Source organism: Hyaena hyaena, unplaced genomic scaffold, assembly GCF_003009895.1.
Source record: "Hyaena hyaena isolate Hyena2069 unplaced genomic scaffold, ASM300989v1 scaffold_23, whole genome shotgun sequence".
Taxonomy (NCBI): Eukaryota; Metazoa; Chordata; class Mammalia; order Carnivora; family Hyaenidae; genus Hyaena; species Hyaena hyaena.
Window position 1 is genome coordinate 354,008 of NW_024080655.1, and position 72,089 is coordinate 426,096.

At 40.4% G+C, this 72,089-nt stretch overlaps 5 protein-coding genes across 5 annotated transcripts; 1 reads left to right on the forward strand and 4 right to left on the reverse strand.

Moving 5' to 3' along the window:
• Positions 1–4,231: 4,231 nt before the first annotated feature.
• LOC120228470 (olfactory receptor 4X1) lies at positions 4,232–5,164 on the reverse strand. The gene has a single exon (XM_039226836.1). The coding sequence runs from the start codon at positions 5,159–5,161 to the stop codon at positions 4,232–4,234; it is 930 nt and encodes a 309-aa protein (XP_039082767.1). The 5' UTR covers positions 5,162–5,164.
• Positions 5,165–15,201: 10,037 nt separating this feature from the next.
• On the reverse strand, positions 15,202–16,146 carry LOC120228437 (olfactory receptor 4X2-like). Its single transcript, XM_039226791.1, has one exon. It carries the CDS (start codon positions 16,129–16,131, stop codon positions 15,202–15,204), a length of 930 nt encoding a protein of 309 aa, XP_039082722.1. The 5' UTR covers positions 16,132–16,146.
• Positions 16,147–24,812: 8,666 nt separating this feature from the next.
• Positions 24,813–26,073, reverse strand: LOC120228458 (olfactory receptor 4B1-like). Its single transcript, XM_039226819.1, has 2 exons — positions 25,486–26,073; positions 24,813–25,163 (listed from the first exon to the last, which is right to left on the reverse strand). The coding sequence occupies exons 1-2, from the start codon at positions 26,071–26,073 to the stop codon at positions 24,813–24,815; spliced, it is 939 nt and encodes a 312-aa protein (XP_039082750.1).
• Positions 26,074–45,770: 19,697 nt separating this feature from the next.
• Positions 45,771–46,706, reverse strand: LOC120228439 (olfactory receptor 4B1). Its single transcript, XM_039226794.1, has one exon. The coding sequence runs from the start codon at positions 46,704–46,706 to the stop codon at positions 45,771–45,773; it is 936 nt and encodes a 311-aa protein (XP_039082725.1).
• Positions 46,707–62,128: 15,422 nt separating this feature from the next.
• On the forward strand, positions 62,129–63,148 carry LOC120228441 (olfactory receptor 4S2-like). Its single transcript, XM_039226796.1, has one exon. It carries the CDS (start codon positions 62,132–62,134, stop codon positions 63,146–63,148), a length of 1,017 nt encoding a protein of 338 aa, XP_039082727.1. The 5' UTR covers positions 62,129–62,131.
• The last annotated feature ends 8,941 nt before the right edge of the window (positions 63,149–72,089 follow it).

Consider the following 72,089-nt stretch of genomic DNA (forward strand, 5'->3'; position numbering starts at 1 on the left):
ACCTAAGTGATTTTGGTAGAGCATGACACCCCAAAACTGAATACACACTCTTTCAAGCATACGTGGTACATTCACCAAGATAGACCTTATGACAGGCCATGAAAGAAGTTTCAATAAATGCGAAAAGAATGTCATTCAAAATGGAATTAAATTAGAAATCAGTAACAAGAAAATATCAAGGAAAGAAAATAACTATTTGGAAAGTGAACTATGTACTTTAATCCATTAGTCAAAGACAAACTCACTTTTAAAAATTAGAATACATTTTAACTAAATAATAATAAAAATATGTGAGAAATTTTATAGGACACAGCAAAAGCATTGCTTAATGAACCTTAACAGTTTTAAATTCTTATATTAAAAGTGAAAAAAGCTGGGGGGCACCTGGGTGGCTCAATCAGTTAAGTGTCCAACTTCAGCTTAGGTCATGATCTCACGGAGTGTGAGGTCAAGCCCCACGTCAGGCTCTGTGCTACAGAGTCTGGAGCCTGCTTCAGATTTTGTGTCTTCCTCTCTCTCTGTCTCTCCCCACTCATACTCTGTCTCTCTAACTCTCTCTCAAAAATAAATAAACATTAAGAAAATGTTTTCACTGGAAAGGTATAAAATCTATGAACTAAGTCTATACCTTGAGAGAGAAAAGAAAAAATTAGCAAATTTAAATACAGTCAAAGTAGAAGGAAAGAAGAAATATAATAGATATTAATCCCATAGGAAACAAAAACATAAAAAAATTTGATAAAAGCTATACAATGATTCTGTGAACATATCAAGAAAACTAATAAATTCCTAAATAGGCTGCTGAATTAAAAAGAAAAAAAAGACAAAAACAGAGGAAGTACTTTTTTTTTTCTGAGAGAGCGAGATAGCGTGAGCAGGGGAGGGTCAGAGAGAGAGGGAGGCATAGAAACCGAAACAGGCTCCAGGCTCTGAGCTAGCTGTCAGCACAGAGCCAGATGCAGGGCTCGAACCCATGAACCATGAGATTATGACCTGAGCCGAAGTCGGCTGCCCAACAGACTGAGCCACCAAGGCACCCCACAAATTTTTAATTTGGGGAAGGAAATGATTAGCACACATATTCTGTAGAAAATAAAGGATAATAAGAGAATATTATGAATAACCTTAAGTTTTAATATTGTTGATCTAAGGTCATCAAATTCTACAACTTAGGTTAAAAGTGTAAATCCCTAAAAAAATATATACCATTTATATAACTGACCCAAAATGAAACAGAAAATTTGAATAGCCCTGTATCTGTTTTAAAAATTGAATTCACATTTTACAAAACATTACACATACCAAAACAGTTCCAAGCCAAGATAAATTCACTGGTTTCATCAAACAATTAAAGGAGAAATAACACTGAATTTACACAGATGTTTTAAAAACTAGAAGAGAAAACGTACCAAGTTATTTATGAGAGCAGCATAACTCTACCACCAAAACCAGATAAAAAAAATTTTTTAAAAAGAACATCACAGATAAACATCATGCATGAACATAGAGGCAAAAAATCCTCAGTAAAGCATATTTCAATCAAATGCAGGAATGTATGCAAGGGACTAATAGATCATGACCAAGTGGGGAGTTGTTTATCTTAGGAAAACATGGTTGTTTCAATATTCAAAAATCACAGAGGCGGTTCAAGACCGCAACACGGGAAGATCCTGAACTCACCTCTAAAGCATTCTGGACTCTGAAACATACAACTTATGTAGATAAAACATCAAGGACTTTGGTCTTCCAAAGCCCTCTTTGACCTCCAGTTTCCTCCACTTCAGGATGAACATTGTATCACATAAGGGGCAGCATTCTCCTGAGATTTAATTTTAGGAAATTTATTTGTGAGTTCTCAATTCCTATAGTTTTTGGACTCCTATTTCTCATTTTCCAATCTGTACGGTATTCTCAAGAATGGTGCCATTTTCAGCATTGTCACTAGAAAAAAAATATTTCTTTGGCCAACATATTGAGTTTGGATCCCATGCATTAGGTAATTCTCTCAGCTCAATGCCTATGTTTTGCCTGGTGAGAAAAGGAGTCTTGGCTGACCGAAGCATCATATCTTCCTGCTTCCAGATCTGGCATCTCAGGCAGTGGTGTTCTGTGGACTCAGAAATACCTGTGAATACTCATAAGGCAATTCTACACAGTTTTAAAAAACACTTTTTATTTACTCTGAAGTGATTCCAAAAGGAAATACTTGACAATAAGGAGATTTTCAGCCCTCAGATTTGGAATTCAGAGACTTGGAATGGAGTTTTGTTCTGATGATCTTTAAAGAGAGGCAGAGGAATGCACCTAGAGAGCAAAGGCTTAGGTCAGGTAGACCAGGGTTTGAACTCAGGCTGCGTGACCTTGATCACAATATTGATCTTCCCAAAATTCAGTCTCTCCACCTCACCAGAGTGTTTTAGGATTAAATGAGAAAGAATATGTGAAATCTCTTGGTTAATAGTAAAATATATACATACACATATGCTCCTTGTTTATTTGTAAATATTCTCAGAAACAATATCAAGAGTCATTATTTGTCTTCAGTGATATAACATTGCTATCTCACCTAAATAATTGAAAAGAGAGATATAACAACTATTTTTATATCTGAAGCACTAATGACTTCCAGAAATTTAATTGACCAAATGTTTATTGAGTTTTACTATATGTCACTTACAAAAGATTCAAAGGTAATTACAATTCAAGCCATATTCTCAAGATAGTGACAGTCAGGGGTGAGGGGGGTAAAGCCCTGAAATACAGTAAAGTAGTAAAGGCTTTAAAGGACTCTAGCTGAGTGCTATGGGTACAAAAAAAAAAAAAAAAAAAAAAAAAGGCAAAGGACATATCTGAATAGGATCATTATGGAAGCTTCCTAAAGGTAGAAGCATTTTAGATGGGTATTGGAAGGTAGGTAGGATGTTAACAGGTAGAGAAAGGAAAACTATTTTAGGTGGAAGGCACAAGGCAATGAGTATTCAGGAAACAGTGAGCTCTACCGAAGTGTCACTGAAAATAAGTAAAGAACATTAAGAGAAGGTCATGCCTTAAAGGTGTTGCATGTCAAGAAGGAGTTCATGGTTGACTCTGAAGGCAATGAGGAGTCACTGAAAATTTTTGAGGGAAAATAAGATAAAATAAGAGAATTAATTCCAAGTGATTAATCTGAAAGCATATGGGGAAATTATCTGCTGTGAATGAGGGTCACAGTTGGGGTTATAGTTTGCAGGCATATGGTCTGACTCAAAAAAAGAGGATTAAAATAACATGGGACAAACAGTGTGGACACAAGGGCAGTTAAACTATTAATCAACAGGAAGCCCCAGAATGAAGACTGGGATGGAGTGGGGGGCTCACAGATGGAGGAAGGACAAGGTAATATGGTGGTATAGGAGAGCAGGTTATCAGGGTGCTTAGTGGGAATGGCCGAGAAGCACAAGAAGTCAAGAGACTGAAGACAGAGAAAATAAAGAGGCCAAACAGCCAAAGGTGTGAGGGGAAATCAAGAGAAAAAGAAGGACAGACAGGTATGAACAGAAAAGAATATTAGACACTAAAATGTTACTGATAGATGAAAAATAAAGCTTGTGCCTACATGTAGGTTTCATTGTCTAGTACTTTCAAGTCACCTAAAATCTCCTGTGGTTCCGTTTGATTCTTTGAAAACATGAGCTTAATGCTAATATGAGCTCATGTGAATCTGCTGGCAAGAGTCGGATGCTTTCTGCTCTGTGGACTAGACCCTTCTAGGTCAGACCTGACTACAACCCACTGGGAAAATCTTTAGTTTATCAAGTTAACAGAATTTCTAAGTATCTAAGTGACTTCTACTTTTCTCCCTACCTTCCTCCTTCCCAAATCCAAAGGTTCAGACTCTTCCAACACAAAAGACACATGGCCACTGATCCCCAAGACATCCCTCCTCCTCTTCCACCAACTTCTTTGTTATTCCCAGAAAGACCCCAGTTTTCTGGAAGAGTTCATTCTCTTAAAACCAGCCACGCTGCCTCAAGGTCACTGTCACATGTGGAAGTGCAGCATTAGAAAACCCCTGCCAGACTTCATCCTAGAGCCTTCTTCAATCCTGTCCAATCCCATAAAGACGAAGAACTAAAATTTAAAGAAAACGGTGATAGGCTGAAGGCCAGCCCATAAATTAAACGTAGAGGCAGAGTGAAATCTGCCCCAAATTCCCATCCCTTGCTCCTCTTATTTTCCCTAACTAAATCATCTATTTCTCTTGCCAAATCACTTTCCTCCCCATCAGTCTCCTCATGGCGTTTTTCACTTCAGCATTCCTGAAGGAGTAAATGATGGGGTTTAAGAGAGGTGTGACCACTGTGTAAAACACAGCGACTATCTTGTCTGCAGGGAAGGTGACACAGGGCCTCATGTAGACAAAGGAACAGGGTATGAAGAACAGGCCCACAACTGCAACATGAGAGGCGCAGGTGGACAGAGCCTTGCGCCGACCCTCTGAGGTCTGGGTCCTCAGGGAGTGCAGGATGATGACGTAGGAAGCAAGCAGTACCGTGAAGCTGATCACTGAAATGGAGCCACCGTTGGCGATGATTAACACGCCAATGAGGAAGGTGTCTGAGCAGGCCAGCTTCAGCACAGGGTGGACATCACAGAAGTAGTGGTCAAGGACCTTGGGGCCACAGAAGGGCAGCTGGAAAATAAGGAATGTTTGCCCAACAGAATGCAGCAAGCCCCCACCCCATGCTGTCCCCACCAGGAGGCCACGTGCATGCCGGTTCATGATGACAGTGTAGTGCAGGGGCTTGCAGATGGCCACATAACGGTCATAGGCCATCACTGTCAGGAGAAAGATCTCAGTGCCACCAAAGAAATGGAGAAAAAAGATCTGTGTGATGCAGCCTTTGACGGAAATGGTTTTCCTTTCGATAAAAGAGTCAAGGATGAGCTTGGGGGCTGTGACAGAGCAGTAACAGATCTCCACTAAGGACAAGTAGCTGAGGAAGAAATACATGGGGGAGGTGAGCCCTTTGTCGGCCATGATCGTCACCACAATGAGGCTGTTACCCAGCACAATGGCCATGTACATGAGGAGAAACATCACAGAAACGGTCTTCTGCACATCTGGATTGAGGGAAAACCCCAAGAGAATGAGTTCAGTCACATTGTTTGTAGTTGCCATGTTTTAAAGCCTAGCAGACTGGAATCAAGAAATCAAAGAACTCTCCTTCAATAATTAAAAAATCCTCCTCAGGCCTTGAGGACAACTGTCATTCTCCTCCTTGGGCTTCTCCAAAACATGTTCTCCTTGAGACAAGTGGACAAAACAACATCATCAAATGCTTGACATTGGCCCCCAAATAGGATTTTGTAATAACGCTGCCTGGAAGTGTTTTTCGCTAACCCAGGCACATACATTAGCTAGTGAATCCTCACAACAAAAATGAGAGGATATTTTATACAGAAAAAAAATTGAGCCTCAGAGATTCAGTCACTACTTGAAGGCTTCACAGCTCATGTCTGACCTGAGATCTGAATCTTTCAAGACTTAGCAGCTTCCACTACATCTTATGCTCCTGAAGTGGGCCTTACACTGATTGTATCATTTAGATTTCAGATTAGTCTTGAGTCTTAACACCCTCGTATGGAACCAACTTTTCACAGTGAGCACTAGACCTTCTCAAACTCAATGATCCCACAAACTGTGGAACTAACCAGCCTCCCCAACAGGTATTTTTAAAAGTTGGAAGGGGAAAGGACAGTCCCCAACTTCAACCACTGCCCATAAAGGGAGAGATGGAGAAGGGAGGTGTGAGTCACTTGTAGACTGCCTCAATAGCCCTGGGGCCAAATGGCTAAGAAACAGTTCCAAGGTCACTTAAGTCCTGCTTCCTAACAGCCTGGTGTACCAGCTTGCTAAGTCAGGGCCTCAGAGCACAGCGAGTCCACACAGGGAAAGATGCTGAGGTGAGTACCAGGACTGTCACTCCAAGCAAAGCATGTTAGGGAGACCCCGATATGCACTGCAGAGAGCTCTGGAGACGGACAGAGGGGGAGCAGACATAGACGACCCATGATCATGGCCTCTGCAGCGGCATTCCTGCAGGGAGAAACAAGCCCTCCACGACAGCCCTCCACATGTGGGACAGTGGCTGTGGCACAGGTGACATGAACACAGAGCATGGAGTCAGAGGACCTGTGTACAATCCTAGCACGGCTGCTTTCCAGCTGTGTGACATTAAACATGCACGAAAACCCCTCTGAGCCTGTAATTTTCATCTGAGAAACAGAAATAATACTATCTTTCCACAGTGCTGTTTTGAGCACTGCACTCAAAACTATGAGCTCTCAAGTTCAAAAGCAAATAATGATAGTGTAAGAGTGTCAGAATAGAATTGAGGGTGCTTGTCAGTGCGGCATGATGGGGACACAGTAAGGGCCGTCCTTCACAAGGCAGGCCCTGACACCCACCTTTGCGTGTGTAGACTTGCAGCAGGTCAGGTTCTGATTTATGCATCTCACAGCTATACTATGTAACAGTGGCCTTTGTAAGGAAACAAGACTGAATATGCTAAGTGACATGCTAAGCCTGTCACAAAAAAGGCATAAGGCTTCTTTTTTGCACAAAAAAATAGAAATGCTGTGTGAGTTTACTTTTACGAGGTCCCTAGGGTACTAAGTTCATAGACACAGATGGTAGAATGGCAGTCGCCAGGGGTTGGGGACGGGATGTGGAGTTAATGGGTACAGAGCTTCAGGTTGGACCAATGGAGGCACAACAATGTGAATGTGCTTTAATACCATGGAACTGTGTTCTTAAATAATGGCTTAGCTGGTAAATTTTTATTTTGGTTTTACCACTATTAATTAATTAGTTGATTAATTAAACAAACTCACATGACTCTCACATTTCCCCTTCTCCATACCCACCTCCAAGGACAATGGCTGAACCTTGGCAACTTTGTCCCTCACCCACCTTAGCTTCTGACTAATGCGTATTTAGGGAGCTGGTTAGTTTCACAGGATAAGGAATAACTGAGAAACTCTGACACTTACTATGGAGAATCCATTCCACATTATGGGGTAAGGCAAGACAGATGTGATACCCTTGTTAGGCAATCAATAGAAGTCACTCTTCAGAAGAGACTGGAAGCATCTACATTTGGAAAGTATGGACCTCAGTTCAAATATGAGTTGTGCAGCCTTGGGCAAGTGACTCAACCTCCCTGAGCCTGCTTCCTTATCAATAAAATAGGCATAGACTATCCACTCACTGTCGTGTCCTTTGCTTTCTTCCCCACAGGGTCCTCTGTATACCCACCTGATCCAGCTGCCACGTGCCAATATTCACACTCGGCTGTTTACACAGAAAGCAAGAATCATACATGGGCAGCTTCACCCCGATGGCAAAAATGGCTCTATTTAGTATCTGAATAATCTCTGTGAAATCAGATTTGAAGGTAATTGCTCTCTGATTCTACAACTGCTTCCGAGCTCGGGTATCAGAGAGTTCCTCTCAGAAGATTGGTAAAGACCATATTAGATTTCAGATTTAAAAAAAATAATAATAATAACAGTTGTGTTTTTCTCTCCAAAGTTGTTGAAGGAACAAAGCAAGATGTATGTAGTATAACCATCAAATTATTCTCTAAGAAGTTAAAAATTTTAAGTCTTTACAATGGAAGAAAGAAAAGGAAATTAACATTTTCAAAATTCTGAGTAGAAATGGAAAACATCTGAGAGACAATTTCACAAAGAGGTCATCAGACCGATGAACCATTGACAGAGAAGTGACATGTCACCTGTGGGGTGACTTCAATTCTGACTCTTTAATCAGCAGGGCAAAGAAAGAGACTCCAAAAGGTACATATGTGTTCTTCTCAAAGAGCAAGGAACTGCACATTCCTAGGTTGTTTGGTTCAGAAATCCTAAACAGGGAGGCAATTAGAAGACTAAACACAGTGGCCCCAATAAACAACTTCGGTGAACATTTATCAAATCTTCACAATGAATCTGCCTTACCTCATGATTTCTCATTATACCTTTCTCACCATACAACTCCTCGTTCTGTGCATTCTGACAAATAATATTGCTCTGACCACCCTTTTCCAGCATCCTTTTCTCCCTCTTTTCATCCAATAATATTCCTCCCCAGAGGAGTCAAGAGGGGCCTCTCCTGTAGCTCCCTCGCTGAGCCTCCATCAGCTGTTTGATTTGGAAGGAAGCTCGTGGAATCCTCCCCCCACAGAAGGGGAATCTGGACCCAGAACCACACGACCCTTCAGACGGAGCTTGGACTAGACCAGGCTCCAGGGCTTCCACCCACCACCTGCATCACTCTCCTCTCACTCACTGGCTCCTCCCCGCTGCCCACCACAGCCAGCTTCCAGAATGGGAGTGGGTCACACAGAGAGGGGAGACTCCTGCTCACAACACAGGCAGAGCAAACCTGAGAAGCAAGATATAAAAAAATACACCAGCGAGAAAATGAACAATGATGTGGTCCGACTCAGTTCTCCATCTTCCGTGGGTGTCATTTCTGTGCAGTCTGAGCAGAGTTCCAAAGCCCAGGCGGGGAGAGGATGTTTCCAGAGTTGGCCAAACTGGGCTGCCTGGGAAAGAAGCCCGTGCCAGACTCGCCTCGGTGACTTGAGGTCTTGGCTCCGGCTCTTTATCACCAAGGGTTATATTATTCTCTAGCAATTTTGCATGCCCCTGTCACATCTCTCCAACATGACAAGAGAGTGTAAGCTTCGCAGGTTTTTGAAAGGTCTCTTATGACCTTTTTCAGAGCTGGGAACTCAGATGTTAATATGAGTTTTTAATTTGATCCCTGAATCCTCCATCTGCTACTACATCTATTTTAAAACCAAGGTATCACTGTGGGCATCCTGTATCAACACAGAGGCTACAGGCTATGTAGCAATACCTAGTATAAAAAATAAGGTCTCTTTTTGACAAGAATTCCAAAGCCTGCCTCATAGAGATTAAGTGAAGGAACCTACCTGGAATACTGTTTGTTGCCTTGATTCTTAATTTTATCTTCTTAATCTTTTGTAGTCAACTTCCCAATTGCTTCCTTCAGAGTCAGAAGACTGATTCACATCAATAAATCACCCCAGGAAAACAGATTTGCTTCACTAACAACCTCTACAGATAAACTGATCAGAGAAACAAAAGGGGTATGTTAGCGCTCATTGATCTAAAACTTGGAAATCTTGGTTCAAGATGGTCCTCAGCACAATGTAGGCTTCTATAGAGCCTAATGTCCACCCAGGCTCAAACAGAGCTAATGCCTTCGTTTCTACAAGAGAAGGCCAGGTGTGAGAATGTCTTAGCCAGGCCCCTTGAATTTTCCAAAAGAATTTCTCAAAAGGGCACAAGCCAGTAGGGAACTAAAAACTAGCTTTGCAAACCACTGCAAACCACTCCACGTTGGCCATGTTACCAGTAGCTCTGGTGAGAATCACTACAACACCTGCTCTCAGCCTATGCTAGAGAGTTATGTTCTCACCCTGTCATTTAAGCAGGCAGGAAAGACTTTAACAGGGTGATGTCTAAGGTCTGCCCATCAGCTGAAAGACTGAGCAAATCTTAAAAAAAGTCTCCCCATACATGGAAGTGCGTGGACGCCAGAGTAACACCAGAACGGTGCCAATGTGTGTGGGAAAGACTCTGGCTGAGTGTCTGCCCATCCATGGTAAGGGTTCAGTGAATGAGCTGACTGCAAACCTGTTCCATACATAAAGTTACCACTAAATTCTGATCTTCCCCTGTGGACTCACCGGGTGCCATCAATGCCATGACCTCCATGTGCCACATTCAGAACTTCATAACTTTATCACTAAAAAAGCTACAGGAGGATGAAACAGGGCCAGTCTAGATATTCCTTAAACCCACTAGAATGAGGTTTAAGGAGAATATGTGCTCCCAGTGTATAAGGTGTATGAGATGTAGACTTCGATCAGAGAATTGAATTCCCTGAACTGTTTAGCATCTCCTGTCTGGGGAGTTTCTGAGAAGAGCAAAAGTCAACTTCCCAATTGCTTCCTTCAGAGGTTAAGGAACATAGCTCTAATTAATCCAATTATAAGGTTGGTACTTCTACTTGCCCTACATGATTAACCCCCTCTTGTCCTGCCCCCTAAAGGTTTCCCTCTGCATCCTCAAGCAAGTGGCAGAGAAGAACTCAGTATCAAAAATTTCTCTCTGTCTCCACCACAGACTTCCTCAAGTGCTCTTGGGTGGCGTATTCTGACCTCACCCCTCATTGGACCAATGATGCCAATGAGTTCCAGGGACACTTTAACCCAGTGGACTTGGACCACTTCACACATATGCCAACATGTCACCTGATCAGAGAATGCTAGACATGGAAGGGCCTTCCAGATCACCTTGTCTGTATTATTCACTTTAAAGGTAGGAAGACAGCCAAAGAGGAAAAATGATTGTGTAGTCACCCTATGCACTGGTAGCATGGTTAACTCAGCTCCTTCCTGACTCGTAGTACAAGAGTCTTCCAACTGCTCATTCTCAAAGGTCTAAGTGTTTTACCACAAATTGTCAGCATATGATTTTCATGTGCAAGGGCTTCAGGAAGACCAGAGCCCCCTAACTGCTAATCCTAGCACACATCATACTTGCATTGGGCAGTACTGTGCCTTTCTACCTTTCTTTCTTTCTAACACCTCACAGATAGAGTAACACTCTACTGTAGTAGCTACTACTGCCATTCAACAGATTAGGTAACTGAGGCTCAGAAAGATTAGGAGAGTGGTTCAAAACTACACAACTAATAAACTGTCCATCTGGGTCAAATGTCTAGACGTAACATTTCCTGCCCAAACAGAATATGTCACCAGCCACTGACGCCCCATTAAGAAACAAACAGGCCAATGGGAAACCAAGTAGGAAATGTCCTCCTCCCACCGCATCTGCTTCTGCTCTATGTAGTAAGGCTGTTTCATCAAATTCTGTATCATAGGACAAACAAATTGTGAATCAATGGTACACATACGGTCTCTTCCTCCTAACCATAATCCTCCTGAAACACCACAAAAACTCAAACTCTTTTTTTTAAGCTCCAGAAATTATCACTGTTTTAAGAAACCTATGTTAAATCCTTCTGCACATACATCAGTAACTTCCTAATTTATTAGTTGCATACTACAGGGCATGGGCTCAGCCTTTCTCAATCTCTCACTAAAAAAACCCCCCAAAAAACAAACAAACAAAAAAGAAACAAAAAGCAAAAACAAAAAACAAACCCCCCCCAAAAAAACCCAAAAAATGCCCAAAAACTTCTGGAGAAGAAAATAATGTTGAAAAATCTCAATATCATTCACATCTGGCTTACAGTCAGAACCTGGGGAGGAATTCTGGGAGTCACAAAGGCTGGTGGAATGGTATGGAGAAACACAAAATGTTGCCCGTGCACGCATTTCGCTGGCCTGAAGGATGTACAGAGAGAGCACTTCTTTCCTACCTTACATCACACCTCCTTGCCTCAGAACCACACATGTGTGCACATGCACACACATACACACACATGCACACATCATTTGCTTAGAATGTAATACAGATAACCAATATTTGGTTTATTTTCATCTTTCCAGCTTTATTGAAGTAAGGTTGACAAGTAAAAATTGTATATATTCAAGGTGTACAACATGGTGTTCTGATACATAACAGACATTGTGAAATGATTACCACAGGCAAGCTAAGCAAACAGGCACTGTGTAGCTGTGCACTACAGTGAAAAGAAGAGAAAAATGCAAGAGAACAATGGTGTCAGAATTGATTGATCAGAACAAAGACTCTATGAGTAAAAGGACTTCTGAATTTATCCAAAGGAGAACACAGAAAAAATAAATAAATAAAGGGGTGTAGAAAGCCTCTACGAACAGTGGGATATCATTAAAAGAAATAGTCTAGAACTACCACAGCCCAAGAAGGAGAAGAGAGGGAAAGGGGGCAGAAAGCTTATTTAAAGAAATAATGGCTGCATATTTCCCAAATCTGGGGCAATGTTTGGACATCCAACTTCATGAAGCTAATAATAGACCACCCCAAAATTTCAATGCAAAATGATCTTCTCCATGTCTATCAGAATGCAACTGTTTAAAAGCAAAGATGGAGACAACTGATGAATGGATCAAGAAGATGTGGTATATTTATACAATGGAATACTACATGGCAATGAGAAAGAATGAAATCTGGCCATTTGTAACAACATGGATGGAACTAGAGGGTATTATGCTGAGTGAAATAAGTCAGGCAGAGAAGGACAGATAACATATGTTTGCACATATAGGTGGATTAGGAGGAACTTAATGGAGGACCATGAGGGAGAAGAAGGGGAAAAATAGTTGAGGAGAGGGAGGGAGGCAAACCATGAGAGACACTTGAATGCTGAGAACAAACTGAGGGCTGATGGGGGTGGGGGAGAGGGGAAGGGGGTGATGGGCATGGAGGAGGGCTCTTGTTGGGATGAGCACTGGGTGGTATATGGAAACCAACTTGACAATAAACTAAGAAAAAAAAAAGAAGAGAGTCATTTACGTAACAAGAACAAACTAAACCTCCATGGCATGCTGTTTAATTTGGTGAGGATGTTGACTTAAACAGTTATTCTTGATTGTGGCTTCCTATCCATTGAAAGCATAATAGCTATGGATATCCCTGGGTATTGTGCAGCTTGACTACTTTTTGTAGACAGAGACTTCCATTCTTGTACCCTAAATATCAAATTGATTAGCATAAGCATTTGTTGATCTTTTAGTAGTAAGAAACATGGTAGTAGTCAAGTTAATGATTTGACATTGGAAATGTTTAACTTAGCACATTATCACTAAAAAGACTTTTGGATGTGGGGGATAAGCACTGGGTGTTATATGGAAACCAACTTGACAATAAACTATTAAAAAAAGACTTTTGGAGGCATTGAAATCCATTCAAAACAGATGCCTAGAAGCATTTTGTCTCCTTTTTGTTTCCTTTTTTTTCCTTTTCCAAATATCAAGTAAGGTTTTTAACAAATATATGTTTGAACAAAAATGTCCTTTCTGTAATAAGCAGGGTAATACCAAAGATTGTTTGAATCAATAAATGGTCATGGATAGAATACTTAAAAAAAATAAAAATAAAAAAAAAAAGCAAAGATGGGGAGAATTTTTAAAAATTTTTTTATGTTTTATTTATTTCTGAGAGAGAGAGAGACAGTGTGATCAGGGAAGGGTCAGAGAGAGGGAGACACAGAATCTGAAACAGGATCCAGGCTCTGAGCTGGCTGTCAGCACAGAGCCCGACGCGGGGCTCAAACTCACGAACCGTGATATCATGACCTGAGCTGAAGTTGGACGCTTAACCAACTGAGCCACCCAGGCGCCCCAAAGATGGGGAGAATTTTAAAAGCAGAGAAAAAATGTTCTCTCACACAAGAAACCTCCAAGACTATCAGTGCTTCCCTCAGCAGAGGCCTGGAAAGTCCACTCCGGGAAGAGTGAAATGGTATCTTCAAAGTGCTAAGGGACGGATACCTGGGTGGCTCAGTTAGTTAAGTGGTTAAGCGTTCAACTCTTGATTTCAGCTCAGGTCACAATCTCAGGTTTCCTTGAGATCAAGCCCCACATCGAGCTCTGTGCTGACAGTGTGGAGCATGCCTGGGATTCTCTCTCCCTTTGTCCCTGCCCTTCCCCTGTAAACTCTCTTTTTCTCTCAAATAATCGACTTATGGGAAAAATCATTTTTAAAAATCCCTACACACACACACACACACACACACACACACACACACACACTGAGCTATCTAATTTGAAAACATTTTAATTTTATATTTTAAAATAACTGATTTACAAAAACATTGCAATAATACAAAGAATTCTTGTACACCCTTAATCCAAATTCCCCAAATATTAATATTTTACCACATTTTCTTTAGAATGACTAGATAGATAGTAGGCAAACAGAATTTTTTCCGAAATGTTTCAAAGTTGATGACATAATGCCCACTTACCTTTAGACACCTTAGTAAATAACTCCCCAATCCAAGGACATTGTCTGACAGAGACACACTACAATTACCAGAATCAGGAAATAACTGTGATACAATTCTATTGTACCCTCTACACAGCTTATGCTCACTAATGACCTTCCTCCAGTACAGAATCCAATCAAGGATCACAGGTTGCCTCTAATTATCTATATCTGTATCTGGAATCTGGAAAAATTCTTCAATCTCTTAATTTGAAAAATGCAGGCTATTAATTTTGCAGAACAATTTTCAGTTGGGGTTTGCCTGATTTTGTCATGGTTAGACTCAGATTGTGTATTTTTTGGTAAGAATACTACAGCAATGTTACCCTGTGCCTCTCCAGTCTCCATACTGATGATGTTTACTTGAGTCAATGGTCAATGTTTAAGGGAAGGTCTTCCAGTTTTCTTGACTGAAGAGTTATGTTTTTCTTTTTTGCAATTAATAAGTATCTTATGGGGAGATACTTTGAGACTATGTAAAATCTTGTTTCCCATCAAGAAAATGTTTCATGACAGTGCTCAATTTGTCAAGAGTACTTTCACAAGAAAGGTTATTACAACAACCCCTTTAAAGTTTATTTATTTATTTTGAGTGAGAAAGAGAGTGAATGCAAGCAGGATAGGGAGAGAGAGAGAAAGAGAGAGAGAGAGAGAGAGAGAGAGAGAGGGAATCCCAGGCAGATGCTGCACTGACCATGTAGAGTCCTATGCAGGACTGGAACTCATGAACCATGTGAACATGATCTGAGCTTACATCAAGAATTGGACACTCAGACAACTGAGCCACCCAGATGCCCCAACAATCTTTCTAAGAATCAATTTAACACTATACATCAAGGTCATTGTCCCTTTAACACAGTAAATTCATTATAACAAGTGAATCTAACAGAATTTCAGAAGTATAAAGATTTCCATTCAAGAAAACTTACCACAGAGTTATTTACAGCAATAAAAAAAAATTAGAAACAATCTAAACATCTAACAGAAAATGGGCAATCAAGTTATAGATACATCCATAAGAGGAACTTTGTTACAGGTAATTTGAATACATTTTTTGGAGATGAGACCATTAGAATTACTCCAGAAATAATACTCCAGGTCCTGTGGCCTTTCCTTCATCCCATTCTCTCCCTTCAGTTCAGACTCAGCATCATTCTAAACCTACAGATCAATACCAAGACTCAGCCTCTATTTCTCATCTAGCTTCATTGTCCTGATCCACAGCTTCTTCATGGCCTTCTTCACTTGAGCATTTCTCAGGGAGTAGATGACAGGGTTGAGGAGTGGGGTGATCATGGTGTAGAACACAGCCACCATCTTGTCTACAGACAAGGTGGTAGAAGGCCTCATGTAGATGAAGATGCAGGGCCCAAAGAATAAGGTAACCACGGTGATATGGGACCCACAGGTGGAGAGGGCTTTACTCCGCCCCTCAGAGCTTCGAGTCCTCAGATGGAGTAAAATGACCACATAGGAGGCTAAGATGATCACAAAGCTGATCACAGACAAGGTCCCCCCATTGGCAACAATCAGCAGACCAATGAGGAAGGTGTCAGAGCAGGCAAGTTTGAGCAGGGGAAGCAGGTCACAGAAATAGTGGTCGATCACATTGGGGCCACAGAAGGGCAAGTGGAAAATCAAGAGGATTTGGGCAAAGGAATGCACAAAGCCCCCCGCCCATGCTATTCCCACCAAGACAGCACACACTTGCCGGTTCATGATAGTTGTGTAGTTGAGGGGCCTACAGATGGCCACATAGCGGTCATAAGCCATCACAGTGAGCAGGAAGATCTCTGCGCCACCAAAGAAGTGCATAAAGAAAAGCTGTGTCATGCAGCCCCACAGTGATATTGCTTTCCTTTCAGCCAGCAAATCTGAGATGAGTTTGGGGGCTGTAGAAGAGGAGTAGCAGATCTCCACAAAGGACAGGTAGCTGAGGAAGAAGTACATGGGGGAACCCAGACTTCTGCTGGTCATGACAGTGAGCATGATGAGGAAATTCCCCAGCACGACTGCTGTGTACAAAAGCATAAACAGCACAAAGCAAAATTTCTGCACCTCCTGACTGGGAGAAAGTCCTAGAAAAATGAATTCAGTCACATTGTGTATGCTAGCCATGAAGTCACTACAGGAGGCGATTTGGGTGGGGCGATCTGAAATGATACAAAAGACTTCTTCATTAAGTGCATGAATTACATACTAATCCCTGGCAAATCTTTGAGCTGGACATTGAAAGATGAGTAGACATTAGTTATGTGCAGAAGAAGGGAAGAACATTCTAAAAAGGAAGAAGAGCATACAATGCCATGAAAATCCACCCACGTGTGGCTGGAGTAAAGGGCAGAATAGCAAAGATAAAACTGGAGACAGAGTCTAGCACTAGTTCCTGAAGGGCTGTTATGCACTTGGGGGTTTATCCTGCAGACAATGGGGAATCTTCGGGATTGTTCATCGGCTGGAAAGTAAAACCCGTTTGTATATGGAGGTTGGACTAATGGGAGCAGACCAGAGGAGGGGCCACCTATTAGGAGATTAATGTCCCCTCAGATGATGGTGACAGCAAGCATAGTGTTGCTGTCTCTATTTTAAAGGTCTATCACCTTTGAATGCTTTCAGTTGTCTTTTTCCTGCAGCTTTTCTTTGTGACACTTCCTTTGTCCCCTTTCCATCCTTGGTTTGCAGAACATGATTCTCACCTCTCCACTGACCGCTCAGACTCATCAGAAAATATACCTCTTGACACTCAGCATTCTCTCTTATTTCTGCTTCTCTTCCTAATTCCCTCCTTTTATACTTGGTCACTTGGTGACCTCATCCCTTTCCAAAGGTCCAGCTCAACCCATACACAATTCTTCTCTTTACTGATATCTCCTATCATATGCCCTCCCCCAGGGGGCAAGAGAAGTACAAACACCCTCTGCCCACAGTGTCTACTCATGTTCTGACACAACCTCCTCCAATTCCAGTCTTCCAACAGCACAGTGCTTCAGCAGGATTGTGCACTGACTGATCTGTACACTATCCTCATCCATGCTGGACTTCGTTTAAAGTGGCTGAGATCTGTGTGTATCAATACAGCCCCTCATACGGCGAGGTTCTGGGGTTCTGAGATTAGGAGTCACATGACATCCACTCATGCCACAAAGCTTCCTTCCTCTAGTAAGTGGGCTAGGCTCAGCTGGTGAAGGACCACCATGAGCCAAAATAGAATCACTGATAGAGTTTATGCCTTCAGAGACAAAGAGAGCAGAGACCAGCACCAAACTCTCAGTCCAGCTGGGGAATTTTTAGCAAGAAGCCATTTATGGAAGAAACCCCGACTCCTGGGTTTACATCAGGTTTCTTCAGGTGGTATCTATGTGATGTCTACAAAGTTCTTAAAAATAAATGGATGGAGGGGCGCCTGGGTGGCTTAGTCGGTTAAGCGTCCGACTTTCGCTTAGGTCATGATCTCGCGGTTCGTGGGTTCCAGCCCCGCGTCGGGCTCTGTGCTGACTGCCAGCTCAGAGCCTGGAGCCTGTTTCAGTCTGTGACTCCCTCTCTCTCTGACCGTCCCCTGCTCACGCTGTCTTTCTCTCTCCTAGAAATAAAATAAAAAACATTAAAAAAAAAAAAATTTAAAAAAAAAAAAATAAATGGATGGATGGGTGGATGGATGGACATATAGATAGATAGATGATAGAGTTCTTTAACCTCTCAGAGACAGGATAGATAGATAGATAGATAGATAGATAGATAGATAGATAGATAGATAGATAGATAGATAGATAGATATTCTTTAAACTCTCAGAGACTCAATGTCTAAACTGTAGCATGAAGATACTATCTGCCTTAGAGATAGATCTCATCCCCAGCCCATCCCAAGAGAACTTAAGTTCCCATCCTCTGTGTTGCCTTGAATTCTTCTGAGATAGGAAATCCATCTTCCAAATCCACAAGCCCTTACAGTCAGTGGCCCTCTTCTTGAAGGACATTTTCAAATCACAGCACTTCCCACACTAAACTGTAATTGTTCTATGTGACCATCTGCCCTCAGTAAATTGTGGATTTCCTGGAGGCATAGATTGTATCTCACTCACCACTCCATCTCCAATGCCAACTGAAGCATCTGCCATGAGATAGCATTCAGTGAATATACAGGGGAGGGGGGGCACCTGGCTGGCTTAGTCAGTAGAGTATGTGACTCTTGATCTTGGGGTTGTGAGTTCAAGCCCCACATTGTGGGTAGGGAGTACTTTTTTAAAAATGGAATTAACAGTGGGTAGAGCTATTCCCTAGCCCCTAGCCTTTTTAGGACAGTATTTGGTACACTGTAGGTATTCAGAAAATATTAAGAGAATAAAGATTCCCAAGGGCCAAGACCACAGCTTCTCCATCCCTGAATCCCAATACCTAGCACTGTGATTGCCTCAGGAAAAGACCAGACCTATATGAGAGCTTTTTGTAAAATGCCACACACCTCATGGCCATTCCCTTTGCTTCCAAACTGGAATTATAATCATGACATGGAAAGAAGCACATGTTCACAAAACAAAACTCACCCCAATGTTTCTGCAGCTCTGCTATTCTCACCAAAATCCTCCTTTTGTACTGAACACAGAGATTTAAATAATGTTTGAAGAGTCAGCTCCTGCAGGGTCCAGAGTTAGCCAGTCAGAAGGCATTAAGATGCAGCTACCAACCAGAGCTCCTATCTTACAGGAGACTCCAGACAGGATCTGCTCATCCTGTATGTAGCCTCAGACCTGGAAATGCTGAGACTAAGCCACAGAGTCTTGATTCTACCCAATTTAAAAGAAGAGTAAAGTATACTTGCCTCCCAGGTATTCCTGAATTTTGGCATCTGAGCCTTGAGTACACCCTGCTTGAGAGATACCAGAGGGGAAGTCATCATGATCAAGTGAGAGAAGATTGCTCCCAGAGAGCTATACCTTTCCCCTTCCCAATCAGGCAGACAACCCCATGGGAAGCAGTACCTGGATAATATAATCTCAAACTTCCTTGGAGGTAGCATAACTTTGGAATCAAAAGGAAATGTAAAATAAATAAATTTACCTAATGTTCCCTGGTACTTACTCTATATGGTACTCTAATAGGAAATAATTACATGAAGCTCCAAATATTGAAGGAAAACATATTTCTTCTCTCAAAGGTCATCATGAAGTTGACTTTCTGTCAAAGTCTGTCAGAAAGAATATATTCCATATTGAAATATTCAGTTTAAAATCTAAGGAGATAAATTTTTTAATGTGAGTCTATGAATATTTATTATAGGAAACACATTTGTTAAAAATGTTTGTGGTATAAAACTGTTTGTTCACCTAAACTGCATTTGTTATAAGAGGTCGATTTCATTTCCTAACCTGGTAAAGATCAGCCCATTGGCTATGGACAAATCCTTCACCTCTCCAGTTGTAATCAAATCCCACCATTGTAAATGATGTACAGATCCATTCACAATTATGAATATGTATACAGTGTTCCTTCCAAAAAGATATTTTGCAAGAAAAATAAATACATGGTTCTATTGGTTTATGCTTTTAAAAAAATGGGAATGTCAAAGAATGTTTATAGCAGCTTTTATTCATAACAACAAAAAAACAGAAATCAAATCAAATGTCTACCAACAGGGGAATATATTTTCTTCTGTTGTGGTAGATATATACAGTGGAATACTATGCACCAAACAAAACGAACAAACACACAATAAGTATAACCCACAACACAATAAATCTTTAAAAAACATTATGTTGAGTTAAAGAAGCCAGACACAGTAGAGAACGTGTTTTATGATTCTGCTTTTGGAGTTTAAGAAGGGGCTAAACTTCCATGATGATAGAAATTAGATTACCAGTTGCTTATGGGAAGTGGAGACTGCTTGGAAGAGGTCATGAAAGAAGCTTCTGGGGTAATGGAAATACTCTACATCTTGGTTAGGACTTAGGTTACACAGTTATATAAATTTGTCAAAACTCAGTGGGTTGTACACTTAAGGTCTGAGCATTTCATTGAATATAAGTTGTACCCCAATTAAAAAAAAAAAAACTAGCTAGGATGGGGACCACAATGGAAGGAACATCTAATCCCAGTGTCAGAATACCTGAGTTTGTGCTCAAGTTTTGTGCCTGATTTATTCAGGAGCAGAGATTGCTGGCGTTCCACAACATTTGTTTTCTCTTTCTTCCTTCTATAGTTTTACAAACTCCGAATTTTTATCTGGGCACATACCCAGCTGGAATAAAAGTTACACTGCCCAGCCTCCCTTGCAACTCTTTTTTTTAAATGTTTATTCATTTTTGAGAGAGAGAAAGAGAGACAGAGTGTGCGCTGGGAAGTGGCAGAGAGAAGAGGGAGACACAGCATCTGAAGCAGGTTCCAGGCTCTGAACTGTCAGCACAGAGCCGGCTGCAGAGCTTGAACCCATGAACTGTTAGAAACATGACCTAAGCCGACGCTTAACTGACTGAGCCACCCAAGTGCCTCTACAACTTTAATAAAGGGGACATGATGCACTTATTCTGTCCCTTTCTCCTTCCTGATGCCAGGAATGCTGTCACTATGGCTGCATCTGCAGCACCATCCTGGGCCAGGAGATGACTTCAGGATGGAGAAACAAGAGAGATCATTTCCATCCTGAATTGTCTACTCCTTGACTTCCGTCTTATTTCAGATTCTATTCCTTGCAGATAAATCCTAGTGTAAGTGATGTTTCAAACTCCAAAAATGTACACTGGGAATGGTTCAGATTTCACTGACCTCACAGGATTACTATGAGACTCTGATAAAATAATAGATGTGAAAGGGCTGTGAATTACACACAAGATATTGTGCAAATATAAAATATATCAATTGCTCTACTAATAACCCTAAATACAGCTTTGCAGCATTTTCATGCAGTTGAAAAGTTGTTATATTTTCCTTGTAAGGTAATAGATTAACATCCCTTCTATATTGCAACTAAAAGTAATTCACAAGAAAGAGCTTCTCTGGCATCAAATTATTTCACATCTATCTCAAGCCTTTCCAAAATGAAAAGATAGATAATGTTGACACCACTTTGATATCTTTTATGCACTCAGTAGTTACTGAGTGCCTATCATTCATCACGCTAGGTACTAAAGCAGAGTTAATTCTCCTAAAATCTTTTCACCATCTAGAAGTTTGCCAGAATTAAACAATTCAGAGATTTAGGTATTAGGCAAATGACCAATTCACTGAACTACTAATGCATCAAAGACCTGCTTCACTTCTAATCTATTCTACTGCTTTTACTATTAATTAAGCCTTGCAAAATCTGGGGGCGCCTGGGTGGTTCAGTCAGTTAAGCATCTGACTCCTGATTTTGGCTCAGGTCATGATCTCATGGTCCCAGGTCAGGCTCCATGCTGTCAGTAGAGCCTGCCTGAGATTCTGTCTCCCTCTCTCTCTGTCCCTCCCCAGCTCATGCTCTCTTTCTCAAAATAAATAAATAAACTTAAAAAAAAAAAGCAGCAGCAGCCTTGGAAAATCTGAATTGTAAAACACACAAAAATCAACATGCAATAAATCTAGATCAACAAATCCATAAAACATACAGGAGAAATTGAGTTATGCCTAACTGGCAAACATTTGCAGACACTATTTCCAAATAGTTCAAATCAAGAGTAAAACCTCCAAGGCGGCAGGAAAGGACGTGTCCATGCCCATGCTCAACAAAATAAAGAATGTGCGGTAAGCATGACTTTTCTGCTCTTCTTTGATATGTGTATTTGTCATTCAACTCTAGTGAGTTTCTGCTGAAACCGAATAACCACAAATCCTCAGGAGTGTGCACAGTGAGCATTTATTCCTACATTAGTGCCGCGTGTCTGCAGGCTGGCAGGGCAGCTCTATCTCAGGCTGCAATTCAGTGGGGGTTCAGGTGAAGTTCTCCACGTATGTCATTCTACAGCCCAGATGATGAGGACATCATCTCATGATGGCGACAGGGACACATGAGGGAAAAGACACAAGTTTTAGGCTCTAACCAGCATGCTGTTTTTTCAATTCATATTCTGTCAGCCAGAGCAAGTCATATGGCTGAGGCCAGAGTCAAGGGATAGAAAAGTATATTCCACATACGGTGGAAAGAACTCCAAAATTACATGGAAAAAGGCATAGACACAAAGAGTAAAACACTGGGGTGAATAATGGAACCCAAAACAGGAAGGCTTGGCTAACACAGGTGAAAACATTCCCTCATCTGCTCCCTGTACCTGCATCCCTTTCTCAAGAAAGTAAACCAAAAATGAAGAAATGTAGCAAAGTCAGTTGACTAGACTGAAAACTCAGTTAGTTAGAAGAGAGAAACAGACATACATAAAATGCTTGATATTTATTATTTTCAAAAAAAAGCTGAAATTCAAAACACAAAAATTCCCCCCAAATATATTGCTCATCACAGGCTTCAGCAAAACCTAAGTGCCATGAATTTTAGAAAGCCTTAATATAAATATGTGTCTGATTAATCAAAAGTTCAGCATTAGCAAACTGCTGCTTGGGGAATTAGCCAATTGCCAATTAGTGAATTAGCAAACTTTAAGCAAATTGTTGCTTGGTGACTTTATTTGCAGTGAATTGGCCCAGAACTCTGGGTGTGGGGCTATGTATTCAAACAAGACTCATCCATGCCATCAAGAACTGTAGGGTGGTTTGGTTTCTTTTCTTTATTTTTTTTTTTATGGTCACATATTTTGTGAAAAAATAATTATGACAAAATAATGCAAATGGAAATAAGTAATGCAAAATGGCATTGTTTGAGTTTTTGCAAACCCCCTTAATATTTGGCTTAAGAGATACAGCTGAATTCTCATATTGGCTTGTGTTTTCAATCTGCTGGATATGTTGTCTTTGTTGAAACATATGGAGAAAATTCAGCCTTGAGATATGGACTTGGAAGGAAGAGGATAATGCAAGATGTTAGATTTAAAAATGTTTTAGCACCTCACTACATATCCCAAACACTCAAATCTCCATATGCTATCCAGTATTTCTTCCATGCATAAAAATATGATTTTTTTTACTAAGAGGACTCATCTCAGCATATACAAACCTTAAATGATATAATTTATTTTGACCTATAGTAGGATGGTTTGGTTTCTATTCACAACACTCAGGCATTCACAGCCCAGGGCTTCATTCTCACATCCTCTAGAGGGAAATTAAAGCAGATGCATTCACAGGAAAACTGTTACATTATGGAAAAGGTTTCTTGTACTTGACCGACGCGTGCATGCCAAGGACACTGGATTGCAGAGAGTTTCGGTCACATGCCTGAGGCGGAGTCACCAAGGGACTGAGCTGGATTTTGGTCTGTCACTCTGGCACCAATCCAAATCCACCCACTATGCCCAGGTGCACCAACACTCCCTGTGGCAGACATCTCTTCCTAATAACAACCCTGACCTTGTTCAAGCACTGATATGCCCAGCCCAGGAGAAACACAGAGCCTAATCTAAACTGGTAACATAATCCCATTTCCCTTTACCACTATTCACTATCCCAGCCTCCCTCGCAGCTAGGTTTGGACATGCAGTAACAAATACAAAAATTTTCTGTTCTGGCCAATAAAAAATAGATGTAAGAGTTGTTCTGAGGGGTCTCTGGGAAATATTTCCCATATAAAATAAGAGCCCCTCTTCCCCCTCATGTGAGCATATAATACCTAGACGTGCTATAGCCATCCTGCGGCCATGGGGTAGGGGGGCAGGCAAGAGAATTCAAGACACACAAACCAGGTGCTCTGGCATCACAGAATTAACAATACAGCCCAAGAACTGCTGGCCTCCAAACTTTCTGTTGAGTAGGCAATAAATGCTGTATAACTTGAGCCAGGGGTTGCCAAACTTTTTCTCAAAACAGTGACATATCTTAGGCCTTGCAGACCACAGTCTCCATGACAACCACTCAACCATGCTACTATACCACAAAGGCTACCACAGAGAAAAAGTAAGATAATTGGCATGACCGTAGTCCAAAAACCTATTTATAGACACTATAATTTTACACTCATATAACATTCATGTATCATCAAATATTTTTCTACTTTGATTTTTTTTAAGTATAAAAACCGTGTTGGTTTTTAGGCCATACAAGAACAGGCAATGAGCTAGATTTGGCTTAAGCAACACCTCAGTGCCCAGACAGTAACTGTCAAGAAAGAAAAAGGTCTTCTAAAATTGTCCAAATTAACGGTTAATAATACCTTCATTGTATTTCACATCCAAGAGACTTTTCTGTTCTAACAATATCTTATTCCTGTGAAATACATCTCCAAATGTGGAATTTCAGGCATCAGAATCAGATAAATAAAGTAGGGGTACCAAATGAAGTATAAAAGCCTTCTTGGGACTCCCACAAGATCCCACAACATTAGCAGAGAAAGACAAAGCAAAACATAAACTTCTGTCTCCAAGTGCCTCAGACTTTCCACACCCTACAGCATGCTAACACCAAGAGGTAAAGTGAATGAACTCAAGGTTGCACAGGCAGAAAACAATAGGGTGGGAATTCACAGTCTAGGCAATCCCTCCCTGAAGGCTATGTACTTCCAACCAAGGCCAACACAAGAAGAGAAGAGATGCAGCTCTTCTCCAAAACACTCTCCAAACTACAGACAGCAATGAATTAGTGCAGCTATGATTAGTACAGTAGAATATAAGGGGCTCATCTAAATACAAGAAAAAAAAATGAACAGGTAACTTTTCCTCAATTCCTCAGAGTTGACTAAAATCAGGATTTGGTCACCTCCTATATAGGATCATTTTTTCGTGTTTTCACTTTTAGTCCATCCCTGAATTCACTCTCTTCCCCCACAACCTCCTCATGGCAATTTTCACCTCTGCATTTCTGAGTGTGTAGATGATGGGGTTCAGCATGGGGGTGACAACCGTGTAGAACACGGCCACCAGTTTGTCCTCAGTGAAGGTGGAGGGTGGCCGCATGTAGAGAAAGATGGCAGGTCCAAAGAACAAGAGGACCACGGTGATGTGAGAGGCACAGGTGGAGAGGGCTTTGCGCCTCCCCTCTGCAGAATGGTTCCGCAAGTTGACCAGGATGACAATATAGGAGGACACCAGGAGGAGGAAGGAGAAGATAGAAAATAATCCACTGTTGGCCAACACAATAACCCCCTCCACAGAAGTGTCAGTGCAGGCAAGTTTGAATAAGGGATGAAGGTCACAGAAGTAGTGGTCAATCACATTGGGGCCACAGAAAGACAACTGGAGAGTGATAATAATCTGGACCATGGAGTGAAAAAAGCCCCCAAGCCAGGAGCCCNAAGATGGCAGGTCCAAAGAACAAGAGGACCACGGTGATGTGAGAGGCACAGGTGGAGAGGGCTTTGCGCCTCCCCTCTGCAGAATGGTTCCGCAAGTTGACCAGGATGACAATATAGGAGAACACCAAGAAGAGGAAGGAGAAAAAAGAAAATAAACCACTGTTGGCCAACACAATAACCCCCTCCACAAAAGTGTCAGTGCAGGCAAGTTTGAATAAAGGATGAAGATCACAGAAGTAGTGGTCAATCACATTGGGACCACAGAAAGACAACTGGAAAGTGATAAAAATCTGAAAAATGGAGTGAAAAAAGCCCCCAAGCCAGGAGCCAGCCACCAGAAAAAGACAAAAAAAACGGCTCATAATGATAATATAATGAAGAGGTTTGCAGATGGCCACATAGCGGTCATAGGCCATAACCAAAAGCAAAAAGATCTCAGTAACACCAAAGAAGTGGAAGAAGAATATCTGAGCCACACAGCCCTCCAGAGAGATGGTTTTAATCTTGGCAAGTAAGTCTGTGATGAATTTAGGGACAACAGTAGAGGAGTAAGTGATCTCCACCAGGGACAGGTAGCTAAGGAAGAAGTACATGGGGGAATGCAGATTCTTACTGACATTGACTGTCAGAACAATGAGACCGTTGCCCACCACTGTGGCCAGGTACACGAGAAGAAACACCACAAAGCACGCTCTCTGCACCTCTGGATCCTGGAAAAGACCGACGATAATTAACTCAGTCACGTTATTTGTACTCGCCATAGAATCCAATCAGGTGTTCTGGACATAAGGTAATGAGAGACCTGCAACAAAACAAACACTGATGGTAACCAATTCACCTCATTTATAGCATGTTAGACAGTGTAAACCAATTTACAATACATTAATCACCAACCCATTCATTTAGTCCATATGTACTCACTCAGCATTAAATATTAGCAATCTAACAACAGTTGCATATTAGAAAATTCAGACTCAGGGAAATGGTTATTTACCCAGAATCACACAGAAGGTGGTGAATTCTGGGCCTCAGAACCAAGCTTTCAGACTTCAGCCAGGGTTCTTTCTAGTTCACCACCAGTTGATGTGAATTTGAGGGGCCACTCGGGCTCATGGCATGCACTTTTACCATCTTCACTGAAGCTCTCTTCTATCGGGGGATCTCCATGACACACTTGTGCTCCTAAATTCCTTGTTTCCTTCATCTCTGCCCCTGGAAACATCTTCCCACTGATAATTCTTCTCTTACTAAAAGGTCCTGAGTACAGTTTTCTTCATTAAGTTATGCCAACCTTCAACTTATCATAACAAGAGTTACCCCCTGGAACAGGGGACATTTTCCACATCTGCATGTATCTGTTCAAACTATGTGGCAGAAGTACAGATCGCAGAACACACTCATGCTAACGATGTCATATTATGCAAAACAACATTCTTCAGATTAAGGTTCCATATTCAGAATATTTTCACCACATATGAGCCATGAGAAGTAAGGAAGAAATAATACGAACATCTTGATTCTCTACTATAAAATTTATCCTCCCTGCATGTCCCCTTATCCCTGAAATTTTCAAGAAATACTCTTTTGAAAAAGTAAAAGTGTACCTTAACATCAAGGACCTAAATCAACAGGAAAAAAACAATAGTCAGTGACATAGGTGGGAAAAGAGCAGTGTGTTTCAGAAATCGTCAGGTAAGGACTTGCTAAAGTGTGAAATTTCCTAACAGATACAGGAATGTGCATTAAAAAAAAAAAAAGTATATGAGGAGATGAACATATTAATCAGCTTAACTGCAGTGATTATTTCACTATGTCTATTAGAACATCAAGTTGTAAATATTAAATAGATATCATTTTCATCAAAGAAAGAAAATGTTTAAGATTTAAAAAAGTCATTGAACCTGAAAACATTGAGAAACTAGTATTCAGGAGCAAGAAAAATAGAAAAGTAGACCATGGCATTTCAGAGATAAAGAGAGTATCCTTGATCCTTGACTTTCCATCTCTGATTCAGTCCCTTATAGATTTGGATCCCAGAGAATTCTACTCCTCAAATAAATTCTCCTCTTTGCTTAAAGTAGTTTGATGGGTTTTTGTTTCTTGGAAGCAAAACCTCCTAAGATATGAACCTAGGAAAAAACTAAATAGATAAAACTGAAAAACATAGTTGGGGCACCTGGGTGGCTCAATTGGTTAACCATCAAACTCTTGAGTTTGGCTCAGGGCATGACTTCATGATTCATGAGTTCAAGCCCCATGGAGGGCACAGAGCCTGTTTGGGATTCTCTCTCCCTCTCTCCCTGCCCCTCCCCTGCACTTGCACTCTCTCCTTTTCTCTCTCTCTCTCAAAGTAAATAACTAAACACCTAAAAAGAAAAAGAAAAAACAGAAAACCACAGCAATAATAAGAAAGTTCAAAATATAATTACTAACTAGAAAGGACAACTGAAAAATATTCCCGTTATAATGTAGTTATGCAGAGAAAACCATAAAAATACTAAGGTAACACCAAAAAAGTCACATATAAAAGACAAACATATCCATCCAAAGTGATTTTTTTTTTTTTGGCATTAACAAATAAGCATTTATTTTTTCATTATGCAAGTGAGTGCTTATTAAAAGCATGCCTAGAAAAAAGTATGCTTGTCTTTTTCTTTTCTTTTTTCTTTTTACAAATAGTTTATTGTCAAATTAGTTTCTACATAACACTCAGTGCTCATCCCCAAAGTGCCCTCCTTCATGCCCATCCCCCCCTCCCCCCCACATCCATCAGTCCTCAGTTTTTGTCAGCATTCAAGAGTCTCTCATGGTTTGCCTCTCTCCCTTTCCCCCACCATTTCCGCCCTTCTTCTCCCCCTTGTTCCTCCGTCAAGTTCCTCCTAATCCTCCTATACGTGCAAACATATGGTATTTGTCCTTCTCTGCCTGACTTATTTCGCTCAGCATAACACCCTCAAGGTCCATCCATGTTGCTACACATGGCCATCCAAAGTGATTTTTATAAACTCATGTTTAAATACTAAAATTCAACATAAAGATTTCAACTCTCCCTAAATTTATCTACAAATTTATGCAATCTTAATAAAATCCAATGGAATTTTTCTTGGTAATTTATACAATTACTCTAAAGTCCATCCATAGAGGATAAAAAGCCAGGGAAAGGTGATCAGCCCATCCGCCAAAGCAAAAAACAAAAGAACAAAACAAGCAAACAAAAAACCTGCCCATCCAAGAGCTAAAGTTTCCAGAAAATTAGGTACAGCAGAGAATTACGTTGATACCCCCTGCTAAGCATAAGCACGATTGCTAAATTAGTCAGTGTAGAGCCCTTGACAACAGGTGCAGTGCTGGGGAAACCAAGCACCCAGAATCATTAGGAATATCTAAAACCATTTCAGCACCAATCAAGTGTATGGATGGTTAAAATACAAGAGTGTGAGACTCCTCAAGGATCACCTTTTATCACATCCTCAGGAGCCCAAGGAAAGGATTTGGACAGAGATTAGGGTTACAGTTGAGATTAACTGTGGAAAATCAGGAGACCCACAGGCAAGTGTGACCTGGAAGATACTCTGATGACACCCTCACCCTCCATGCTGTTTAGGCTGTTGCTCTGAGTTCATATTTGATCTATGTATTCCCTTCATGTCCACACCAGTCATCATCACACCCCATTAATTTCTCATTAAACCATGCCCCTGTGTGTGCTTTCTCTTCATTCTTCCTGCCATTCTCACAGGCTGTCAGCAGATGCCCAAATTACCAACACCTCTTCGTCTCCAGATGCTCCTGCCCATCCATCCCACACACCACAGCCAGAAAATTGTGTCCTAGACCCTTCTTTCCTCAGATCCTCCCTTGGCAATGGCAATAGCTGGGGGAAAACCTGGACTCCTTTGACTTATTTGTAAAGACTTTCACAGACTGAGCCGCCTCAGCAATCACCCTCTTACTCACTAAATATTGACTCATCTCTATTCACATCCTCTCCCCATCCCACAGCCCACCCTGCTCATTCCTACCACAGAGCCCCCCTTTCACCAAAAACACCCTTTCCTTGTCCTTTCAACCCAGTTCCAGTGTGTTCAGCAAAGCTTGCCTTTAATACTCCCACCCATCTGTACCTTCCCTTCCCTGAGCGTTGGAAATACTTGGGTCATTATCCTTCAGTGTAAATCTGGTCATGGTATTTCTCTACCTAAAAATCTATCAATATGTCCCTATTATCCTCAGCCTAAATCATAATATTCTTAGCATGGAGTCCAGGTCCTACTTGAACTGGCCATTGTCTACCTTTGCACCATTACTGTCATTCCCAAATGACTATTAAACAGCTATTTCCAAACCAAAGAGGTCCTGTCTCCCTTCTCTGTGTTTAATATTTCTTCTTCCTAATTGCAATAAGAACATGACTATGATAAGAATAATGTATCAATTCCTCTGTGCTCTTACAGTAAATTATACTTCTTTTTTAACAATTAATAGAATCTTTATAATTGTAGCTCTGTAACTATATCTCAAAATTGTAAAGAACATTAAAACTGCCAAATTTTACATTTTGGATAATTTCACCACACCAAAAATAAATAAATAAATGGAATATCCCTCCCCCCCCAAAATCTTCAAAGCACACTACCTCATTTACAAATGAACACCTGTGGCTTAAAGAGAGGAACTGACTTACCCAATATTCTATGGTTGCTTAAGGACTTTGCACCTTATTTCCAGCCATATCACCCACCTTGAAGTCAGAAAATCTGGTGTGGCTTCATTCTTCCTTGGAACAAAGAATTGGGTCAGATGGATCTCAAATATACTCAAGTGCCTCCAATTCAGCATGAAGGCAGTCACTCTGTTGGAACAGATCAGTTTCAAGGCGATGCTCTGGCTCGGGACACTAGGATAGGATGAAGCATTAGATTCCTCTCTGGGAATCCTGGTCCCTGGACAAGGAAGGCGCTTTAGCTAATACTCCCCACCCAGTTGATCTTTCAATGAAGGGTCCAATGAGCACAGTTCAAGTCACACTCAACTAAGCCCAAGAGTGGTGCTAGAAATATTTAGAGACCTTTTATTCAAACCTCCTCTAATTACAAATGAGGCAACAGAGGCTGAGAGGGGTTAATTGCTTCCCAAAGCCACACGCTAGATACTTGCCAAGCTACTCACTCAGAAATCAGGGCTCTTGCAACAACACTAAGCTACCTTCTGATGGCCCTGGGTGGTTGTCAGTACTGCAATTCAAGAATCAGGTCCCCAAGAACAAAACACCATGTTCCTGGGGGCTTTTAGAAAACAAATGATGGCATCTAAGATGAATCACAGAAGAGGAAAGTTCAGAGGATCTGGATCTGGGTTGACAGTTGGATAATATCTAAGAAATAAACAAAAGCCACAGAAATCAGCAAACTCAGAGAATTTAAGATGCTGTGTTCTATGTAGAAAACATACCCACCGAGTCCAAGGGTTCTGATTAAATGCTTAGATTCTTGAACTATTTAAAATAAACGAAGCCACACACCATAATCAAGGAAAACAACTTCCCCAAGGAATCTTTTTTCTCTCGGGTGAAACTGTCAATTAAACTATGACTTCAGAAAGGTTCAAAATGTGCTTCAATTAGTGAGATTTCTATAAAGTTTTGACACCCAATAATGAGGTAGTAAGAGAAGACAGTTGAAGGGAGGACATAAAGGGAACTTTTTTCCAGGCTGAACTACTGAGAATGGAAAAGAGAATGAAGAGAGAGGAAAGTGAGGACTGGACAGGGGTCAAGATACTTGGGCACCAGCTCTGGTCATAACTGATTAGCTACATAATCTGAGTATGCCACTTACCTTTCCACTTCTTGCTCTGCCCTGGTTCTCCTTCTATATAAGATGATGGAGTTAAGGTGGATTACCCCCATCGCACCTTCCAATTCTAACATTCATGGATTCATGTATAAGTTACTTAGGGTCTCCAGTGCCTCACCCTCTCTTTCAATAATGATGGTGGAGATAGTAATGTAACCTATAGGGGACAGGTCTGACTCTAAGCCAGCAAAGCAGGCCTCTCCTCCAGAGGACCAGCACAGGGCCACACCCATGCACCAAGTCTACTGACGATAGCTCCAAAGTGTAAGCTTTACTTCTGGTGAAGATAGGACCAGGGTTCTTTATCTTTCTTTTTTTTTTTCCTCCTTTGAAATCAGAATTAGAGTTTTTGTTTGTCTGTTACCTTTTCTCATTTTTTTGGATCAGGTTTCTTTTTTCTTTCTCTCTTTCTTCATTTTTCTATGGAATCAGGCTTTTGTCTGTTTCCAAACAAACAGTTTTTTGTCTGTTTGCTTGGGGTTTTTTTTTGTTTGTTTGTTTGTTTTTGTTCCTTTTCCTTTTCTCTTTTTTGGATCAGGCTTTTTTTTAAACGTTTATTTATTTTTGAGGGAGAGAGAATGCATGACCAGGGGAGGGGCAGAGAGTGGGACAGATGATCTGAAGCAGGCTCTATGCTGACAGCAGAAAGCCCCTCCAGGGCTCAAACTCATAAACCATGAGATCATGATGAGCCAAAGTCAGATGCTTAACCGACTGAGCCACCCAGGCGTCCCCATCCTTTTTTTTTTTTTTTTAATTGGGTTGATGTTTACAAACAAACCAAAGCACACCAAGTTAAAGGTCCAAACACTGACCACCTTAAACAAGGAAGAACTCTGCAGGGGACTGACCTGCAGGAAAGAGCAGCCACAACACAACAGCAGAGGGCACACTGCACACACCAAAAACTCTTCTTGAAGCTTGAGGCCCTGGACAGTGTATGACCCCTTCTTAACACAGCATTACTCCCAGGAACAAGAAACATAACAAGACTTCAACACGCAAAAGACAGAGGCCTAGACGAAATGGTGAGACGGAGGACTTCTCCCCAAAAGAAAGATCAAGAAGAAATCACAGCCACAGCCATGGATTTACTGAATGCAGATATAAGCAATATATCTGAACAAGAATTTAGAACAACAGTCAGAAGAATACTAGCTGGGATTGAAAGAAGCACAGAGGACACCAGAGAAACCCTTCAGAGATAAAAGACCTAAAACTAGTCAGGCTGAAATAAAAAGTACTACCACCAACATGCAAAACAGACTGGATGGGATCACAATGAGGATGGAAGAAGCAGAAGATCAAATAGGTGATATACAAGATAAAATTTTGGAAAATAATGAAGGTGAAAAAAAAGGAAAAGAAAACTATTAGATCACAAAAATAGACAGGGAACTCAGTAATCCCATAAAGCTTAATAATATCTGTATCATAGAAATCCCAGAAGAAGAGTAGGAAAAGGTGGAAGAAAGCTTATTTGAACAAATTATAACTGAGAACTTCCCTAATATGGCATTAAAGTCCAAGAGGCACAGAGAACTCCCTTCAAAATTAACAAAAACAGGTCAACACCAAGACATATCAGCAAAACTTGCGAAATACAAAAATAGAGAATTCAGAAAGCAGCTAGAGACAAAAGGTCCTTAATCTACAAAGGTAGGCACATAAGGGTAGCAGGAGACCTGTCCACTGATTCTTGGCAGGCAAGAAATGAGTGGCATGATATATTTAACACGCTAAATGGGAAAAATATGCAGCCAAGAATACTTTATACAGCAAGGCTGTCATTCAGAACAGAAGGAGAGATAGAGTTTCCTAGAAAAGCAAAAACTAAAGGAGTGTGTGAACACTAAACCAGCTCTGCAAGAAATATTAAAAGGGACCCTTGGATGAGGAGAGGCCAAAAGCAAAAAGATTAGAAAGGAACAGAGACAATCGATAGGAACAGCAACATTACAGATACAATGGCACTAAATTCATAACCATCAACAATTACTCTGAATGTAAATGGACTAAATGCTCCAATTAAAAGATACAGAGTATCGGAATGTATTAAAAAAACAAGACCCATCTATATGCTGCCCATAATAGACTCATTTTAGACCCAAAGTCACCTGCAGATTGAAAGTGAGGGGATGGAGAATCATCTATCATGCTAATGGACATAAAAAAAAAAAAAAAGCCAGAGTAGTCATACTTATTTCATACAAACTAGATTTTAAATCAAAGACTGTAACAAGAGATGAAGGGCACTATATCATAATAAAAGGGTCTATCCAACTAGATGATATAACAATTGTAAATATTTATGCCCCCAAATTGGAACAGCTAAATATACAAATCAATTAATAACAAAATAAGGAAACTCATTGATAATAATACAATAATAGTAGGAGACATTAACACTCCACTGACAGTAATGGACAGATCATCTAAGCAGATCAACAAGGAAACAATGGCTTTGAATGACACACTGGATCAGATGGACTTAACAGACATATTCAAAACATTTCATCCTAAACCAGTAGAATACACATTTTTTAAAAGTTTACAAGGAACATTCTCCAGAACAGATCACCTACTGGGCCACAAATCAAGCCTCAACAAGTACAAAAAGATTGAGATGTACCATGCATATTTTCAGACCACAACACTATGAAACTTGAGATCAACTACAAGAAAAAATTTGGAAAGACTACAAATACATGGAGATTAAAGAACATCCTACTAGAGAATGAATCAGTCAACAAGGAAATCAAAGAAGAAATAAAAAATGCATGGAAGCAAATGAAAATGAAAACATGACAGTCCAAAATCTATGGGATGCAGCAAAGGAATCATAAGAGGGACGCGTATAGCAATACAGGCCTTTCTCAAGAAGTAAAAAAAGTCTCAAATTGATGACCTAACCTGACACCTAAAGGAGCTGGAAAAATAAAAACAAAGAAAGCCCCAAACCAGCAGAAGAAGTGAAATAACAAAGATTAGAGCAGAAATCAATGATATTGAAGAAAAAAAAAAAAAACAGTCGGGGCACTTTGGTTGCTCAGTCGGTTGAGCATCCAACTTTGGTTCAGGTCGTATCTTACAATTCATGAGCTCGAGCACTGTGTTGGTCTCTGTGCTGACAGCTCAGAGCCTGGAGCCTGCTTCATAGTCTGTGTCTCCCTCTCTCTCTGCCCCTCCTTTGTTCATGCTCTGTCTCTGTCTCTAAAAAAGAAATAAACATTTAAAAAAAATTAAAAAACAAAACAGCAGAACAGATCAACAAAACTAGGCACTGGTTCTTTGAAAGAATCAACAAAATTGACAAACCTCTAGCCAGACTTATCAAAAAAAAAAGAGAAATGACCCAAATAGATAAAATCACAAATGAAAGAGTAGAGATCACAACCAACATCACAGAGTTACAATTATAAGAGAATATTATGAGCATTTATATGCCAACAAATTGGGCAATCTGCAAGAAATGGATAAATATCTAGAATCATATACACTACCAAAGCTGAAGCAGGAAGAAATAGAAAATTTGAATAGACCCAGAAAAGAATAACCAGCAAAGAAATTAAATCAGTAATCAAAAATCTCCCAACAAACAAGAGTCCAAGGTTAGGTGGCTTCCCAGGGGAATTCTACCAGACATTTAAATCAGAGTTAATATCGATTCTTCAGAAAGTGTTCCAAAAAAATAGAAATGGAAGGAAAATTTCCAAACTCATTCTAGGAGGCCAGCATTATCTTGATTCTGAAACCAAAGATCACACCAAAAAGGAGAATTACAGACCCATATCCCTGAGGAACATGGATGCAAACATTCACAATAAGATATTAACAAATAGAATCCAATAGTACATTAAAAAAAATATTCACCACGATCAAGTTGGATTTATTCCTGGGCTGCAGGCATGATTTAATCTCTACAAATCAATCAACATGACACACAACAATAATAAAGGAAAGGATTAAAACCATATGATCTTCTCAAGAGATGCAGAAAAAGCATTTGACAAAATATAGAATCCTTTTTTGGTAAAGGCCCTCAAGAAAGCAGGGATAGAAGGAACATACCTCAACATCATAAAGGCCATATATGAAAGACGCACAGCTAATATCCTCAATGGGGACAAATAGAGAGCTTTCCTCTGAGATCAGGAACACAACAGGGATGTCCACTCTCACCACTATTGTTCAATATAGTACTGGAAGTCCTAGCCTCAATAATCAGACAGCAAAAAGAAATAAAAGGCATCTGGAGAAAGAGGATCTCTTCTGCACTGCTGGTGGGAATGCAAACTGGTGCAGCCACTCTGGAAAACAGTATGGAGGTTCCTCAAAAAACTAAAAACAGAACTACCTTATGACCCAGCAATTGTACTACTAGGTATTTATCCAAGGGATACAGGTATACAGTTTCAAAGGGGCACATGCACCCCAATGTTTATAGCAGCACTATCAACAATAGCCAAAGTATGGAAAGAACCCAAATGTCCATCGGTGGATGAATGGATAAAGAAGATGTGGTATATATAGACAATGGAGTATTACTTGGCAATCAAAACGAATGAAATCTTGCTATTTGCAACTATATGGATGGAACTAGAGGGTATTATGCTAAGCAAAATTAGTCAGAGAAAGACAAATATACGACTTTGCTCATATGAGGACTTTAAGATACAAAACAGATGAACTAAGGGAAGGGAAGTAAAAATAATATAAAAACAGGGAGGGAGACAAAACATAAGAAACTCTTAAATATGGAGAACAAACAGAGGGTTACTGGAGGGTTTGTGTGTGGGGGATGGGCTAAATGGGTAAGGGGCATTAAGGAATCTACTCCTGAAATCATTCTTGCACTATATGCTAACTAACTTGGATATAAATTTTAAAAATAAATTAAATAAAAAATAATTAAGAAAAGAAATTAAAGGCATCCAAATCAGCAAGGAAGAAGTCAAGTTTTCACTCTTCACAGACAACATGATACTCTATGTACAAGATCCAAAAGATTCCACAAAAATTGCTAGAACTGATACATGAATTCAGCAAAGCAACAGGGTATAAAATCAACATACAGAAATCTGTTGAATTTTTATACACCAATAATGAAGCAGCAGAGAGAGATATCAAGGAATCAATCCCATTTACAATTGCACCAAAAACCATAAGATACCTAGGAATAAACCTAACTGAAGATATAAAAAACCTGTACTCTGAAAACTATTGAACACTTACAAAAGAAACTGAAGAGGGCGACAAGAAGTAGAAAAACATTCCATGCTCATGGGCTGGAAGAACAAACATTTAAAATGTCTATATCACCCAAAGCAATCTACACATTCAATACGATTCCTCTCAAAATAGCACCAGAATTTTCATAGAACTGGAACAAACAATTCTAACATTTGTATATAACCAGAAAAGACCCCAAATAGTCAAAGTAATGTTGAAAAAGAAAAGCAAACCAGGAGGCATCACAATCCCAGACTTCAAGCTGTATTACAAAGCTGTAAGCATCAACACAGCATGGTACTGGCACAAAAACAGCTGCATAGATCAATGGAACAGAATAGAGAACCCAGAAATGGACCCACAACTATATGGTCAACTCATCTTTGACAAAGCAGGAAAGAATATTCAATGGAAGAAAGACAGTCTCTTCAACAAATGCTGTTGGAAAAACAGGACAGTGACATGCAGAAGAATGAAACTGGACCACTTTCTTTTCCTTCCTTGAAAGACCTAAATGTAAGAGAGGAAACCGTCAAACTCCTAGATGAGAACACAGGAAGCAACTCTTTGACCTTGGTCATAGCAACTTCTTACTACACATGTCCCCAGAGGCAAGGGAAACAAAAGCAAAAATGAACTATTAGGACTTCATCCAGATAAAAAGCTTCTGCACAGGGAAGGAAACAATCAATAAATCTAAAAGGCAACCTACAGGGGGCACCTAGATGGCTCAGTTGGTTATGTGTCTGACTCTTATTTTAGCCTCAGGTCATTATCTCATGGTTCATGGGGTTGAGCTCCCTGCCAACAGCACAGAGCCTGCTTGGAATTCTATCTCTCTCTCTCTCTCTCTGCTCCTCCCCCATTCACATTCACTCTCCTTCTCTCTCAAAATAAATAAATAAACATTAAAAACAACAAATAAATAAAAGGCAACCTACAGAATCGGAGAAGATATTTGCAAGTGATGTGCCAGATAAAAGGTTAATATACAAAATCTATAAAGAACTTATCAAACCCAATATCCAAAAATAAATAATCCACTTAAGAAATGGGCACAAGACATGAACAGAAATTTCTCCAAAGAAGACATACAAATGGCTAACAAACATCAAAAAATGCTCAACATCATTCATCATCAGGGTAGTACAAATCAAAACCACAATGAAATACCTGTGGCCCAACCTAAACCTCACACCTGTCAGAATAACTAAAATTAACAACTCAGGAAACAAGAGATGTTAGCAAGGATGCAGTGAAAGGGGAACCCTCTTAAACTGTTGATGGGAATGCAAACTACTGCAGCTAGTTTGGAAAACAGTATGGAGATTCCTCAAAAAGTTAAAAATAGAACTACCCGACAATCCACTAATTGCACCACTAGATATTTATCCAAAGGATACAAAAATACTGATTTGAAAGGGCACATGCACCCCAGTGTTTATAGCAGTGCTATCAACAACAGACAAATTATGGAAAGAGCCCAAATGTCCATCAACTGAAGAATGGATAAAGAAGATGTGGGGGACACACACACATACACACACACACACACGTATATGCATATGTATATGTGTGTGTGTATATATGTATATATATGTATATACATATTTTTATATATACATATATATAAAAACAGAATATTACTCAGCCATCAAAAAGAATGAAATCTTGCCACTTGCAGTGACGTGGCTGGAACTAGAGTGTACTATGCTAAGCAAAATAACTCAGTCCGAGACAAATACCATATGATTTCACATGTGTGGAATTTGAGGAACAAAACAGATGAACAAAGGGGAAGGGAAGGAAAAATAAAATAAAAACCGAGTGAGGCAAATCATAAGATATTTTGCTCAATAGGGCAAAGAGCAAATTCATAGTCCTGCCCAACTACTAAGCATAACCCCCAGTCCCACCCCTCTGGGAAGCATGAGCGCAGACATCTGGCAGCCATGGGCATGTCCTATGGCCTGCCAGGCAGGGAGGAAAGCCAGTAGCCCTGCCCAGTTGTTGAGTGCAGTTTCTAGCCCTGCAAAACTAGGGAACCTGAATAGTAACCCTGAGCAGCCTCAGAGCCCAGCGTACGGCACTGCCTCACCGTAAAGCCCAGCCTACACCACCACTCAGCAGAGGAGTCCAGCATGAAGGCCTACCTGACTGCTAGTGTCCTTGACCAGACAGGGATCCAGCCCAATCAGAGATCAGAGCCTGCAGCCCGAGCCAGTCAGCAACCTCGCAGGACCACTGAGCACAGTCTCTAGCCCTGCCCAACTTCAGGTAGCAGCCTGTGGCCCAACCTAAACACAAGCACAGTCAGCCGCACCCTCCAACTGGAAAGAACAGCCTGTAGCCACATCCGACCAAGAGCTATTAGATGGTATGTTCCAAAGGTTGAAAGAACAAACCCCAGAAAATCTGCCCTTCAGAAATAAAGGAGAGACTTTCCCGAATAAGAAGTACTAGGGGAGTTCATCACTACTATAGATGCCTCACAAGAAAAGCTAATGGGCATTCTACAAGCTGAAATGTAAAGGGTGCTAATTATCATTATAAAATCATGTGACCGCGTAAAGCTCATCGATAAAGGTAAATACGGTCCAAGGAAGAGTCTCTAATATTATAATTGTGGTACATAAATCAACTACAAATCTAGTTAAAAAGTTAAAAAAAAATGGGGGCGCCTGGGTGGCTTAGTCGGTTAAGCGTCCGACTTTCGCTTAGGTCATGATCTCGCGGTTCGTGGGTTCGAGCCCCGCTTTGGGCTCTGTGCCGACTGCCAGCTCAGAGCCTGGAGCCTGTTTCAGTCTGTGACTCCCTCTCTCTCTGACCCTCCCCTGCTCACACTGTCTCTCTCTCTCTCTCCTAGAAATAAATAAAACATTAAAAAAAAAAGTAAAAAAAAAATGTATTAAAACAACTGTAACTACAATATAGTCCAAAGAGCTGGCGCATGAGATATAAGATCTAAAAATAGTCATCCACAGACCTGTCAGGGTCCTGAGGCATGGGAGAAATCTTGCTCCTGATTGAGAGAAATAGCTACAAGTTAGCAGCAGAAGTGTGCGGACCCATGATATCCAATGTGGTAGCCACCAACCACATGTAGCTATTTAAATTTAAGCCAGTTAAAAATAAAGAAAATTAAAGGTTTGATTCTTCAGGATGTCAAGCATACTCAAATACTAATCATCCACGTGACTAGGGACTACCATCTATTAGCATAGATATAGAATACTTCTATCATCACAGAAAGTTCTACTGGCAATGCTGATCCAGACCACAGCAGCTTCAGAACACAGAATGTTATTTTTTTTAATGTTTAGTTATTTATTTTGAGAGGGAGGAGGGGAGGAGAGAAAGGGAGAGAGAGAGAATCCCAAGCAAGTTCCACAGTGTCAAGATGGAGCCGGACTCAGGGCTCGATCCCACAAACCATGAGATCATGACCTGAACCAAAATCAAGAGTCAGATGCTTAGCCAACTGAGCCACCCAGGCACCCCCAGAAAACAGAATTTTCATCTCCACGTAGGCAGGAATGTTCTCCATCCTATATATCGCTGTATATCACTCACACTTAGAACAATGCATAGCACATTGCACATGGTCATTAAATTTTATTGAATAAATTACTAAGTAAACCTAATAGGCCTGAAAGATTAAGTCAACTATGCTACAATCAGACTGTTGATATTATCAAGCCATTATCAACTTTTGTGAAAATTTTTAATTGCTCAGGATATTGGTATGTAATAGACTGCCTGAAAACATATGCCATGATTCTCACATCCATTCTCCCCTTTCTCTTTTTTTTAAGTCTTTAATTTCCAGTTAGTTAACATACAGTGTAGTATTATATACAATGTAGTGATCCAACACTTCCATACAATAGCCGGTTCTCATCACGAGTGCACTCCTTAATCCCCATCACCTATTTAACCCATCTCCGTCTCCCCTCCATTCTGGTATAGAGATTGTTTTCTATAGTAGAGTCTGTCTGGTTTGCTTCTCTCTTTTCTTCCTCTTTTGCTCATTTGTTTTGTTTCTTAAATTCTATATATGAGTGAAATCATATGGTATCTGTCTTTTTCTGATTGACTTATTTTGCTTAGTGTAATACTCTCTAGCTCCATCTATGTCGTTGCAAATGGCAAGATTTCATTCTTTCTTATGGCTGAGTAACATTCCAGTGTATATACAGACCACGTCTTCTTTATCTATTCATCCATTAACGGACAGGTGGGCTGTTTCCAAACTCCCCATCTCTTTAAAAACATAACAGGGGCGCCTGGGTGGCTTAGTCGGTTAAGCGCCCGACTTTCACTTAGGTCATGATCTCGCGGTTCGTGGGTTCAAGCCCTGCGTCGGGCTCTGTGCTGACTGCCAGCTCAGAGCCTGGAGCCTGTTTCAGTCTATGACTCTCTCTCTCTCTGACCCTCCCCTGCTCACGCTGTCTCTCTCTCTCTCCTAGAAATAAAAACATTTAAAAAAAATAAAAACATAACAGAACCCTGACCTAACTAAACATAATTCCACATAGAATGAAAGATTATAGTTTCTGGTCTCCCTTGCAATTAAGGGTAACCATGTGGTTAATTTCAATCAAATGAGAGCAAAATTGCTGTGTGGCACGTTTGGATAATCTCCTAAAAGAGAAAGTGAGCAGTCTGTCCTCCCTCTTTCCCATTTCCTGCCTCCCAGGATATGGAAGAAATGCTAAGAGTAGTGTTGTCCAATATGGCATCCATCAGCCACATGTAGCTCTTTAAATTTAAACTTATTAAAATTAAATAAAATTTAAAATTTAGTCCCTTGGACTAAATTTCACGGCTCAATAGCCCATTTCACGGCTCAGTAGCCACTACCAATTTGTTCAGCACAGACACAGAACATCTCCAGTATGGCATAAAGTCTGACTGGACAGCCGCGGTACAGAGCACTAGTGGCCCTTTGCGGTCTTGAGGTTGAAGCTCCATGCTGAAGACGGCAGAGTCTGGATTTCTGAGAATATTGTCAGGCTTCCACAACCATGCTGGACTTTCTCCCTCTGTACTTTTGCACTTCTGTCTCATGGCCATTTTTTTCTGCTACATACAGTCAAATCTATACCTAAAACGATTAAATAATAAATTAGAAAAGACTTCAAAATTCTCTATGCAGAGAAGCTCGTGACACTATAATTTTTCCTTAATGAGATGATTTTATGTTTATTGTCTAAAAAAATACATGTTTTTAATGCTCAGGCAGAATCAACAATTGAGCACTAACTACATGGTCTTCAGCACTAAGTGGCATAATTAGACTTAGGCTTCTGTGAATTGAGAAGTTATTTTTAACATTTCACAACATTCTCTGGCTCTTAAACAATGGGAAAAAAATGTTTTCCTTTGATTCCTGTGTTTTTCCAGTGAGACCAGAACAAAGCGAGTAATTAGCTCTCAGTAGACCCAGCCAGTCTCAGGCCTCACTAGGTACGGTAATCCCTGAGAATTTTGATGATTCAGTTACTGTAGATGTTATCTGCCCTTGCAGTATTCAATAACTCAGAGTTCATTGATAATGTTCTTTTCAAAGCTCTCAGTAAAGAACCCAAACAGGCACACGAGTAAGTGGCTCCTACCACAGCCCGCATCCTAACATCCCAGCCTTCCGCAATGCAAGTTCAGTTCTGGACCACATGCTTTAAAATATATATTAACAAAGTATAAGCACATTCAGCATAAAAGACAATGGGGGGGCTATGTTATAGTCTATTTTTTTTTAATTGAAATAGAGATGACATACAACGCTGTCAATATCTATTTAACAAATATTTACTGAGCACCTACAATGTGCCAGGTACTGTGCTAGACTTTCTTTTTTAAAAATTTTTTAAAAATATTTATTCTTCAGAGAGAGAGAGAGACAGAGCATGAGTCAGGGAGGGGCAGAGAGAGAGGGAGATATAGAATCTGAAGGAGGCTCCAGGCTCTGAGCTGTCAGCACAGAGCCCGACATGGGGCTCAAACCCACGAGCCACAAGATCATGACCTGAGCCGAAGTCAGACACTCAATCGACTGAGCACCCAGGTGCCCCTGTGCCAGACTTTCAAAGGCAATTAGGTGACAGAGAATGGTTAGCCCAAAGATGCCTCAAAACCAAAGAACTGAACTGCCTTTAAATGCTTGAAAACCTTTTGGTATGCAATCGATGCCTATTCTGAGTAGCTCAAAAGGACGAAAAGAAGACCTAAGTGTGGACAGACATGTAATCACCAACAGCAACAATAATGATGATGATGGCTAATATTTACTGGGTCCATGGTACAACTCTATACCCTGTTATTTTCTAAAAGCTTTACATATACTATTGTATTTAATATTCAGAATAATCTCATGAAGTGCATGCTATTATTAACCTATTTTAATTATGCAAAAACACACGTTTAGAGAAGTGAAGTAGCTGGATCTTGGGTTTTGGCTCAGAGGCCACTGGAACATCCTATTGGATTTCAGAGCCTGAGCTCTTAAAATATTAACAGGGAGAGATGTGCCCTTCACCATGAAAGTGTTCAGAAAGAATCATTGAGAATTGATATAGAAAGGACAGCGCATAAGCATAAAGGGTTAATTCAAAAATACTTACAAAGCACCAGCTACATGCATTCACCCAGCCACAAAGAAGGGTGAATAGTCTTGCACTTGAAAGAAGCACATATAAAATAATTACAATCGGAATGATAAGGGCAATGACAAAGGTACATAAATATAACCATGGACAGGAGACGCAAATTCAACTTGAGGAGGGAAGTCAGAGAAGGACTCATAAGTGAGATGACTTTAACCCACAGCTTAAAAGGATGCATAGGATTTTGCCATATAGAAAGGGTTGGTAAAGTTGTTCTGGCAGAAGTATTTTATCAGGGTTTAATGATGGTCATCTACAGCCATGATTACTGGGGAAGTGGGGAAGACTTCCTGCTGCCTTGAGAACCACTATTCACCTACACGTTCAGTCAGCACCTAAGGAGAAAGAGACAAGTCCCTAAGGCCTATAGCACACCTGTGATGCTACATCCCTCTGCAGAGGAGGAAACTGCCTGAATTACTTCACCTGATCTTCATGGAAAGGTGAAAAGACAGAGTGCAAATGCAAAGCCAGTCTTTGTAATTCCAAAGGCAAAAGGGCACATTTTATTATATCTTCTAAACTGTCCACATGATATGAGTCGATTGGGTGAGGTGGAGTTTGGAGAGCTGAAACAATATATGAGGTCACCAAAATGAGGAAGGCGCACAGAACGATGAAGCTACTGTTGGACAACACGATAACCCACTCCACAAAGGTGTCAGTGCAGGCACGCCTGGATAATGGCTGGAAAGCACAGGAATAGTGGCCAATCACACTGGGACCACAGAAACAGACACAGACGGTCTCATCCTACTTCACCAAGAAACACTAATAGGCACGATAAGAAGTGGACTTGGCATGGTCACCTAGCATAAAAGACAGGAGTCTGGAGTAGAAACAAGCATGGATAATATTTCCCTCCCCTTCATTCTTCATATTAGGCCTAACAAGAATTTTCTACATTCTCAGGGTGCCTGAGTGACTCAGTTAAGTGTCCAACTCTTGATTTTGGCTCAGTTCATGATCTCACAGTCATGAATCCATGAAGCCTGCTTGGGATTCTCTCTCTCTCTCTCTCTTCCTCTGCCCTTCCACTGCACACTTTCTCTCAAAAAAAAAAATAAAATAAAATAAAAATAAATTTTAAAAAATAAAAAGTAAAGAACTTCCTACATTCTGTGTTTATTTACATTTGGATAAGGCTAAAAGTAATCTTTTCATTAAAATGTTTGGCTTCATCTTTCCCTACTGATAGCTAGAACCTATGCCCTTTTGATATATATATTTTTTTAACTTATGGACACTGGACATTGTGAAAGGGCCTGTGGAGACTGAAGAACTACCTTTTGTACCAACGTGTCGCAAGAACCAAAATGGCCCCAGGGATTTTTTCAGTACGTGTAATCAGAGGATCCATGGTACAAGATGCCAAGAACCACTCAGAAGAACAGAAAAATTCTTGACACAATTTTCTTTTTTTTTAATGTTTATTTTTGAGAGAGAGACACAGAAGGTGAGCAGGGGAGGGACAGAGACAGAAGGAGACACAGAACCCAAAGCAGGTGCCAGGCTCTGAGCTCTCAGCACATAGCCTGACACAGGGCTTGAATTCACAAAATGCATGATCGTGACCTGAGCCAAAATCAGACACCTAACTGACTGAACCACCCAGGCACCCCTGGATACAATTTTCTTTTTTTTTCTATTTTCTCTTACAGTTTATTGCCAAATTGGTTTCCATATAACACCCAGTGCTCATCCCCATAAATGCCCTCCTCCATGCCCATCACCCCTCCTTCTCCTCTCCCCCACCCCCATCAGCCCTCAATCTGTTCTCAGTATTCAAGAGTCTCTCATGGTTTGCCTCCCTCCCATTCCCCAACTATTTTTCCCCCTTCTCCTCCCCCATGGTCCTCTGTTAAGTTTCTCCTGTTCCACTTATAATTGAAAACATATGGTATCTGTCCTTCTCTGCCTGACTTATTTCACTTAGCATAATACCCTTGAGTTCCATCCACGTTGCTACAAATGGCCAATATCATTCTTTCTTATTGCCGATATAGACCATATCTTCTTGATCCATTCACCAGTTGATGGACATTTAGGCTCTTTCCATGATTTGGCTATTGTTGAGAGTGCTGCTATGAACATTGGGGTACATGTGCCCCTATGCATCAACACTCCTGTATCCCTTGGGTAAATTCCAGGCAGTGCTATTGCTGGGTCATAGGGGAGTTCTAGTGTTAATTTTTTTGAGGAACCTCCACACTGTTTTCCAGAGGGGCTGCACCAGTTTACATTCCCACCAACAGTGTAGGAGGGTGCCCATTTCTCCACATCCTAGCCAGCATCTAAAGTAAACTAATTTGATCATTTTAGCCACTCTGACTGGCATGAGGTGGTATCTCAGTGTAGTTTTGATTTGTATTTCCCTGATGATGAGGGACGCTGAGCATCGTTTCATGTGTCTGTTGGCCATCTGAATGTCCTCTCTGGAGAAGTGCCCTGGATACAATTTTCAAAGATACATTTCTCCACACTAGAAGAGAAGATCATATTGGATATCATGGAGGCAAGCTGATCTCTGCCTTTGAAACATTACACCAAGATACCAGCAAGTCTTTGGTTATTGAGGAGAATCACAGCAGCAGTAACATTAGGTCCTTACATTTGTTTTTGCCATTCCTGAATGTCTCACTGAAATCAAAATCCATTTCAAAAATAAAGAATAATTAGATGTTTTTCTTTATCACTTTCCCATTTTTACTCTATCCCTAAGTTCCTTTTGCTCCACAACCTCCTCATGGCAATTTTCACCTCTGCATTTCTGAGTGTGTAGATGATGGGGTTCAGCATGGGGGTGACAACCGTATAGAACACGGCCACCAGTTTGTCCTCAGTGAAGGTGGAGGAGGGTCGCATGTAGAGGAAGATGGCAGGTCCAAAGAACAAGAGGACCACGGTGATGTGAGAGGCACAGGTGGAGAGGGCTTTGCGCCTCCCCTCTGCAGAATGGTTCCGCAAGTTGACCAGGATGACAATATAGGAGAACACCAAGATGAGGAAGGAGCACAAAGCAATTAAGCCACTGTTGGCCAACACAATAACCCCCTCCACAAAGGTGTCAGTGCAGGCAAGTTTGAATAATGGCTGAAGATCACAGAAGTAGTGGTCAATCACATTGGGACCACAGAAGGGCAACTGGATGGTGATAAGAATCTGTATAATGGAGTGAGAAAAGCCCCCAAGCCAGGAGCCAGCCACCAGTACATGACATAGTTGGCGGCTCATAATGCTCATATATTGAAGAGGTTTGCAGATGGCCACATAGCGGTCATAGGCCATCACCACAAGCAAAAGGATCTCAGTGACCCCAAAGAAGTGGAAGAAGAATATCTGAGCCACACAGCCCTCCAGAGAGATGGTTTTAATCTTGGCAAGTAAGTCTGTGATGAATTTAGGGACAACAGTAGAGGAGTAAGTGATCTCCACCAGGGACAGGTAGCTAAGGAAGAAGTACATGGGGGAATGCAGATTCTTACTGACATTGACTGTCAGAACAATGAGACCATTGCCCACCACTGTGGCCAGGTACACAAGAAGAAACACCACAAAGCACACTCTCTGCACCTCTGGATCCTGGAACAAGCCAGTGAAAATTAACTCAGTCACATTATTTGTACTGGCCATGGATTCCATTTGGAGAAAATGAATCTCAGAGAAGAGACCTGTGACACAACAAACACATCATAACACCGATCCTTCAATGTTTATTTAGCATTTGCCTGTTAATAGGACCCTTTTGCACATATTATCTTACTGGTTTATTTTGCTTATTTATTTGTTAATAAAACAAACATTCAACCATTCGCTGCCCAAGAGCCTACTCTATATAAGACACTATGCAATCTATCTCATAAAAACTCCACAATCCCCATATCACAAGTGAGGAAAACCAAAGCTCAGAGAGGTTGTGAATTAGATAAGTCTCCCAGTAAGAAGTAGATCCAGAACATGAACCAGATCATTTTATTCCAACTGGCATGTCATTTCAAGTATACCGCACTGGAAATAGCAATAAACATTTTCAGCACTAATAAGTATCCATATTACGAACAATTCTCCCAGGCTCAACATTTCTCATCATGCCTTTGCATGAGAAATTCTCAAGTGAACTTCTCTTGAATAGTTTCCTCCATTTACTTCCCAGAAATGCAAAGTTCACTAATAGTTCTCCCTTTTTAAAGAATATCTTCAATATTTTCCTTACATGAATTATCTAAGTTTCTGGATTCTTTCAGGTCCTATGGTTTTGCCCAATCCCATGTCTTCATGAATTTTTACAAATGTTTGGAGAAAATTGTGACACCTGGGGTACAGCGGACTCTGGAAGCTGTTGAGACTATAGGTCAGTATCAAACAATAGTTCAAATGTAATAGATGGGGATTCGCCAGTTTGCTTGTTTCTGTCTTCCAGTTTTCCCACCATTGGCAAGTTTTGTCAGCAGGAGGTGAGGATTTATTTTAATTCAGTTCTTTGGCCAAATGTTTTATTAAGCACTACCATGTGCCCAGGCAATTTGGGACATACAAGAGAAGAATGAAAGATGGCTCTCACCTTCAAGACGCTTGTAACTTCATGCAATTCCACAGCACATCCATGACATGAGGCAGCGAAAACTCTCCAGATTTTCTCCGCTTCTGAAATTACTTTGAAGCTGTTGAATCACTATGTTGTACACCTGAAACTAATGTAACGTGTGTTGGCTATACTTCAGTTTAAAAACAGCAAGTAAGACTACTTTGAAGTATTTTTTATTCCTCTTATTTTTTCTTCTTCCACTTGGGCTTCCACACTGAAATAAATTAAATACCTTACCCCATCACTAATCTTTCTCCTAGTACAAACGAGAAGATATACAGAAGGTGAATGTACACTGAGAGAATCCTCGGTGAGTTACCTGGCTAACACTGGAGAAGAAATCGGGGGTTGCATGGCATAAAAGAAGGGCACAGAAGAAGAATGACTGAAGAAGAGAGGAGGTTCCCTTTCTGGTCCAGAGGAAGGGAAACAAGGAAACACCAAAAACAGCCCACAGACTCGGGGCACCTGGGTGGCTCAGTCAGTTAAGCAACTGCTCTTAATATCAGCTCAAGTCATGATCTCGCTGTTGTGAGATCGAGCCCTCTGTTGGGCTCCATCCTGAGTGGGGCCTGCTTGGGATTCTCTGCTCCTCCCCTCTGTGTGTGCCCTTTCTCTCTCAAAATAAATAAACTTAAAAAACAAAAACAAAACAAAAAAAAAACACTCTCTGGTGGCCAGAGGAAAACTCAAGCATGTGGCATGTGGTGACCTGATGTTCACCATTGTCTCTGTCATTGTCATCCCAACAGCCACAGCAACAGCAGCAGATACTGCTGTCCTTTGGTCAGCATCTACTGTGTGCTGGACTGTGATAACTGTTGTCCCCTCAATTAATTCTTCCTGTACCACTTTGAGGTCGCTAACTGATGGGTGAGTAAGCTGTGACTCAGAGAGGTTAAGTAGCCTGCCCAAATACACACAGTTTGTGAGTGACTGAGCCAAGGCTGAAACCCAGGCCTTTCTAGAAAGGGAGGGAGGGCCACCAGTCCTCAGCCAGAGGAGAAAGGGGTTGGCCACTTCCTTTCCAGCACCTTAGAGAAGTAACATCAAAACCCACGGTTGACATAAAACTTGTCGAATCCATTTATTACGCTGCCCTGTGAACGGCAGGAACACGGCGGGGAACCGCAAGTTATCGGGAACATTTTGATGCCACCATCTCTGGAATAAGAGAGACCAAGACACTATGTGGAACACAGCAGAGTGTGAGACTCAGGGATTTCCCCTCCTCTTCTGCCCCCACGGCACGGCTCTGGCCAGCGGTGAGAGCTGCAGCTGGTGACACTGAGCTGTGGAGCGGGTACCCCCAGCAGGGGTGCTCTGACAGACCCCTCTTCTCAGCGGGGTCTTACAGGAGCGCCATCATTCTGCCTGGGCTCAGGCTTGAATCTCTGCAGTCGCCTCTAACTCCTGCTTCTCCTGCTTTTCCCACATTTACACAATCCCCACAACCCACTGACTTCACCAATTTCCTCCTCCATCTTCCTGCAGCCATGGTCTTCAGGCAGGCTAGAAGCTCCTGTGAGGATTACCGCAGCTCCTCCATGCACTGACTGTCTGCAGGTGTTGCGGGTCATCGTCCCCCCTCCGACCCCCATCCTGCATACTGAAGTCAGCCTTCTCCCTGAGTCCCTGTGCTCGGATCCCTCAGAAACCGCTACTGTCTCCCTGTTGCCTGGAAAGCAGGCCTCAACTCCTCCCCCTGACTTTTAGAAGCTCTAAAGTACTTCCCCTTGCCCTTTTTAAAAATTTTTTAATGTTTTATTTTTGAGAGAGAGGGATAGAGACAGCGTGAGCAGGGGAGGGTCAGAGAGAGAGGGAGACACAGAATCCAAGGCAGGCTCCACGCTCTGAGCTAGCTGTCAGCACAGAGCCCGACGTGGAGCTTGAACCCACAAACCAAGAGATCATGAGCCAAAGTCAGACGCTTAACTGACTGAGCCACCCAGGTGCCCCTTCCCCTTGCCCTTTTAAGCCAACTTCAATGGCCCCTAAATACATATTCTTGTTCTACTTAGAGGTCCCCTCACCTTTTCACAAAGGCAAGCTGATAACCACCACAGGAGCATCTTACTTTTCACATCATATGTCATGCCTGCCCCTCTGCCTCCCGCTCCAAGTCCCACCCACTCTACAGTGTCCACTGTCTAGGAAGCCACCCGGTCACTTCCACATGTGTACGTCCATCTCAGTTCTCGACTCCAGAAGTGGGTTTAAGCCATCCCTCTGCTAAATGCAGTAAGGCATGGGGCACTGAGTTCACAGCAAGCCCTCAATAAATGCAAGCTATTTTTATTATTGTTACACTTCTAAAATACAAATCTGAACAAGTGAGGCAGTGACTTGAAATCTATCAATGGTTTCCCCCTGCCTAGAAGGCTAAGTCCAGTAGCATTAGCCAGGCACGTAAGAGCTGGACCTGTTCGCCTCTCTGGTTTCCCTTCCACCACTGGTCCTGGAGCCCATTTTCCAGCCGGTCTGAAATACACATGATTCTCCCAAACTTGGTCTTTGCATGTATGCTCTTTACATTTTGTTTGGCAGGCACACCTCAGCTTTCTGACTAATGTTTATTCTTGTTTTATTTTTTAAAATATTTTATTCTTAAGTAATCTCTACCATCTCTACTTGGCGTTGAGTTGGGCCTCGAACCCAACCCCAAGATCAAGAGTCACATGCTCCATTGACTGAGCCAGCCAGGCACCCCAAGGTTATTCTTGCTTTAATGCTCAGATCAAACACCATTCATTGTTCCCCTCTAGCCAACACTTCTTCTGTGTTTTTTTACAGCTTTCTACTGGAATATTTAGCAAGTTTTACTATAATTACTGTTTCTGTATCTGTCTCCCTGAATAAGCTGAGCTTGTTCATGTCTGAAATCTTCAGAACTAAATATACAGTAAGGATTCAGTAAATGTTCACTGAGTTGAATTTAAAAATGAAGAAATTCTTGGGGCACCTGGGTGGCTCAGTCCATTAAGCATCCAACTCAATCTCAGCTCAGGTCATGATCTCAGGGTCATGAGTTCAAGCCCCATACTGGGCACTGTGCTAGGCATGAAGCCTACTTATTAAAAAAAGAAGAAGAAGAAGAAAGAAGGAAGGAGAAGGAGAAGAAATTCTCTACCATCTACAGTTAGAACCATACAATTTACTACATTTGATTTTTATAGAGACTTTTATTGCTCATTGTGGTTTCATGCTGCCTATCTGTCTTCAGTTTATTACTCCTCAAACCCACACAGCACCTAAGTGTCAACATCATAGATGGTGCTCACTATATATGAAGACTTTTGACTGATAAGTTGATTAATGAGTAGAACTGATAAGAAAGAAGCAGGTTATTTAATACTATCTGTCTACATTTTCCTTTCAGTCTATCTTGACAACACAGGTGTGACACTTTTTCACCAAATATAAAAAGTTGAGAATAATGTAGATCATTTCTATTTCGGAAACAGACATTTACATTTTACTGCACAAGATCAAAGCCACACATAGCACAACTTTGCTATTAAGATATTACTTCTACCTCATAGATTATTTTCCATGAGTTACATTCGATAGAAGGCATTTGTTGTTCTTTGTTTTATCCAGTGTTGCTCGGACACGAATTGCCCAATTCTCACTTAAAAGACCAAATCTCTGACACACTCCTGTACATTTAACATCTGAGTCTATACGTTGAGAAGATTACCATTTAGGGCCACATGGTATGTATTTTAAAAAATAAACAAAAAACTCATTTGGGAAATGTAAGACAACTGTATCATATGAGCTCATGGGATCATTGTAGACACAGAGGTGATGAGTCACAGGTCAGAACTGACCTGTCTTTTAGTGGAGGGAACATTTCTGGGCTCACGGACCTCTAAGAGACTGGAGACAACACAGCGAGAACACCTGCTGAGCTGCCCTTCTCTCTCCTCAGGGGCTGGTCTTAGGTAGGGATTATGGGAACAAGGACTGCAGGCGGCAGCCGACGCTGAGCTCCATCACCCACACACCACGTGTCCTTGTGAACAGACTGTTTCATTTTCTTGGAATAGGGGAACAACTCATATTTGACATGGTTGTTGCAAGAGGGTTGCCTGGCAAAGAGGAAGCTCTCAATAAGTAGTAGCTATTATGAGCTCACACTTCCTGGTATTTATTTACATTTCTCTCTGCTTTCTCATTCATTCCCCTTGCCCAAAAGAAAGAGGGAGTTAGTAACAAATTACCTCCTCTTCCCTCCAGCACTTCACCAAATAAAACCCTCACCCTAGGATCACAGATTAGAAGGTAACCCATGGATTACATATAAACCTAGGTAGGTAAATGATGTGCTAGACCCAGAGTAGGTAGAATTTTATCCTCCTAAATAAAGTCTCAATGAGAGAAAGCTGATGAGGACAAAAGAACAAGTGACAGAGAGCCCGGAAGACCTACTGCAATGAATTCAAAGTCACATCACAAGGAGCTTCTTCCCACAACTCACTCTAGACCTCAAGGGGTACCTTATGGAATCCCAGAATCTGAATGTCAAGGAGAACTTCAGGGCACATTTTGTTCAGTCCCCTGCTTTTTACAGGGAGGAAAAGTGACTCAATCTAGATCACACAGTGATTTGGAGCCTATAAAAGGCTCCACATTCAGTCAACCTGAGACATCCTCCTGGGTATGGCCTTACCTACATTGTTTGAGTATGTTCAGTTTACAGCAAAGACTTGAACATAAAGGCTCTCCTCCTTAGAATCAGGAACAATTTCTCCTTCTGTTGCAAGAGCCCATCACTCAAAGGGACGTCCTGGGCTGCGGAGACTGCAGGCGGTGCCCTGGAACACAGGAAGCTCTCCTCACCACAAAACTCTTCCACAGGTTCCTTCCTCTGCATCGAAGGCCCCCAGTGGGCTAAGCCGCTTTATCTCAGCTAAGACGTTAGGTGAAACTGAAGAAACTTTAGAGCTGAAAGGCAATTTAAAGATCATTAATCCAATCTTCTTAGTTGACAGATGGGGCAGCGAAAAGTCAGAGAGTTTAACTGACTTCTGAGTCACACAGCTAGGGACTAGTCAAGTTGCTGAGGCACTTTTTCCATGACCCTGGAACTCCCTTCTAGTGATTTTGATTTTGTGATTGTAATTGGCAATTAACCTCACCAATCTTGTTTCCACACAAGATTCCATGGGTTCTATGATCTTTCAGAAAATGAACAGCCTGGGTGATGCAAATAAATCACAAAGGGAAGGATTAGGAAATCATCCCCATTGCCAGTCTTTAGATCATCTATTTAGAAATTAGGGAAGAAAACAGCTAGGCAGTGAGTTTTAGGACCTATTTTTAGTTTAGAAAGCCCACTCATTCACTAGAAGACCAAGGATTGTTTTTCAATATTGAGATGCTTAAACTGTTTAAAATAAATTGAGCCTCACATGTGATCAAGAGCCACATTCCCCATGGAATTTATTGTCTCTGGTGTAAAACTTTACCAAAAATTTGTGAGTTAGGAAAAGGTTCAAGATGTTTTCAATTAATTCAGCTGGAGAACTCTGAGAAGTTACAAACACCGAGCAACTATGCTCTGAGAGAGGAAAGCTGAAGACATGACAAACACTTAAGGATATGAAAATAAAATGTTGAATTAGAAATACAAAATCTAAGAACAAAAAAAAGATTTTAAAATCAGAAAGGGGTGAAATGAGAGTTGATTAAACTCAGGAAAAAATAAAATAAAAAGACAAAAAAATCATGTCAGCAATGAAAATGTACCAAAAGGAGAATATTCAAGTCGAATTATAATAAACAGCATGAAAGTAAATTAGGTAATCAAAGGAAATAAAATGACATTTAAAAGAAGTTAATGGGGTGAAAAGAAAGAGGTGGAAATAGAAGTTAGACCAAGGAGGCCTAATATAATTGATGTCTTAAAAAAAATCAAAACAATAGAATAGAACTAATATTTAAAACTACAACTCAAAAAATATTTCATAAACTTAAAAACACTTAAATCTTGGGGCACCTGGGTGGCTCAATCAGTTAAGCATCTGACTTTTGATTTCAGCTCAGGTCATGATCTCAGTTTGTGGGTTCAAGCCCCATGTCAGGCTCTGTGTGGACAGTGCTTTGGATTCTCTCTCTCCCTCTCTCTCTGCCACTCCCCTGCTTACATACTCTTTCTCTCTCTCAAAATAAATAAATAAACTTAAAAAAATGAATCTACATGTTGAAAGGATCCACTGGGTACCAGGAAAAATTAACATAGAACAATCAACCCCAAGATGTATTCTAATAAAACTATTAGATGTTAAAGATAAAGAAAGAAATCTTCAGGAACTCTAGGCAAAATTATGAAATAACTTACAAAAACAAAAGAATTCTTGTGGCATGCAACTTCCCAAAACACTACAAAGCAAGGCAACTGTGTAGCAGCATTTTCAAGAATGTCAAGAAATTATAAACTAGAATATTATACCTAGCCAAGCTGTCCTTTAATAAATAAAGTTTTGATCATGGAGTAACTCAGTAAATACTGTACATAAGCACCCTTTCTGAAAAATTTGCTATGTAAGGAGTTTCATCCAACCAAAAGATGACTGAGAAAACTTCAATAAAAGGACAGTCATTTCTATTAGGTCTTTCTTTTTCATGTAGTTTCAAGACTTCATTTTTAGGTACAAATACCATTAGGATTACTATGTCTTTTTAGCAAATTGCTCCATCTGTCATCTATGCATCTGTCATCTATGCAATATCCCGTTTTATCTTTGGTAATATTTCTTGTATAAAAGTCTACTTTGATATCAATAGAGTTGCTCTAGCTTTCATTGATTAGTGCATTTATTATATATCTTGTTCCATAATTTTACTCCTAATCTATGTATGTCTTCATATTTAAAGAATGCCTTACAGGTAGGATAACATCTTACCAACTGTTTTCTATGTTTCCATTGTTTTTGTTCCCTTTATCCTCATTCTCTGCCTAATTTTGAATTAGTTTATTTTTTATTATTCCATTTTACCTATGTATTTGTACTTCTTTTAAAAATATTTTAGTGGTTGCTAACATATAATATACATTTATATATATATAATAATAGAGACCATATTATATAACATATTATATCTTCTATTCATCACTGTCTACCGTGAAATACTTTTATGCAACTTCATAGAGCCTAAGAACCAAAGAATAGTATACTTCCAATTCCTGCCTCCCACTTCTTATGATGTTTTCATATAATTTACTTCTACATATACTACAAACCCAGAATGTATTGCTACTACTTCTGCTTTAAAAATCACTTATTAGGGTATCTGGATGACTCAGTCGGTTACATGTCCAACTTTGGCTCAGGTCTGATAGTTTTGTGAGTTTGAGCCCTGTGTCAGGCTCTGTACACTGACTGTGTGGAGCCAGCTTGGGATTCCTTCTCTCCTTCTCTCTCTCTCTCTGCCCCTCCCCTGCTCACATTCTCTCTGTCTCTCTCAAAATAAATTTTTAAAAAAATTAAATAACTTATTTTCGGGTGCCTGGGTGGCTAAAGCATATCTCTTGGTTTCGGCCCAGGTCATGATCTCATGGTTCATGGGACTGAGCACCGCACTGGGCTCTGCACTCACAGTGCAGAGCCTGCTTGGGATTCTCTCACACGCTCTCTCTCTGCCCACCCCCCCCCACCTTGTGCATGCATGCGTTCTCTCTCTCTTAAACAAACTTGAAAAAAAATTAAAAAATAAAAATTACTCATTTTAAGAGCAACTAAAATAAGCAAAACATAGTCATTTATATTTAACACCATTCTGAAGTTCTTCACTTCTTTCTATATATCCAACTTTCAATAAAATAAAATATTTTTTTCTGCCTGGAAAAGCTAATATTCTTTTGGTGCAGGTCTGCTAGTATGAGTTCAGTTTTTGATTGGCAAAAAAAAATCATTTTTTTACTTTCATTTTGAAAAAAATATTTCACCAGTATAAAATTATAAGATGACAGAGGTATTTTCCCAAATACTTTAAAGACATCACTCTATTAGACTTTACTCTATTGTCTCCTACTATATATAGTTCCTGATGAGAAGTCTGCTGTACTTCATATCTTCTTTGTTTATATTTCTTTTTTCCACTGTTTGCCTTCAAGATTTTCTCATTTTCTTTTGCTTTCAGCAGGTGAACTATGATATGCCAGCATGGGGTTTATTCATTTCTTTTTTGTTGTTATTTTTCCTGCTCAACTCTTCCAAGACTTTTAGATCTATAGTTTGATATATTTTACTATTTTTGGAAATTCTCAGTCATTATTTCTTCAGACATTTCTTTTGCCCCCATTTTCTCTTTAGGATTCCAGTTATACTAATGTTAATTTTTTTATATTGTCCTAGAGACCCTGCATATTCTGTACTGGGGCCCGGGGGTGGTGGGGAGTGGTCCTGCTCTTTTTTCTGTTTATGTTTCAGTTTGGTAATTTATAGTAACATATCTTTTTTTAATGTTTATTTATTTTTGAGAGAGAGACAGAGCATGAGTAGGAGAGGAGCAGAGAGAGAGGGAGACACAGAATCTGAAGCAGCTTCAGGCTCTGAGCTGTCAGCACAGAGCCCAACATAGGGCTCAAACTCACAAACCGTGAGATCATGACCTAAGTCAAAGTCAGCTGCTCAACTGAGTGAGCCACTGAGACACCCCTACAGTAACCTATCTTTAAGGTCACTATTATTTTCTTTGCTGTGTCAAGTCTACTGATGAGCTCACCTAAAGCATTGATCATTTATTCCCATGTTTGTTGTGGCAGCAGAATTTTGACATATCTTTGGTGGGTCTAGTCTGGCAGATTTATTGCCCACCCCCAGGCAGAACAGATCTTAAATCATATTGGCATAGCACTCTGGGCCTGGCCTCTCTCCTGCTCCTCCTCAAGGATAGAATATTCTTTTCTTTTATGCTTCCCCCTGTCCTAGTGGATCTTCTCATGAACCCTGGGAGCAAGAAGCTTCTTCTCCTAAGATCTAAGGCTTTTGTTCTGTAAGAGAGAAGGGTCTGAGTGAGGCTCTGTGTTCTTCCCAGTGGCAGCTGCTATCCTCAAACAAGCTTGTATCACCAGTGTAGATTTCCTCAATCCACTACCTTGTCCTCAGTGTTTCTCATGAGCATTCAGTGAAGGCCCCTGTAGAGAATATATCATACAAGTGAGCATGAACTCCATCATGTCTGTGGCTCTCAGCCATTCTGTAGTCTCATGCTAGCCTACATTCGGCCTTTAACCAATTCACTTTTTTTAAAAATTTAGCTATATTTTTCTTACCCACTTATATGGCTCTTGACATTTCTTCCTTCAGTGCTCCCCAGTGAAACAGAGCTGTTTCATCTCTGCTTGGAGGGCCTATTATTTCAGGATATTTAGTTGTTCTAAAACCTCAACTCTCTGGGGCACCTGGGTGGCTCAGTCGGTTGATAATCTGACTTTGGCTCAGGTCATGATCTCATGGTTCATGGGTTCGAGCCCCGTGTCAGGCTTTGTGCTGACAGCTAGCTCAGAGCCTGGAGCCTGTTTCAGATTCTGTGTCTCCCACTCTCTCTGACCCTCCCCTGCTCATGCTTTCTCTCTCTTTAAAAATAAATAAATAAAACCTCAACTCTCTAATACACTCCCCCAAAAGTTATGAATTTGTAATTTATCTAGATTTTTCACAGGCTGTAAGCAACACCCTTTCCAGTTTTCCACATCCTATGCAAAAGTAGAAAATCTAAATAAAATTTCAAAATGTTTGTAAGACCCTAACATTGAAAATTAGAAAACATTTAGAAAACACTTAGAAAAATTAAAGAAGACCTAGATAAATTAAAGGATAAACCATTTATCAATTTATCAATTCAAGATTATTAAAGTGCCAAATACACTCAACTTCATCAATAGATTCATTGCAATCCCAAATAAAATGCCAGAAGATATTATTATGGAAATTTACAAGCATATTTTATAATGTACATGAAAATGCAAAAGGCCAAAGATAGCTAACCTACATTCAAATAATCAAAGTTTTTGGACTTCCACTACTGTTGACCAAGAGTTATTACAAGATTATAGTTATTAACAGATATTGATGCAAATATAAACATACAGACTGAATGCAGTGTACAGCCAGAAGCAGACATGCATATGTGGACATCTGGTTTATTACAAAGATGCACAGAAGAGCCATGGATAAAAGACACACAGGTAGATAGATGCAATTTATCCATAATGTTGAACACCTGGATTCCATTTTGGCTTACAGTTATTTATCAAATCAATTAATACTGAAGTATGAAGTCATACATAGAAAAATGGAGATAGTAAGCCTCAAACAATAGTCATTATTACTTCAGTTCAACTCAACTGATGCTCTAAATATAAAATAAAGTGTGTATAAAGTGCTTATCATAATGGAGGACACATACTAAGTGGTTAATCAATGGAATCCACTGTTGTTAAAGGATGGGTGTCAGACAGGAAATCCATGATGGTTCACTTTCAGTGCCCATAAAAACAGGGAATCCATTCTAAAAAGCCATCTCCCAAGGGGACCCGACACCTGGCCCATGAAGTGGGGAAAGCTACTTGTATCTTTGGTAAGAACTTCCAACAGGGGAAGCCAACTGAAGGCTCATGGGAGCTCATTGCTCAAGACAGTGATGCAGATCACAGTATCCTCTGAGTATCATGGGGCTTTTCTTTCTCCTTCCCAAGCCATAGAATTCGGATATGATAAAGCCTTTGCCTGAATTTATACTGAGCTGGGAGACAAGTCTGGATGTCAGGAAGAGAGTAAGTTAACCTTCAGGATGGTCCCCTAAGTCACATGTTTCTATTATACTTACCCTCCAGTCCTTGTTGTTTACTGAACACCTGTCAAGAACTTAATATAAACTTAGATTTGCTTCAGGCTCCAAGGCAAATAACTTTGTTTTATGACCCATACAGCTATTCTAAGCAATAAATGGGAGACAGACTACTTTTTTCATATATGTTATGAAATATATATACGTTTCACATATGTTGTTCATATATATGTTCACATATATGTTCATATATACGTTTCACGACTACAGAAATCTGAGACTATTAGAATCGGAATGGTGTTTGGAGCGGTAACAGTTAGGTGGAGGATTCATAGGACCTAGAAGTAGGAAATGATGGGAAGGAAGAGTTTCATACCCTCCAGGTAAGTGAAATCATTTTTATCACCTTTCTTCTTTGCTTCATATCTCCCATATTTATGATGTATGGGATAAAAATGACAATAACTAATATTTCATAAGTACTTCTTATGGACCAGACACTATGCTAAGCTTTACATGCATTGGCTATTTTAATTCTCACACCAACCCTATGAGACAGGAACTATTTACCCCTAGTTTGGAGATAAGGACAATGACTAAATAGCTAAACTTACATGGTTAGACCCACACAGCTGGTATTGGTGTGCCCAGGGGTTGAAAATACAGCTCTATCTGATAAGACTTTGTGCTTTTAACCAGTATTCTATGCTAGACAATAGGTAGTCTAAAACCAGACCATCTAGAAAGATTCATAAACTAATAATTCTCATTTTCTCCCCCTTGCTCTCTTCCTCCTACAAAGTTTACTGAATACCTAATATTTGTGCCTGGCTTAAGGTCAAGTCTGGAGGACCTATATAAATAGGAATAAACTCTGCATTTAGGTGACACACAATCTATTGGGGGAGACACACAAGTAGTCTAAAAGACAGTAGTTTTATTTTTTTAATGTTTATTTTTTATTTTTGAGGCAGAGCAAAATTGAGAGGAGAGGGGGGAGGCAGAGAGAGAGGGTGACACAGAATCTGAAGCAGGCTCCAGGCTCCAAGCTGTCAGCACAGAGCCCAGCACGGGTTTCAAACCCATGAACCGTGAGATCACAACCTGAGTCAAAGTCAGATGCTTAACCGACTGAGCTACCCAGGTGCCTCAAAGACAGTGATTTTAAATATTATGACAGAAATAAATAGAGGACATCTGAAGGGGTCAGCAAATGCCTTTACTGCAGACTTTTAGAAAGCCACCTCTTTCAAGAAATGTCTGTGGACAAATTTTTTCAGTGAGTCAGCATTTTAGTCAAGGCATTGAAATTTAGCATTTGATGAAGCCTAAACCCTCATCTATTTGCCTCTGTCCTTATCCTACTACAGGTTAAAAAGTTGTAATGCATTCCAGATTGTGGAATAATCCACGTCTAAGCCCAGCACCACATGGCAGGTGACAGTGGGGGGAGAGGGAAGGTGAGAGAGGATCCTATTGAGTCCCAGTCTCTAGCAGGAGGAGTGGCAGAGCCTTAATATGCTTTCCCACAATCTGCACCATCGTCTGAGACTGTGTCGATCCTGTAGCTGAAACTACTGTTTGGTGAGAAGGCCAATGGGTCTTCCAAGAACACAGACGTCAGGACACTGCTAATCGATCAGAGTATTGGCGTCTATCTTGGTCAATTAGATTTTGTTTGGGGTTAATTAAAGCAGCAACTCATATCCCAGAAATATTAAAATAATAAAGAAGATCCCAAAGGTATTATCAGCATTTTTTAAATAAATGCCAATGGAAATTGTACATTTATGATATAATTTATCAAGGTTGAATCTGTGTTCCACCGATGATGAGCTACATGACTATAGATAAAGTTAGTTTGCTTTTCTGGGTTTTATTCCTTCTGTGAATAATGGGAATAATTCTACCTACTTCATACAATTACAAGAAACAAATGAGATAGTACAATTAAAAATTTAGACCAGAGCCTAACCCCTAGTACAGCGCTGTGTGATAGAAACATAATACAAGCCACATTGTCATTTTACATGTTTTGGTAGCCACATAAAAAAGCAAAACAAATAAGTGGAATTAATTTTAATAATATTTTGTTTAAGGCAATATATCCAAAATTTTATTGTATCAAAATACTTTACGTTGCCTTAGTTTTTTTAAAATTAAAATTTAAATAAAATTGGAACTTCAGTTTCTTAGTCACACTATCCACATCTCCAGCACACAGTGGCCACAGTGAACTACCCTGGCATATGGAGCAGACATGTAAGCACTCAACTAAGCACTATAAGGAGAGATGAGAACAAAACATGGCTCCAGTTTTTTGGACAACTGACCGAGAATGGGTTGAGATCAGGCAACTACTGGTAATTTTGTTAGATGTGATCATGGCTTTGTGGTCACATAAGAAAAGTCCTCAGAGATACGGATAATGAACCATGCAGAGATTGAAATGGCAGGATGACTGGGAACTGCATTAAAATACTCTGGCAATAAATGAGAAAGAGGGATGGATGATACAAATGTAGTAAAGCATGAATCATTTTTTAATCTGCGTGGTCAATGTAGGAGCGCTTATAATACTACTATTTTCATTTTGTGTATGTTTGAAATTTTTCATTATAAAATGTCTTCAGTACTGGTAACCTAGGTGGAAAATGAAAGGGCATAATTCAGTAAGTACTTACTATATGCAGGGCTAGTTTTCGTATTTAAAATAATTCTCTGAAGTAGTTAGTAACATTTCCATTTGAAGGATGAAGAAAGTGAAGCTTAAACGAACTGTCAAACTAATGAAAGCAATGTTTGCATTCAGGCCATACAAAAATAAAGACACACCTTGGCCCCACTCACACATCTTTTGGCCTAAAGGAATACATGGATAATGAAACAAAGAAACCACATTCAATGACAGTGATTCGTAGTGTTAAAAGGATCATCCTGGGGACACCTGGGTGGCTCAGGCAGTTAAGCTTCCAACTTCAGCTCAGGTCACGATCTCGTCGTCCATGAGTTCAGGCCCCGCATGGGGCTCTGTGCTGACAGCTCAGAGCCTGGAGTCTGATTTGAATTGTGTGTATGTGTGTCTCTTTCTGCCCTTCTCCCACTTGTGTTCTGTCTCTCTCTCTCAAAAAGAAACATTAAAAAAAAACTAGTTATATCCTAGATTTAACTCAAAGTGTCTATTTTGAGACTTACTTATGATCACGTGTGTGTGTGTGTGTGTGTGTGTACTTATTTTTGTAGATTCCATATGTCAACTAGAACAAGGATGAAAAGTATCCTGGAGTAAAGAGACTGGAGGTTACCACTTGGAGCCTTAATTTAACAGAGAGATTTAATTTAAATACTGGAGCAACAATGATTTGGACAACTGACACTTAAGAGGAAAGATTAGACTGCATTCCTAAATCTGTTTAAAGCCTGTCAAACATTTTTTTCCCTTCTCTTTCTCTGTCTCCCTCTCTCTCCTCTTTTCTCTTTCTCCTCCCAAACACTCTCCCATCTCTGATCATTTTAAGAAACACACTTTACCCAAACCAATACCTTAAGTGAGAAATTTTGAGAATAATTTTTTTAAATAACAATGTTATGGTACCATATGCCCAAATCTAATTGTCCTTCTTATTTTCTTCCTGTAGGTGAAGTCACACTGCATTTCCCTCTTGTGTGCTTCCTAATTTCCATGGAAAATAATGTTACAGAATTTATCTTCGTGGGTCTTTCCCAAAATGAGAAAGTGCAGCAACTGTGCTTCTTTTTGTTCTTACTCTTTTACGTGATACTCATGACTGGAAATTTTCTCATTATAATGACTGTTCAAAGGAGTCCCAATCTCAACTCTCCAATGTACTTCTTCCTCAGCTTCCTATCCTTTGTCGACATCTGCTATTCCTCTGTTACAGCCCCCAAGATGATCATTGATTCCCAAGCCAAAGTCAAGAGCATCTCTTTTGGTGGTTGTATGGCCCAGCTCTTTTTCTGCCATCTGTTTGGCTGCACAGAGATCTTTATTCTCACAGCCATGGCCTATGACAGGTACGTGGCTATCTGTAAGCCTCTACGCTATATGACCATCATGGACCGTAAAGTCTGCTCTCTACTGGTGATGACCTGTTGGTTAGGAGGGTTTACGCATTCCTTCGTCCAGACCATGCTCACTGTACGACTGCCTTTCTGTGGCCCCAACCTGATAGACCACTACTTCTGTGATGTCCACCCTTTACTGAAGCTGGCTTGCACAGAAACATATATGGTGGGGCTCATTGTGATAGCTAACAGTGGCATGATTTCACTGAGCTGCTTTATCATTCTTATGGGGTCTTACACTGTCATCTTGCTTTCCTTTAAGACCCGCTCATCAGAGGGGAGGCGCAAGGCCTTGTCCACGTGTGCTTCCCACATCACAGTGGTGATCTTGTTTTTTATCCCCTGCCTCTTCATCTACCTAAGGCCTTCCACCACTTTTACTGAGGACAAGATGGTGGCTGTGTTTTATACCATCATCACACCCATGTTAAACCCTCTGATCTACACCCTGAGAAACATGGAAGTGAAAAATGCCATGAAAAGACTGTGGATTGAATGGTTGTTGGACAGGAATAAGAGAGACTCTGGTGTGAAGCTCAATGGGATTGGTATAGCCTGCACTGTACCAGTTTCCAAAAGGGTTGCTACAGACAAGTCAGTTATCATCTCTTAAACTTTATCCCATGAGAAACAGAGTAATATAGCATAGTCTTGGCTCTGAAATCTAAAGACCTACTTCAAAGGGCCCATTCTACCAGTTACTAGTAGTATGACTTTAGGCAAATAAATAGTCTCATGGTCCTGAGTGAACCTAATGTTTAGAGAAATCTGACACCCAAAAAAACACAGTCCATTTCATAACATATAGTACTGCTGCCTCTAATAGCCTCCAAGTGATATGGACTGTCAGGCATATGTATTCTAATAAAGGAATGAAGAAACATTACCAAATATTAGAATAATATTAAAACATACAGGAGTGATACCAAAAACAAATGCTGATGTTGCTCTTGCTATTCTCTGGTCTTTTATCTCATTTTAAAACAGAGATAAACTGGGGTGCCTGGGTGGCTCAGTCAGTTAAGCATCTGACTTCAGCACAGGTCATGAACCCATGGTTCATGGGTTTGAGCTCTGCATCGGACTCTGTGCTGACAGCTCAGAGCCTGGAGCCTGCTTTGGATTCTGTGTCTCCCTCTCTTTTTGCCCCTCCCCTACTTGCACTCTGTCGCTCTCTCTCAAAAATAAATAAAGATTTAAAAAAAATTTTTTAATGGAGATAAACTACATTTCCTACTACTTCCCAGGGTAACATAGAGAACTGAATGACATGGAAGTGAAGGTGAAAACATTTTGTCAATGTATGGAGCTCTGAAAGCCAACATGGCTTGCATCCACGAGACCCACAAAATTATAGCAAAGAAACAGCTCTTAATGGGCTCATGAGGACACACTATGGCTATTCCCCCAAGGCCCAGCTAGAGGAAGCAGACAGAAATGCCTAACTCTAAGTCTTCTGCTGAAAGAGGCTTATTGCATACTTTAAAAGCTGATGCCTAAGAGTTAGGCTTCTGATTTAGCACACATCTAGGTGCTGACTGCAATTCTCCCTGGAGACCAAGAAGGCCAGTGGACACAATATTCACCTCCTCCCTCTGGCCCATTCCTGGTCATCCGTGTCTCCTTGGCAGGAGCTTATGCACACATCTGGCTTTGTGGCTGCCCCCCTCAGTCACCTGAGCAGCAGGGCAGCATTGACTGGTCCCATAGGTCTATAGCAAAGAAACCCTTCTTAACCAGGTCCTAGCACAAAGGAAACAGAGAGAAATGACCATTTCCCAGTCTTTCCTTGAAAGAGGCTTATTTATATACTTTAAAAGCTGTTGCCTAAGGGTCTGGCTTTCAATCGGCCTGTTTCTTGATGAGATCCTCCCCTCTGGGACACTTACAGGTCTTGGCTCTCCCTCATCTACTGAAAGCCACTAAACACAAAGAAAGCATCTTGCATACAGGCTTGAGAGAAAACCAAAAGCTCAGTCCAGGCTGAATGATTAAGTTCATTTCTTACAAGACACCACTCCATCAAGACTAGGAGAGATGGCTGTTTTATCTAATGCACAGAAACCAACAGAGTCAAGGAGATCAGACAAACAGAGAAATGTGTTCCAAACAAAAGGGCAAAATAAAATTCCAGAAACAGGCCGTAATGGAATGAAGTGATTTACCTGATAAAGAGTTCAAAATAATGGTCATAAATGCCAGAGACCGAAACGGCACAGGTCATCCCTGATGGCAAGGCCCAGGGAAGAGACTGCAATGCAGTCAGAAGAACCCCCGGAAGAATTCTTCTTCTCTACTTTGTCTGTACCTTTTACTCTCACTTCTGCTGTTAGTCTATTCTAGGGTTAATATGAAACCAGAATCACCCAAAGTTCCCCCCTTCCACCAAAATGGAATGTACCTAAATATCATGTCTGCCCTCTCAATCAGATGTTGTCTAATGAATATTGTAGCAATTAGCAAAACTGGAGACAGTCCAGTATGCACTGGGTCTATAAGAGACCTAGAATTCATTTTCCTTGTATGAGTCTAATTGTCAGTAAGAATACATATTATGCCATAAGCAGAGACAAAAACAAGACTTACTAGTTTTGGAGGACTTTCTCGGAAAAGTGTTAGAGAAACATTTGCCTGCTGACCTCAAGCCTTTAAGGCCACTTATGGATTGTTCTGGTCAAAGAATGAGATTGGTAAATGCAGAGACCAAATTCTAGTAGAACCACGTAAAAAATTTACATAAGTAATCTATGATAAATGTTGACATTGTTCTTTCTTAGTAAGGGGTTGTGAGAGTCTGTTACCTACAACTGCGGGTACAAGTATATCCTGTTTTTGTATGTCCACTGAATTTAAACAATTAAAGGGCACTGTGATCTCATGTATTCTGGCAATATGTTTCACTTATCCTTAGATACCCTGCCATATGTAGTAAAGAATATGTAAAACTTTGTTATGACTACCTGGTTAAATTTTATTGCTTGAAGTAGAAATCATGTACTGTGAAATCACTGTTGCCAAGAAAACTTAGAAATGTTAAGTCCTATGACTGTACTAAAAAAATGTAAATTGGTTAAGCATGATTGTTTGAATTTGCTATATAAAAACCCTAAGCTGAAAAATAAATGTGAGCAGTCCACCTGAAGAGGCTGGCTCCGTGTCTTCTTTCGCCGACACCAACCATCACTCTCCGGGCCAACCCTGGCTTGCAGAGGCTGGACCCCTGCACATAAATATGCTCACCAAGGTTAGGAGAACAATGCATGAACAAAGTGAGAATTTCAACAAAAAGAAAATATAGGAAAGTACCAGAGAAATCACAGAGATAAAGAATATAAAAACTGAATTGAAAAATTCAATAGAGGTTCTATACCAGACTACATCAAGCAAAAGAAAGGATCAATAAGTTCAAAGACAGGTCGGTGGAATTCATCCAAAAAGAAAAAAGAATGAAAAAGAGAGCAGATAGCACGAGGGCCTTACAGGATATCATCAATATTCATATTACAGGGGTCCCAAAAGGAGAAGAGAGAAAGAAAGGGGCAGAAAGCTTTTTCAAAACCTAACCTGGAGAAGGAAATAGATGATCCAGACTCAGGAAACTCAGACATTTCCAAATAAGATAAATCCAAAGAAACCCACACTGAGACACTTTATAATTAAATTGTCAAAAGTTAAAGACAATGAATCTTTACTGCACCTAGAGAAAAACAACGTGTTACATATAAAAGAACTCCCATAAGATGATCCACACATTTTTCACAGAAACTACACGGGCCAGAAGGGAGTGCATGATATTCAAAGTGCTGAAAGAAAAACACTACCAATCAAGAATAGTCGACCTGGCAAAGCTAACTTTCAGAACTGAAGGAGAAATAAAGAGCTTTTTGGACAAGCAAAAACTGAAGGAATCATCACCACTAGACCAGCATTACAAAAAATGTTAAAGGGCGTTCTTCAAGCTAAACTGGAAAGGATGCTGATTAGTAATATGAACACATATGAAGGTATAAATCTCACTGCTAAAGGTAAATTATGGTTGAATTCAGAATATTCCAGTGTTGTGATGGTAGTGGGTAATAAATCACTTACAACTCTAGTATGAAGGCTAAAAGACAGAAGTACTGAAAATAACCATAACCAAAATAATTTGTTAATGGATACACAAGGTAAAAAGATGTAAATTGTGACATCAAAAACATAAAATGAGGGGAGGGGTAAAAATGTAGAGCTTTAGTATATAATTGAACTTACGTTGTTATGAGCTTAAAATAGACTATTATAAATCCAAGATGTTTTATGTAAACTTCATGGTAACCACAAAGCAAAAACCTGTAGTGAATAACACAAAAGAGAAAGGAACATCACTACAGAAAACCATCACAAAAAGGGAGCAAGACAAGAAGAAAGGAAGAAAAGAATTGCAAAGAGCCAAAAAACAGTTAATAGCAGTTTAAATTAAACTCCATACCTATCAATGAATACTATAAATGTAAATGGACTAGGTTACACATCAAAGATACAGAGTGGCTTAATGGATTAAAAAACAAGACCCAACTAGAAGCTGCTTACAAAATTCCATCCCTTCAGCTTAATGATACACACAAACTGAAAGTGAAGGAATGGAAAAAATTATTCCATGCAAATGGAAACCAAAAGAAAACAAGAGTAGTTATACTTATGTTAAATAAAATAGACTTTTTGCCCAACACTATAGTAAAAGACAAAGAAGGTCATTATATAATGATAAAAGAGTCAACCCAACAAAAAGATATAATATTTGTAAATATCTATGCATCCAACATAGGAGGACCTAAATATATAAAGCTGGTATTAAAAGATCTGAAAGGAGAAATACACAGCAATAAAATAATAGTAGAGGACTTCAATATCCCACTTTCATCAATGGATAGATCATCCAGACAGAAGATCAATTAGGAAACATTGGAATTAAACAACACGTTAGACCAAATGGATGTAACAGATATTTACAGAACATTCCATCCAAAAGCAAAAGAATACACATTCCTCTCATGCACACATGAAGCTTTCCCCAGGAGAGATCATATGTGAGACCACAAAACTAGTCTTAGTAAATTTAAGAAGCCTGAAATCATATCAAGCATCTTTTTCTTTTTTAAAATTTTTTAATGTTGTTTTTTATTTCTGATAGAGAGAGAGAGTGTGTGTGAGCAGGGAAGGGTCAGAGAGAGAGGGAGACACAGAATCTGAAGCAGGCTCCAGGCTCTGAGGTAGGTGTTAGCACAGAGCTTGACGCGGGGCTCAAACCCAAGAACCATGAGATCATGACCTGAGCTGAAGTTGGACGCTTAACCGACTGAGCCACCCAGGCGCTCCTCAAGCATATTTTTCAACTACAATGGTATGACACTAAAAATCAGTTACAAGGGGCACCTGGGTAAGTGTCAACTCTTGATTTGGGCTCATAGTCATGATATTGAGCCTGCATCAGGCTCCATGCTGTGAGCACAGAGCTTGCTTGGGATTCTCTCTCTCTCTCCATCCCTCCCCTGCTCACATGTGCTCTCCCTCTCTCTCGAATAAATAAACTTAAAAATTATATAAAAGAAAAAATAAAAATAAAAATCAATTACAAGACTGAAAAAATCATAAATATTTGGAGATTTAACAATATGCTACTAAATAACCCATGGGTCAAAAGAGAAATTTAAAAAATATCTTGAGTCAATAAAACAGAAACCCAACATACCAAAACTTATGGGGTGCAGCGAAAGTATTCTGAGCGATGTTTATAAGCAATAAATACCTACATGAAGAAAACAGAACAATCTCAAATAAACAAGCTAACTTTATATCTCAAAAAAAAAAAAACTACAAAAAAAAAAGAAGAAACAACACCCCAAATTAGTAGAAGGAAGGAAGTAACAAAGCTCAGGGCAGAAACAAATGAAATAGATATTTAAAAAATCAGAAAGACCAAGGAAATTAAGAAGTAGTTTTCTGAAAAACAAAACAAAACAAAAAAACAACAACAACAAACAAAAAACAGACAAACCTGTAGCAAGACTTATGAAATAAAAGATGAGACTAAAATAAAAAATTAGAAATTAGAAATGATATCACATAAATACAAAGGATTATAAGAGACTAAGAACAATTACATGCCAACAAATTGGACAATCTGAAAGTAATGGATAAATTCCTAGAAACATACAACCTTCCAAGACTGAATCATAAAGAAATAGAAGATCTGAACAAACCAATTACTAAAAAGGAGACTGAATCAGTAATCAAAAACCTTCCAACAGAGGCACGTGGATGGCTCAGTCAGTTGAGTGTCTGGCTCTTGATTTTGGCTCAGGTCATGATCCCAGAGTCATGAGATGGAGCCCTGGTCAGGCCTGCTTGGGATTCTCTCAATCTTTCTGCCCCTTTCCCCCACTCCCTTGCTCTCACTAGTAAAAAACTAATAAATAATAATAAAAGGGGTGCCTGGATGGCTCAGTTGGTTAAATGTCTGACTTTAGCTCAGGTCATGATCTCACAATTCAGAGTCTGAGCCCCACTTTGGGTGAGGAATGAGCCCTGCTTTGGGTGAAAACTGAGCCCCAGTTTTCTCTCCCTTTCTCTCTGCCCCTCGTGGGATTCTCTCACTCTCTCTCTCCCCCTCTCTCTCTGCCCTTGCTCAAAAAAAAAAAAAGAACCCTCCCAACAAAGAAACAACCTAAGTATCCATCAACAGCTGGATGGATAAAGAAGATGTGGTCTATAAATACACAATGGAATATTATTATGTCATAAGAAGGAAGGGAATCCTGCTATTTGCAACAACATGGGTGAACCCTGAGGTATTATGCCAAATGAGATAAGTCAAAGAGATAAAAGTTAGACAAACACTGCATAGTATCACTCATATGTGGAATCTAAAAAAAAAAAAAATTTAAGTCAAGCTCATGGAAACACTAGCAACATGGAAGTAGTAGGAAGTGGCTACCAGAGGCTAGGGGCCAGGGGGAGAATTAGGGAGAGGTTGGTAAAAAGGAACAAACTTTGAGCTATAAGAAGAAAACAGTCTGGGGATCTAACGTAAATCATGGTGGCTGTACTTGGTAACACTGAAATCTGCTAAGAGAGTAAAACTTAAATGTTCTCATACACCCAAAAAAGATAACTCTGTGAAGTGTGAGGTGATGGACATATCAATTAACTACAGGGGAGAGGGGCTGCCCCTGGGTGGCTCAGTCGGTTAAGCGACCAACTTCGGCTCCAGTCATGATTTCACGGTTTGTGGGTTCGAGCCCCGCATCAGGCTCTGTGCTGACAGCTCAGAACCTGGAGCCAGCTTCAGATTCCATATCCCTCTCTTGCTCTGCCGCTCACCTGCTCATGCTCTCTCTCTCTCTCAAGAATAAAAAAAATTTTAAAAAATAAAACCATTAAAAAATTTTTTTAAAAACCTACATGGGGGAATCCTTCCAAAAAATATATACGTATATCAAATCACCATAATGTACAGTTTAAATATCCTACAATTTTATTTGCCAATTATACCTCAATAAAGCTGAAATAAGAAATGAACGGTGCTAAGGACTGAACTGTTCCCTAGAAATTCACATGCTGAAGCCCTAGTCTTCATCGTGATGTGAAAGTATTTGGAGATGGGGCCTTTGGAAAGTAATTAGGGTTAGATGAGGTCCTGAGGGTCGGATCCTCCTGACGGGATTAGCAGCTCCTAAGAAGAGGAAGAGAGAGAGAGCACTGGGTTCCCCTCCATCCTCATCCTCACTCCTGGGGCCTTGTGAGGACACAGCTAAAAAGCAATACTGCAAGCCAGGAAAAGAACCCTCACCAGGGAACCAAATCCACCAGCACCTTGATCTTGTACATCTGGTCTGCAGAACTATGAAAAATAAATTCATGTCGTTTAAGCCACTCAGTATGGGATTTGTTATGGCAGCCCAAGGTGACTAAAACAAATAGGTATGGGCTACGTATGCTGATAGTGAAAGAGCTTCAAAATATATCACGGAAAAAGAAAAAAAAAAGCACGTTAAAAAACAGTGGGCAAACATGATACTATAGATGTAAAAAATAATAAAATAGTTTGTTGTTCAGATCCACGTATTCTCAATTGTTTGAGAATTAATTGTTTCTATTAACTCTCCACAACTCAGGTACCCGGCCTCTTCTCATTTAGCAGAAAAAGTTCTCCGCTGCTACAATCATCATCAAGGGAAGGAAAAGAGCCAATTAGTTCCCTGTTCTGTGAGATGTATGATCAGTCCCTGCTTTCTGTGGCACACACCCAGCTTTACGGCCTGATGACAGTCTTGGGCAACTAATTATACTCTAAGGAGCTGAGGCAAAGAGTTAGGAAAAGTTTGCAAAGAAGCAAATTAATGTCATCCCTTGGGGGTTGGGTTTCAGAGCTGAGAATTCTTTCACCTCCTTGAGATCCCCAGGAGCCTACAGGTCAGTAATTAAAAGCATGACTGGAGGCTGTGAGAATGCCTGTGAGCCAAACTCTTCCTACAACCACACCGCGCACCCAAACCAGGACTCAGGACCCCGTCAGAGCCACCAAACAAGACATTTAGCAGCAACTGGGTCACCATGCCGATGCAGAAGCACAGAGGCTATTTCTTTCCCATCTACTCCTTCCCCAGACAGGCGTCTCTGGAAAGGGGGAGGATCCCACCATTTACGGAACCCCCTGTTAGGTGCCAGGCGCCGTGCTAAGTAAGCACTTTATCTATTGGCTTGACCAATATGGGACAGAACGCCAGCGCTCATCAATGCCCTCAGTTCTCCTCTGCTTCCTGGGTACACAGCTAACTGCTATTTCCCTGTCAGTGCAATGTGGCTGAAAGTGATATACGTCATTTCCAAACTTGGCCCATAGAAACCTCCCAGGAGCGCCTGCGTGGCTCAGCTCATGATCTCACGGTTTGTGAGTTCAAGCCCCAAGTCGGGCTCTTACTGACAGCTTGGAGCATGGAGCCTACTTTGGATTCTGTGTCTACCTCTCTCTCTGCACCTTCCCCACTTGTGCTCTGTCTGCTCTCTCAAAAATAAATAAACATAGGAAAAAAATATTTTAAAAAAAGGAACCTCCCACAGTTTTCCACGCTCTCCTCCTCATCTGCCAGCTAGGAAGTGACACTCTGAATGACCTTCAGAGGTTCGGGTGAGAGGGAATGGAACCTGTACCAGCCTGGGTCCTTGAATGGTGCCAGCGACTTTAAACTGTGACGTGACTATTAAGCCACTGAGATTCTGGGACTTGTTGGTTACAACAGCAGTTAGTTTACCCAAGTCATACACTTTAGTTCACCATCCAGAAAATACAAATTAAATCACATCTTTTATCTACCCAATGAATTGCTCTAGAACACACCTGCCTTATTAACATAAGTCCACCAACTCCCCACATAATGTTAGACCCCTTCTCCATCCCAAATTGTCCATGAAGTTCTGAGGAATTCTCAATCCAAAAGACTCTTGCTGCCAAAGGCCATGTGGGAAGAGAGAAATTAAAAAACTGAGAGGCACTCTTTGGTTGTTGCCATGTAATC

Coding starts and splice junctions, on each gene's coding strand:
- LOC120228437 (XM_039226791.1), bottom strand. CDS start 16,131: ATGGCTAGCATACACAATGTGACTGAATTCATTTTTCTAGGACTTTCT.
- LOC120228441 (XM_039226796.1), top strand. CDS start 62,132: ATGGAAAATAATGTTACAGAATTTATCTTCGTGGGTCTTTCCCAAAAT.
- LOC120228470 (XM_039226836.1), bottom strand. CDS start 5,161: ATGGCAACTACAAACAATGTGACTGAACTCATTCTCTTGGGGTTTTCC.
- LOC120228439 (XM_039226794.1), bottom strand. CDS start 46,706: ATGGAATCCATGGCCAGTACAAATAATGTGACTGAGTTAATTTTCACT.
- LOC120228458 (XM_039226819.1), bottom strand. CDS start 26,073: ATGGCGAGTACAAATAACGTGACTGAGTTAATTATCGTCGGTCTTTTC. Junction 25,164..25,485: donor CTTTTGTGGAGGGGGTTATT/GTGTTGGCCAAC, acceptor ACTTCTGTGGAG/GGGGTTATTGTGTTGGCCAA.